The sequence below is a fragment of the Gossypium raimondii genome, chromosome 1, assembly GCF_025698545.1.
Source record: "Gossypium raimondii isolate GPD5lz chromosome 1, ASM2569854v1, whole genome shotgun sequence".
Taxonomy (NCBI): Eukaryota; Viridiplantae; Streptophyta; class Magnoliopsida; order Malvales; family Malvaceae; genus Gossypium; species Gossypium raimondii.
Window position 1 is genome coordinate 16,740,157 of NC_068565.1, and position 72,089 is coordinate 16,812,245.

The 72,089-nt window shown below is 35.5% G+C and overlaps 2 protein-coding genes and 1 non-coding gene across 3 annotated transcripts in view; 1 reads left to right on the forward strand and 2 right to left on the reverse strand.

The window, feature by feature from the left end:
• Positions 1-15,460: 15,460 nt before the first annotated feature.
• Positions 15,461-20,382, reverse strand: LOC105784741 (uncharacterized). Its single transcript, XM_012610684.2, has 7 exons — positions 19,909-20,382; positions 17,056-19,107; positions 16,917-16,968; positions 16,566-16,714; positions 16,191-16,277; positions 15,935-16,063; positions 15,461-15,790 (listed from the first exon to the last, which is right to left on the reverse strand). Exons 1-7 carry the CDS (start codon positions 19,978-19,980, stop codon positions 15,698-15,700), a joined length of 2,634 nt encoding a protein of 877 aa, XP_012466138.1. The 5' UTR covers positions 19,981-20,382; the 3' UTR covers positions 15,461-15,697.
• A 2,579-nt stretch (positions 20,383-22,961) lies between these two features.
• Positions 22,962-25,116, reverse strand: LOC105784759 (uncharacterized). Its single transcript, XR_008196822.1, has 3 exons — positions 24,810-25,116; positions 24,179-24,239; positions 22,962-23,253 (listed from the first exon to the last, which is right to left on the reverse strand). It is a non-coding gene; the product is annotated as an uncharacterized LOC105784759 (transcript).
• A 44,900-nt stretch (positions 25,117-70,016) lies between these two features.
• Positions 70,017-72,089, forward strand: part of LOC105786822 (uncharacterized) — a 7,762-nt gene continuing 5,689 nt past the window's right edge. The window contains exons 1-3 of the mRNA XM_012613300.1: positions 70,017-70,275; positions 70,369-71,183; positions 71,361-71,789. Of these exons, the coding sequence (XP_012468754.1) occupies positions 70,017-70,275; positions 70,369-71,183; positions 71,361-71,789 (1,503 nt within the window). The remainder of the gene's footprint in view (positions 70,276-70,368; positions 71,184-71,360; positions 71,790-72,089) is intronic.

Sequence of the window (72,089 nt, forward strand, 5' to 3'; positions counted from 1 at the left end):
ATTAAATTAACCACTCAAAGGTGAAAAACAATAAAATACCAAAATTTCTGGCAATGAACCAATCAACTCTCTCATAGTACACCACCCTTAAATCTCACGAACCATTCATATATAAATGCTACAATATTATCTCCATGTAAAATGGGACAAAAACCATTTAAATTTAAAAGCTTTATGTTGATTTTTTTATCTTAAATGCTTTTCAAAAATGATAACAGGGCAGCGTCTACACAAGTCCCAATTAACATGGAGTTGTTTCAAAGGAGAAGACTCGACTTTAACTCAATGATTCTAGATCGAATTCTAGTATTTTGGATAGCAAGTAAGGTGAGTTTTTAAGTTTTGGAAGATGCTTTCTTGATACCTAAGAACACGAAAACAACAAGTATAATAATTAAAACAAAATTGAATAACAAGATAAATAAAGAAAACAAAAACAAAAGGTGAGAGATGGAATAGATAAGCCGATGGAGATGAATAGAAAAATAAGTCTTCGATTGAATCATTCGAAAAAGATTTTTCGACAAACTCAATCAATGGCTCTAACTAACCTTCCAAGAACGAATTCTTAATAACCTAGAGCTTGAAGAACTTTTCCAAAATCTTGAACAAGATTAAGTAAAAAAAATCTTTTTAAATAGAATCTTTTTAAATAGAAACTATGAAATAACCTAAAAGACAAAGACAATTAATATAGTTGTTATTCTATCAAAAAATAGTGACAATTTATTTACAAGAATAATTTTATTTTCTGAAAAGCTCAAAGTTTTTTGTTCCCATAGAGAAAAATTAACTTTCCCACTGAAAGTTAGTAAAAATTTTCATTTTGTGTGTTTGGTTTGTTTTGATTGAGCCTACACTCAAAGCAATTCGAGATTTAAAGATAGCGAAGAAGATCATTTGGTAGAAAGTCGAGAAATGACTTAAACTACCTCGCACGAAGCACATGTAATAATTTAGTTTATGGTTTATTACTATAAATAACACATAAAATTTTGAACTTTCAATGTGCCTAAAAACACTATTCAACATTCTCTAGCTCTTTTAGTGCTAATATGGCTACACATCAAATTTCTTCATCAGTTCAAAATCAGGTGCATGCTCACTCTCAAAAACTTGTAGCTCTCCATCCCAGACAATTCTAGATGTCTAGTGGTTCTTAGATTGCCAAAACAGTTCTCATGAGGCCAACGCATGTCTATATCAGCCTACTTCCTTTGCGGAGAATCAGTTCTTGGTGCATGACACTAACATGTGTGACAATCAAAAGATGATAGTTGCTTCTTCGTGCCAACTAATGGTTGTCACTCCATTTGGTATCTGGATTCAAGAGCTACAGCTCATTTTACAAGTGATGCAACCAAACTGCTAGCACTCAGTATAATAGTACAGGTAAAGTTGTGGTAGCAAATGGTTCTCCCTTGTGTATTTGTTGAAGCCATGGCCTGCAGTGCAACAGAGAACCAACTGCAGCAAACTGATCAAAGACCAGCAGCAGCAAATTGTACAATTTGAACTGCCACACTATTTTGAAGTGAAGCAATGAAGCTGGTTCAGTTGGAAGATCACATTTTAGATGTTTTGTTCCTATGGAACTTTGTTCAATTCTTTTGTGTTTTGACAGCAAAGTCAGTAGGATGTTTTGATTGATTTACTTTGATGTAATAGCTGGTATGCCAGCTTTCTTTTGTAAGCAAGTTGCTATATTTTTAGTATGTATTAAGTAAGGGCAGTTAAATTAGTAGGTAACTGTCATTTTGTTTGTAACTCACTTATATTCAAAAATTTGAATGAAATTTTAAGATGACTTTCAGTTACAAATTTCTTTGCTGAGTTCTTTCTCTTGTTTTTCTTTTGTTTTCATTTTGTTTTACTTTTCTTTTGTGTGCAAAGTTCCAACAAATGGTATCGAGAGCTTTCAGTCTTTGAGGGCCTTGGTTGTACACTGTCACTAAGCAAATTGTGTTTGAAACAAAAGAAGTAAAGGTTTTTTTACTTGCTAAAAAGGAGTTTTACACCACCCCCTCCACCTGTCTTTGCTGGAGAAAATTACAACATCTGGGCAGTGAAAATGAGAACATACCTGTAGGCACACGATCTGTGGAATGTTGTTCTCAATGATACTGAGCCACCACCACTAAGAGCCAACCCGACCATAGCCCAAATCAGGCAGCACAATGAAGACTTTTCCAAGAAGTACAAGGCTATGTCGTGCCTTCAAAGTGGAGTCTCTATTGTTATTTTCACAAGAATAATGGCTTGTGACACTCCAAAGCAGGCCTGGGATAAACTCAAGGAGGAGTTTCAAGGGTCTGACAAGACCAGGCAACAGTAGCTGATCAACATGAGGAGAGATTTTGAAAACCTCAAGATGAAGGACTCAGAAACTATCAAGCAGTATGCTGACAGAATTATGGCTACTGTCAACAATATAAGGCTGCTTAGGAAAGAGTTTAGTGATCAAAGAGTGGTTGAGAAGGTCATAACAACCTTGCCAGAGAAATATGAAGCAAAAATTTCTTCTCTAGAAGATTCAAGGGATTTGTCAACGATCCCTTTGACAGAGCTTATAAATGCTCTTTATGCTCAAGAGCAGAGAAGGGCAAATAGGCAGGAGGACCACTATGAAGGAGCTTTTCAGGCTAGAGGCAGAGAAAGCTCAAGTACAAACTTAAATTCTGAAGGCAAGAAGCCTTGGACTGAGAAGAAAAAGAAAGAATCTGTCAAAAAGAAGTTCCCACCTTGTGTCCATTGCAAAAAGACTACTCATATTGAGAAATACTGCTGGTACAGACCAGACATTCAATGCAGAGCCTGCAAGCAATTTGGCAACATTGAAAAAGTCTATAAGAGCAAATCAAAAGCACAATCACAGTTTCAAAGCCAAGCTCAAGTTGCAGAAGAGGTTGAAACACCAGAAGAGCATGTTTTTTCAGCATCATGCTTTGCAAGCTCAAGCAAAGTTAGTAAAATATGGCTGATTGACAGTGGATGTACCCACCACATGGCTTCTGAAAGGAGTATATTCAAGGAGCTTGACACCACATTTAAGTCCAAAGTCAGAATTGGCAATAGTGAGCTGCTGGAGGCAAAAGGCAAAGGCAAAGCCTTAATAAGCACTAAGTCAGGTACTAAAACCATTTCAGAGGTTCTCTATGTACCTGAAATTGACCAAAACTTGCTAAGTGTTGGCCAGCTATTGGAGAAAGGCTACTCTTTGATTTTTGAAGGCAAGAACTGTCTGATTAAAAATGCTGCTGGTGAAGTATTGACCATGGTGGCTATGCAAGACAGGACCTTCATTATAGATGTGAATCGGCTTCAGGCTAGGGCATATGCATCTCAGTCTGATGAGACAGACTTGTGGCACAGAAGGATGGGGCATGTGAACTATAATTCACTGAGTATGATGCATAAAATGGATTTAGCTAGTAACATGTCCAAGATCGAGCCAAAGGATGTTGTGTGTGAGGTCTGCCAGCTAGGCAAACAGACCAGATTACCTTTTCTTGTCAATAAAGCATGGAGAGCACAGGGAAAGCTTCAGCTTGTTCATACAGACATCTGTGGACCAATGAAGACTACCTCCTTAAATGGCAGCAGGTACTTTGTACTCTTCATTGATGATTATTCAAGGTTCTGTTGGGTGAATTTTTTGAAGCATAAGTCAGATGTTTATGACTCTTTCTGCAAATTTAAAGCCTTGGTTGAAAACCAAGTAAATGGCAAACTGAAATGTTTGAGGTCTGACAATGGTTCTGAGTATGTATCTCAGAATTTTCCAAAATTATGTGAAGATGCTGGAATCCAACACCAATTGACTACTGTGTACACACCATAGCAAAATGGTGTTTGTGAAAGAAAAAACAGAATAGTCTTTGATATGGCTAGGTGTCTGCTATTTGAGGCTAAAATGCCTAACATTTTTTGGGCTGAAGCTGTGAACACAGTTGTTTATTTGTTGAATCGACTACCAACTAATGCAGTTAAGGGTAAAACACCCTTTGAAGCCTGGTTTGGACAAAAACCATTTGTTTCATATTTGAAGGTATTTGGCTGTCTATGTTATGTGTTGGTACCTGAGGAGAAAAGAACCAAGTTGGACAGGAGGTCCATGCCAGGGGTGTTTGTTGGCTACAGCAATGTGAAGAAAGGATATAGAGTTTTTGATCCACTGACCAAGAAGGTTGTAGTGAGCAGAGATGTAAAGTTCAGTGAAGAAAATAGCTGGAAATGGGATGGAATTGAAGCAGATTTTCCTGAGGGAGAACAGATTGATGTTGATCTGCAACAAGTTGAGAATGAAAGAGTAACTGGAAATGGTTATGATGATGAACCTGTTCGAGGCACCAGGATATTAGCAAACATCTATGAAAGATGTGCAGTAACCTTGGTAGAACCTTCATGTTTTGATGAAGCTGCAAGAGAAAGATGCTGGCAAGATGCTATGGAAGCTAAATTCAGAATGATTCAGAAGAATGATACTTGGGAGCTTGTCAACAGACCTAAAAATAGTAAAATCATAGGTGTGAAATGGGTCTATAGAATCAAGAACAATGCAGATGGCTCTCTTAATAGACATAAAGCCAGATTGGTTGTTAAAAGGTATAGTCAGTAGCAAGGGGTTGATTTTTCTGAAACCTTTGCACCTGTTGCAAGGTTGGATACTATCAGGTTGCTGCTTGCTTTGGCAGATCAAAAGCACTAGAAGGTGCATCATTTAGATGTTAAGTCAGCCTTTCTAAATGGCTTTCTTAATGAAGAAATATTCATTGAGCAACCTGAGGGTTTTAAGGTCACTAGTGAAGAACAGAAGGTTTACAAATTGAAAAAGGCCTTATATGGCCTAAAGCAGGCTCCAAGAGCCTGGTATGAGAGGATTGATGGCTATTTAGCAAGGCTCGGGTTCACAAAGAGTGTCAGTGAGCCTACACTCTATGTTAAAAAGGATCAGAAGGAAACCCTTTTAATTGTTTCCTTGTATGTAGATGATCTGCTGGTCATTGGCTGCAAAGATGAACTTATTTAAGACTTCAAGAAGTAGATGCAACATGTCTTTGAGATGACTGACCTTGGTCTGATGACCTACTTTCTTGGCATGAAGATAAAACAAGAAAGTGATGGTATTTTCATAAGTCAGCAGACATTTGCTTCCAGGGTGCTTGAAAAATTTTGCATGATGAAATGCAAATCAATAACTACAACTGTTGCATCGGGGGAGAAGTTGTCAAGTACTAGTGAGCATGATCGAGTAGATGAGAAAGCATACAGAAGCTTAATTGGTTGCTTGCTTTATTTGACAGCAACTAGACCAGACATTGTCTATGCTGTTAGTCTACTTTCAAGGTTTATGCATTGCAGCAATATGGCACACCTAAAAGCAGCAAAAAGGGTGTTAAGGTATGTTAAAGGAACTATCGATGCTGGTGTGAAATTTTGGAGAACAAAGGAGCTGAAACTTGTTGGCTACTCTGATAGTGATTGGGCAGGGTCAGTTGATGATATGAGGAGTACTTCAGGTTACTTCTTTACTCTAGGCTCGAGTGTTTTTAGTTGGAGTTCAAAGAAACAACAAACTGTTGCACAATCCACAACAGAGGTGGGCTGCAGCAGTAGTAAATCAAGCCATTTGGCTTAGGAAGATTTTGGATGATTTGAATGAAAATCAAGCTCAGCCTACTGAGATTAGGGTGGATAATCAATCAGCTGTGGCCATAGCCAAAAATCCAGTCTTCCATGGTAAGACTAAACACTTCAAAATTAAATTCCATTTTGTTAGAGAAGCTGAGCAATCAAGGGAGGTTAGCTTAGTTCATTGCAGTTTAGAAACTCAGTTAGCTGACATTTTAACTAAGCCATTGGGAGCCAACCGATTTAATGCTTTGAAGGAAAGGATTGGTGTTTGTTGCATACAGTCCAAGGAGGAGTGTTGAAGCCATGGCCGGCAATGCAACAGAGAACCAACTGCAGCAAACTGATCAAAGACCAGCAGCAGCAAATTGTACAATTTGAACTGCCACACTGTTTTGAAGTGAAGCAATGAAGCTGGTTCGGTTGGAAGATCACATTTTAGATGTTGTGTTCCTATGGAACTTTGTTCGATTCTTTTGTGTTTTGACAGCAAAGTCAGTAGGATGTTTTGATTGATTTACTTTGATGTAATAGCTGGTATGCCAGCTTTCTTTTGTAAGCAAGTTGCTATAATTTTAGTATGTATTAAGTAAGGGCAGTTAAATTAGTAGGTAACTGTCATTTTGTTTGTAACTCACTTATATTCAAAAATTTGAATGAAATTTTAAGATGACTTTCAGTTATAAATTTCTTTGCTGAGTTCTTTCTCTTGTTTTCTTTTGTTTTCATTTTGTTTTACTTTTCTTTTGTGTGCAAAGTTCCAATAGTATTTCTAGCACTAGTCAAAGTTCTTTAATCTCGAAGTCTAGATTGTTGCTTTTGAAGAATTTATTCGTACCAGGAATAACTAAGAATCTAATTTTTGTTTCTAAATTCACTAAGGGTAATGGTGTTTACTTGGAGTTTCACCCCACAAGGTGTTTTGTTAAAGATTCTCAATCTCATCGGGTTCACTTACAAAGCATTGAATAGGGAGGCCTTTACAATCTAGCTGCTGATTCTTACGTTTTGGCAAGGAAAAAATTTCAGTGTTGCACAAGAATAGTTCGGCCCGAGAATGTTTCTAATTCTAGTGTTGTCAAGTCAGAAGTCTGTTTACATGATCTTTTGCACTTGAGACTTGGATACCCCTCTTTTGATGTAATGTCCAAAGTCTTGCAATCATGTAATCTCAATATTCCAAAGAAAAAAAATCTCTCTATTTCTGCTGCTTGTCAAATGGGAAAGAGCCATAGGTTGCCCTTTCAAACATTTGATACTATATATACTACTCCTTTACATTTGGTTGAGTCTGACCTTTGGGGCCCTGCACCAGTTTTCTCCAATGGGTGTCGATATTATATCTCATTTGTTGATGCATATTCGAGATATACTTCAATTTATCTACTTAAGGAAAAGTCTGATGCCATTCTTGCTTTTCAACTTTTTATAAAAACAAGCTGAGTTGAAATTTGACACTAAACTTAAGGGGTTTCAAACAGATTGGGGTGGAGAATTTAGAAATTGTTCTCAGTTGCTGGTGAATCAAGGCATTAAACATAGGCTGGCATGTCCTCACACCTCTTAGCAGAGTGATTTGGTTGAAAGAAAACATCTTCAAATAGTAGAACTTGGTCTCACCTTGTTAGCTCAGGCTTCTGTTCCACTTGTTTACTTTGTCAGTTCACCACCACCGTAATCTCCTTCTGCGGTTGCTGCTCCATCAAGTTCAGTGGCGTCTACAATAGTTTTTGTAAATAATCATCTCATGGTTACAAGGGTAAAGGAAGGTATTTTCAAACCATAGGCATACTTGACAAAGGGTCTTGGTGACCAGGTGCCCAAGGATGTTCATGAGGCCTTAGTACACACACCCTCTTTGGAAGAAAGCTGTTGAAGAAGAAATTTTAGCTTTAATTAATCAAGGCATATCGAGCTTAATTGATTTACCTATTCATCGAACTCCAATTGGATGTAAATGGGTGTTTAAGGTTAAAAAGAATGTCGATGGTAATGTAGCTCATTACAGGGCTCGACTAGTTGCCAAGGGGTACTCTCAAACCCCTGGGTAGGATTTTAAAGAAATTTAGGATTAATTTACCTATAAAGGCCCATTTCCAAGTATATTAACGGAGATGGGTCAATTTCTGCATTATTTACCGAAAATGGCCGATTTTTACAAAAATGCGTCCACTTAAGAGTGTTTTAGGGTGAAATTTCAACAAAATGCGCCTCTGGGAGAGCGATTTTGCCATGTCAGCACAAAACGCGCTAACGTGGACGCGCTTTGCTGACGTGGCAAAATCGCTCCCCCAGGGGCTCGTTTTGCTCCGTATTTTTTTCCCCAACAGCTATTTTATTTTTGACCGTTAGGGGGTCCAACGGTCAGAAAAAGGTATAACCCCCCTCTTATTATTTCCACAATATTTCTTCAAATTTTGGCAAAAAAATCTCAAATTTCTCCCTAAATTTCTCAAAGCTCTTAAATTTCTCCTTAAATTTCTCAAAGCTCTCTTTAATTAATATTTTCCTTTTAATTTTTTTCTAAATTAGTATTTTTTTAATTTCAAAAATATTTGATTGTCTGAGCAATGGCTGGGGAATTAATTCGTCTCGATCATAAATATATCTCTGTCAAACAAATGAAAATGGTAAGGGTTAATTTTAATTTTTGCATACTATTTAGAGGTGCTCATGGTAGGCCGGGTTGGTTCTGCCGGCCAGAAAAAATTCCACCGGGTCCTAGGCAGGGCTTACTTACGAAATATGGGCTTAGAATTTTGCCCAGTGCCCGCCGAGAAAAATCATAAGCAGGGCAAGCCAATTTACTACTTTTTTAAATAAATACCAAAAATTATTTTAAAATTAAAATAAAATTAAAAATTTATTTTAAAATATTTTAAAATTAAAAAAATTAAAAAGTATTTTAAAAAATTTAAAATTTAAAAATTTAATAAAAGTATTTTAAAAGTATTTTAAAATTAAAAAAATAAAAAATAATAAAAATATTTATTGAGCACCTCTAATACTATTTAATATTTTTTTTATTTATGTAATTTTAATTAATTTGTATTTTATAATTTTTTATAACAGTCTGTAAATTGGGTGTTACAATGTTATATTCGTAATATGTTTGGTCCTCCATCATCATTGATAGAAAATTACTTGAGAGAAGCAGGTTTTTGGCACGTGGCCACTATAGGCCGGGGGTGCAAGTTGGACTCAAAAATCATTAGCGTGTTAATAGAGAGGTGGAGACCCGAGATGCACACATTCCATCTTCCACGCGGAGAGTGTACTTTCACTTTGGAGGACGTGCAGTTACAGTTAGGATTGCTGGTGGATGGGTCCGCACTCACAGGTCTATTCAATCTGCTGATTGGGGAGTCGTATGCTACGATCTTTTGGGTGCGATTCTGGATAATATTTACGGAGGTCAGATTGAGATGGGCTGGTTACAAGACATATTCCTAGAGCCGGGGAATGATTCGACTGAAGTAGAAAGAATACGATATGCTCGGGCATACATCTTTGAGATGATTGGAGGTTATTTGATGTCGGACTTGTCACAAAACCTCGTACATCTGAGGTGGCTGTTAAAACTCGTTGATTTTAGAGCAGCTGGCGAATTTAGTTAGGGGCTTACCGTGTTGGCAACATTGTATCACGAGATGTGCGAGGCGACGCCACCATATAAAGCCAAAATCGGAGGTTACTTATCACTACTACAATCATAGGCTCGGTTTCGATTTCCATTTTTACATCCTCAAGTGAACCACCCATATACATTCCTACTCATAACGAGGTAAAATTTTTATTTGTTTTTACAATTATTACATAGATTTAAAATAAAATTGTATGCTGAAAATTTATTTAATTAGGTGGAACCATTCGGCGAGTTATGTTGGAATACCTTCCGCTCTTTAAGATATACGGCTTCTATTAGACCAACGGTCGGAAGCAAAAGTAAGTATTAAATAAAATATATATACATAAAATAGTCGTTTCATATTTAGTATTTAGTATTTAGTATTTAGTATTATGTATATAACTAATATTTTTATCACGTTCATATAGTTTCAATGGACACTATACAAGGATCCGACAATTCGGGCAGTAATTTTGGATGAATTCTTTCAAAATCTAAACATTTGGCATGTTAAGGTCCTAGTGGTCAACTATGTTACTGTCGAGATGCACGAGACGGATAGAGTGTTGTGGCAATTTGAATTTCGACAACCGATTCTCGAGGCACCTGAAGCGCTCAATGATGAGCACAAAATTGACTTACGGCAAACGAATATGAATTGGTCAGAATTCTTCTCAGAATATATCAAAATTGGGAAAAATCAGTATGATCATATATCTACTCGTGAACCGATCATCGTTCCAAAGTTAGCATACACGCCGGATTACATGTCATGGTTTAAGATCCATAGCAAGTCATATTTGCTGTCAGAAGAGCAGAAGCGTCAGCAAATCTGTGTCAAAAGGGAACGACTAAGCCCTTTAACTCCAAGGAGAAGGGATGACGGCACGAGCTCATCAACAATGGCCACACAATCATCGAGCCCAACGCCTCAACCGACGACACCCACACCATCCCCTTCAGATTATGCCAGGTGCGTATCCTAGCCCTTATATGTATTCTAACCCTTATATGTTTCCTTTTCCCAGTCCTATGCCAGGTTGGAATGCATGGCCTGGTGTATCTCATTTCCCAATAACTCCGGCTCAACCCCTTGATATATAGGCTATCGTCGCCGGAGGGATCAACGAGGCACTTTCTGGGAGCTCATCTCATTACCAATCCTCATCGCGTTATGGGATTCAAACACCTCCATCGTGGGTGATGCAAACACCTCCACATTCTTTATTCTATCAAGGTGGGTCATCCTCCCAACACCCACAACCGGAGCAACCATAACCCCCGCCGAAAGCTAAACTAAGGAGGAATCCAGCGGGTAATTATCGACCACCCCCATGTGGCACTGATTCCGACCGGCACATACATTGATTTTTTAATATATTTGTACAAACTATTTTTATATTGTTTCATTTAATAAAAGTTATTTTTAATATTTTAATAGTAAATTATTTTTATATTTTAAATAAAATAGAAGTTCTTTTGAATAAGGCAATAGAAATAATGCAACATAGTTTCATTATAGCAATTATCAACTATTTCAGTTTGGACATGATCGAATTATATGACCTGGGTTCCTACACCATCTGCACAACTTCTATTGGTTCGTTCTTTCTCGGATATCCATATTATTACGTATTCTACTCGAGCAAGATCGACCTTTAGTTTGTGACGCAATTCTCTATCCGGTAACAACTTAAACGAAGTAAGCGATACAGACGGTCACTTACGTTCATTTGGGACCGGTAGGAATATGTGTCTCCACACATTGTACATGTATACTATTTTGTACACTTTGTTGACATATCTCATGGGATCCAAACGGAGATTCTAACAAACTGCAATTACATGAGCGCATGGATAACGAAGTGCGTCAAACGCCCCACAGTCGCAAGTCTTATTTCTTAGGTGTACACGGTATTGTCTGCCGGTAATACATTGGTTCGGTCTATCAAACTCCGTCACACGAAACCATAGGTTTTCGTGATCGTGACATACTGTGTGCATGGTGTTGACCCGCGCCTTTGCCTTGTTAATTTCTTGCAATACCTTCCGGAACCATACATGGCCTCCCTGCATTTGGCCTTTATAATTGCTGGTTGCTTTGGAAATAGTGCTGCCAAATCTCTCGCTCAACCGAGGTTATCGGTAAATGACGCGTTCCTTTTAGAACAGAATTTATGCATTCAGTCAAGTTTATGGTCATATGACCATATCATGGGCCACTGCTGTCGTATGCTTGTGTCCACTGTTCGAAAGGTATGTTACAGAGGTAGTCTGCGGTAAGAGGGTGTGCACCTTAATTGGCTACGAATATTGGCAATTAAGACCGACAGAAGTCTTGAGATTCGCCTTCAACATCGGTAGTATTAAGCTAGCTATCATACCTGAATCCATCTTAGGATGATCTTATAAAACACCTGTCAACGAAGCACGTTAAATAATGCAACATTAAGTAATAACATTATTATTCAAAAACCCTAAACACCCAGTGATACTATACCGGCAACACAGGTATGTGGACCTTTATACATTTTTGTCTCCCAAAAGCCTGTCTTTTTCTTAAAAGAAGTCATGATTTTCCATGAACATGTACCGTCTTACACTGCACACTTGGCCTCAAACTTCTCGAATTTGGATTTAACCACGTTGTAGTTAACCCCGTGATTGATGCTATATTGTTTCAATGCACCAAGAAAACTATCCTTATTGGAAAACTCCTTATCAACTTCCAATTCAACTGAATCCAATGGTGAACTTGTACGGTCACGCCTTCTGTATGGTAGATCTTGAAAGTCCAACGTATCATCTGTCAATATATTGACATTATGCATGTAGGCTGGAGGCGAGTACGCCCTGAATCATGGATCTTTTTCTTCTTCATCTAAACCCCCTTCAACATCTTCAAGTTCAGATGGAGCAGGCTCCGGTTCAGAAAATAATGCAACTTCTGCACCATCGGCGCCAGGCTCTCGAGATGGATCCTCATCAGACTCGTTATCCAACCTACCATCATTTGCAACATACGAGGTTCCCTCGCCAGTGGACGTCATAGGGAGTACGTCATCCCTTCTTATGGACGTTTTGTAACGTCCCCAATCAGATGTGGATTGCCAACCACTAGAAATTGATGTCATTCTCCAATACGTATTTCTAGTATCGAACATCAACCCACAGATGTGCATGTCTCATTCACTAACTGAGTGTCGTGCAAGAGTTGTGTATTCCATACTACCACCAAACACAGGCGCTTCTGTGTTCTGCCTCCCACAACGGAGTACCGAGTAGGGGTCGTATATTCCTCTCGAACAACAGTAGATGTTGAAGTCACAAATGTTTCATTTGGCGATGAAAATTGTACATATAACTCAAGACAAGGTGATCCACTAGCGAGATGAGTTTGCACCATCACCTCAAAGTTACGACCACTTTTGATATCAAATGAGTCATATGTCACAGGATCAATCGAAGCACAAAATCGATACTTAATAGAATAAACCCTCATTGGCGTCGTTCTGAAGATTTTGCACCTAATTCTTTTATGAAATTCTATCAAATCTATAGTTTAGTTAAAAACCAGTCGCGTTGTGTTCTCCGATAAAAAAACAACGCCGTTCTCGATGTCACGGACCTCACCATCATAGTAAATAACAGCACTAATACATTCACTCATCTTCAATTTCTATTATGCTTAGCCTCTTTAATTTTTCTTGCTGTAACTTATGCAACCTGAGAATGAAATTTGGCTCATTTATAGCCTAAGGCCAAAAATGAACTATTGTAGAAAAAGAGCATCGACGTGGGAGCTTTTTTCATCAGTTTTGCTGACAGTGCATCCTGCTTGAATCGTTTTTGACACTATTTTCTCATAATCGTTTTCTCAAAATTAATTTTTCAAGAACTATTGTAGAAAAAGAGCGTCCACGTGAGAGCTTTTTTCAGTTATTTTGCTAACAGTGCATCCTACTTGAAGCATTTTTCACACTATTTATTCAGAAACGCCTTCTCAAAATTATTTTTCAGGAACTACTGTAGAAAAAGAGTGTCCAAGTGGGAGCTTTTTTCAATAATTTTGCTGACAGTGCATCCTACTTGAAGTGTTTTTCACACTATTTGTTCAGAACAGTATTCTCAAAATTATTTTTTCAGGAACTACTGTAGAAAAAAAAATAAAATCCTTATTATCAATATAATTTTTCCTAAACCCTAAACTCTAAACCCTAAATCTAAACACAATATTTTTTTTAAAAAAACTAAACCCTAATTTAATTAATTTTTAAAAAAGAACACTAAATCTTTCTTTATTTTTTAAAATTCCTAAAACCCAGAATCTTAAATTATTTTAACAAAACCCTAAACCCTACAAACCTAAGCATAAATTATTTTAAAAAACCCTAACCCTAAAAACCCTAAACCAAAAACTCTAGGGACTAAACATGCAAAAAGCCCTAACCTAGAAAAAATCGGAGCAAAACGCGCTCCTAGGGGAGCAATTTTGCCACATCAGACAAGCGCGTCCATGTTAGTGCGTTTGGTGCTGACATGGCAAAATCGCTCTCCCAAGGGCGTGTTTTGTTGAAATTTCACCCTAAAACGCTCCTACGTGAACGCGTTTTGCCAAAATCGGCCATTTTCGATAAATAATGCAGAAATTGGCCCATTTCTGTAAATATACTTAGAAATGGGCCTTTATAGGTAAATTAGTCGAAATTTAGTCTTGTTGTTAAAGATACTACTATTGGAGTAGTGCTCGCACTTGTTTTGACAAATCATTGAAGATTAAGACAAGTGGACTTCAATAATGCCGTTCTCAATGGAGATTTGAAGGAGGAAGTCTACATGAATCAGCCTCGTAGTTTTGAACAGGTTGGTGAAGGTCACAATCAGCCGGTGTTTAGGCCCTGGGCTTCGTTTGAGAAATTGAAATTTTACTTGAGGGAACTTGGTTTTGTGTATTCTAAAGCTGATGTAGCCTTGTTCATTTGTGTAGTAGAGGGTAAAAGGATCTATTTATTGGTCTATGTAGATGACATAGTGATAATGGGAGATGACATAACTGAAGTTGATAAATTGGTCATATAGCTAAACAAAAGGTTTTCATTAAAGGACCTAGGAGACTTGAATTTTAATCTTAGTGTAGAGACTCACAAGGTTGGTGAAAATGTTATTTTGAACCAAAAGAAGTATATCCAAGAGGTACCACAAGTTGTTGCGATGGCAAATTGCAAGCCTTTAGCCACACCTACGGTTGGCACCTAAGTTAGAAGCATCCGCAAGCTATTTTCTTCTTAAACCTTCTCAGTACAGGAGCGCAGTTGGCAAGCTTCAGTATCTTTGTGCCACAAGGCCAGACATTATGTTTGCGGTGAGCAAAGCAAGTTAGTTTATGCATCAGCTTATGGATGGTCATTGGCATGCACTTTAGAGGATACTTAGATATTTCAGAGGCACAATTAACTATAGGATTCTATTCAAAGCAACAAAAAACATGAGTCTTGTTGCCTTTGTTGATGGGGACTGGGGGAGCAGTCTTGAAGACAGGCGCTCGACCTTGGGTCGTGGTATTCTTGGTGGAAATCCAATCTCTTGGAGCTCCAAAAAGCAACCTGATGTTGCTTCGTCTACAGCAGATTCTTGTTGGAAGAGTTGGCAATTAAAATTCCCTACATGCCAGTTGTCTGGTGTGACAAAACCAGTGCAGTAGCGATGTCTGAAATCCAGCTCTTCATGCCAAGTCCAAGCATGTGGAGCTTCGTTGGCATTTTATGTGAAAACATGTAGCAACTCAAAATGGAAGTGAATTACGTACCTACGCAGGAGCAAGTGGCTACATCTTTGACCCAGCCTTTGATTGGTAGATTTTTTGTGTATTTCGAGAGGAAACATGGTGTTTGTTTCAGTTAGTTTTTTTAAGACCAATGGGGAATGTTAGTGCAAGCTGGTTCAATCAATATCAGTTGGGTTAGTTATACAATATTAATCAGCTGAGAGTTTGTTGAAAGGATTTAATTAGTTTTTCACAGTTGCATTATTTTCTCTGAATATTTTCTCGAGTTTTTCATAGTTTGATCCATCCCATCTGAGGTGATTATATAATCATTTCTCGTCAGGAAGAGACGCGAGTGGCAAGAAGCAGAGACCAATAGAGAGAAAAAAGTAATCAATGTTCTTTTAGGGCTTTTCGTGCAAAAAACAATCATGATATGATGAATATAAAATATTTTAAAATTTATATAAATATTTAAAGCACAAATACAGAAACACAAGGTCTAACGAATCTGTAAAAGAGAAACTAGGACTCTTATTGAATATCAATGGATTACAATTTTTCTTTTTTCTCAAACTTGTTTTTAATTACAAAAAAGGATTTGTTGCCATTGCCCCCTATTCTTAATCCCGTCTTCCCCACAAAACACTAAGACTGTCCTCAAATCGTCCTTTTCAGCATGGGCCTCCCGACTTCCTCAACTTACTATTCAAATACTGCTTCACGCATGTTTGATTTGTCTCGAAGATGAATGGCATTCCCCTTATCTGCAAATAAAAACCACCATTTACAGCTTAAAACTTCTCAAAATGTTCATATCCCAACCCGAATATGAAAACAACTGCATGCATGTCACTGTCCAATACCCATTACCACATAATTCATGAAAAACAATATCATCAAAACAGTACCTCAATCAAACAACCCGAATCAAGGCTCAGGCTCTGTCCAGGACCTATTTCCTTGTTATTTATCGATACCGAACACTTGCCGAGATTTTTAAGATGGAATGATCCATCGTCTTCCAAGTTGAAAATTGCCTAAAGACATGAGAGGAAGCATAGAAAATTAGTATGGCAGCTTATTATACAACAACGAATTACTTCTCATGTATTACTACTATCTTCTCTATAATCCATGAATTTATCAAGTCATGGCATAGCGCACCTGCCGCCTTGACACTTTATTAGCACACCCTTCTCTTCCCAAGTCAATGTCAACAACAAAATCTTCTGTTGTTCTACCCAGTAATATCTGCGAAATCAAAATTATAATGTATTACTGAAATTTTCTTTCATCAATTTTCATTTACTCGCCTCGGAACAAAAACCCTAAAACTGCTACTAGCTTCAGATACTGATAAGCAGTTTAGAAAGCATGGTTTTCTTACTGGACTTTATTATGTGTACAATTGAGAAACCATTTACTTCAAAGATTAACAAAATATCATTCAAATCATAAAGGCAACATTGAGGAGAACGGTAAAAAAGTATGGATATGGTACAAAAGCTTAAAAATAAGGACTTCTTAGTTGTAGAATACCTCAGGTTTCTTAATATAATGTTTGGAATGGCGGCCATACAAAATGGCAAAAGCTCCATGGGATGCAATGGCCCTTTGCATGTAAGAATGGGAAACCTGCTCCAGCCTAATAATTGCTTTTTTATAGTCCTCATGCTGATATCTAGCAACTGCACAGAAAGTAAAAATTATCTTGCAATTCTAGAAAACAGATTCAAATACAAAAAATTAGAACCCAGAAGGGGTGGAGACCGGGAAGAAAAATAACACTTTTTTTTCTCTCTTCAGTAACTGCAGATATTACCAAACTACTACAGCAGGGCCTAATAGATAAAAGTTAGCAATTTAAAATTTATTCAGTCAACATACTACCTTCCTGATCCCACAAATCTTGGTCATCAGGATCCAAGTCCATATCAAGGATCTGTTCATAAAGCATAAAAGAACATGAATAGCAGACAATAATGATGACTGTAATAAAAGTGACGACCAGTGGGAGTTCAAGACATACCATTGCCTCAATATCTGAGAAATAAGGAACATCATCATCACTTTCAATCATTAACTCTTCTAGATCTGGAGGTGGATGATCAATAACTGGTTCTGGAGAAATAATATCCATGGGCCCCACCTCTGCACTAGTGGCTTGGTGATCTTTAATCTTTTCTAGAGCATCCACTTCTTGTTTAATGGCAAAAGAATACAAACTATTGTGGTTATCAGAACAAAGACCAGGTTTCTCTCGTAAAGAATCAGCAGAAGTATGACCTAAATGCTTTCCCGATATTATACTTTCACTCCTTTCCTTCAGCAGTGTCGGTTGGAGAGTGCCTTCAGTGATATTTTTGGAATTAGTTTGAGGTGAAACATTGGCTAGAAAACCATCGGTTTTAGGTGCTACACATGAAGAATCCTTGCATTTAACTCTGCAATTGTTAACTGGATGAAGTTGACCCATTTCTGGTACCATTTGTGATTCTTTCGTTTGAGAGACTCCAATAGATTGCCCAGGATCTCTTTGATCTCTCTGAACCAGAAAGGGACCTCCATCAGTTTTCTGACCCCCAGAAAAATCTTTAAAAGATGCAGATAATGGATTGCCAGCTTCTTTGAAAACGTGTTGTGTTGAGGAAACAACCGATGGGCACAGCTGTTTGGAGAACACATCTTCATTGCAAGGAATTTCTGGGTCCTCAGTATTTAATGTGCAACAAATGATACCATTAGTCAGTTCAGGGAACTGACAATTTGAAGTTAATACAGAAGAAAGCATCAAGGCCTCTGAATCACAAGAAACAGGCCCATCTGCTGCAGAAGATCCTGCAACTTCATCCAATTCACCAAGACATGAAGACGCATTTGCGAGATTATCTTGAGCTTCCGATGCCATAGCTTCAGTTACATCAGGCATTTGATCTTGATCACAGTTATTAGGTGAACTTGCCAAAAATGAGCTCAGGCCATCAAAGTAAGACTTACCAATCACATCTTTCGCATCAACATCCATGAAAAAGGGTTCATCATTCATAAGGGTGTTAGTAATTTCCACCAAATAACCTTCTGTATCAGCTGTTTGATGTCCCATTTCTGCACATGGCATGTCAGGTTCCAACTTAGAATCAGTAGTAACATCATGCTCTGCTGCATGATCACTCTTAGTATCGATGTCACCAGGAAGTGCATATACATCTCCCTGCATATCTTTTTCCTCATGACCGTCAGTGGGAATAGCAGATGCAGACAAGCCTTCATCAGTTCCCCATATAGACAATCCACAATCCATAACTGGTGAGTTGAAGACCTGGTTGCCCTCAAACTCAGAGCAGATATTCTCTGGATCATTGTTAATTTGATCGAAAGTAGATGAAGGTTTTACCATTAAATCATTAGCGGAAAACAAGCTGCTTACAGGCAATTCCTTAGATCCATGCAATTCCTCAATGCCAGACCCACTCTCTAGAAGAAACTGATTCTCTCTGAGCATATGAGGAATTTCCTTATGTAGATTAACTGGCTCTACAGGAAAACTACTATCATCTGGATTATGATTAGTAGTCTGAAAGCCATCTGTTGTGCACTCATCCCCCACTCCAGCACCATCATCAGCTAACATTTGCGGAAAAGAACAACTCATTATATTCATATTTGTTTCTTGAACTCCAAACTGATCTGAAATTGGATTGCCAAGCATGCAGTTTCCAGGTAGAGGCTCATCTTCAAGCCCAACATAGTTGCCATCATTAGGTGCGATAAGGAAACTCAGGTCCATCGTGTTAAAAGGCTCATTGCAAATTCTTTTGCGCAATGCATAGTAACAGCTACGGACACTCTCAGACTTTCTCTTTCCACCCAAACTTTTGTTATCTTTTGAATTTCCTGTTCTGCCAAATTTCAAAGACAAGGAAGAAGCAGAACGCTCAAACTCGATTATGCGAGAAGAAGCCTCCTCGGAAACAACTGGATCATAAAGGAGAGAATGCCATCGATCTTGCAGTTCTCTAACGGTGAATTTCCTAGAGAACTGCACTGCACCCTTAGCAAGAGATTCCAAAGAAGCACCAGCCTGCAAAAGGATACAAAGAAATAGACTGAAACAGGGTTCAATAAAGTAGAAACACAGTTCATAGGACGATAAGAAAAACAAAACAAAAACTGAAGTAGAGTGAGGTGATAATGTCATGCTAAATGCACAATTTGGATCCCATTTTCCTGTTGATATTCATGCACTCTTTGCAAATAAGGGCACTACCAGACCAACCATAGTAATGTCATTTCATGTTTTAGAAAAACTACTTGCATCCATGAATAGAAACACTTTGGCACAGCGCAAACCATGTTTATTAGTAATATTTCTACATCGCATTCTCACAAGCAATCTAACTACTGACAAATTTTGGCATTATGCAATAGTATTCCTCTGAAACAACAACAACAGGAGGATAATCTTATGAATATCCTAACTTTATAAACATAATGCAAGAATCGTATAACTTTTTTTTAATACAACCAACTTATATTGCAATGAATCCACGCTTTAACACAGTAAACCCAGAATTTGAAGACTAGAACAGTGGCAGTGCCATACATCCAAAAGACTAAGAAGGACGCGTAAATAAGCTCAGCAACTCTAATAATTAAAACAAGGAAATAGAAGGGGCGAGAAATTTAAAAGAAAAAAAAGGCATTATTTTCTAGCTACTAGAAAAACAAAGAAGACTTCAAGTTGACAGCAAATACGAACAGAAGAAAAGTCGAATTGAGACCACAAGTAAAACCAATTCCTGAAACAAGTATGAAAAAGACCCAATCTTTATTTTATTCCTTTTCTTAAAAACCAATGAAGGAGAAAAGAAAAGGCAAGTACCTCAATAGCGTTCTTCAAAAGAAGGTCATCTTCAGGTATCCAAGTGGAAAGGACTGGAGCCAAAGCCCCCATCTATTTTGGAGCACAACCAAGCAAGAAGGAGCCGCCTTTCAACCCCTCCCCCCTTTTCTTTATATTCGTTTTACAACTTTGTCTTCCCACGATTTCTGTCTGGCGAAGCGTCGGTTTGGGTCTCTCCAAGTGTGTGAACCATGAAAACGAAAAACAAAAGAACAAAAAAGAGTGTGTGGGAGGGAATTTTAAGAGGAAACCTAGAACTAAAAACTGAAAGCAGGGGGATGGTGGGGTTGTACTGTCGAAAGTGGGGGACAAATTAGATTTGATGATTTCACGAATTTTCAATCAAATCGGAGTGTGGTAATGCCAACCAAAAGTTAACTACAAATAAAAGCCCCCCCTGTTTCTTTTTTTTGGGGTAGAACTTGGCTTCTTTACCTTCACTAACCCTTTCTCTCGCTATCTCACGGTAATTCTTCAGGTGACTGCACCCGTATTGGCTGTTGGTTGCGGCGCCGCGTAATCGGTTTTGACCGTTGACTAAACCGTCTATCACGTACCTTCAAAGTGGTATAGATTTTGATTACGGTAAATTTTAGGTTTTTTTAATTTATTTTAGATTTAACTTAGTTTAGGGCATACATCATTTTTAACTATAACAGTAATTACATTGATTGAAATTACTTCATTTATGTTTGATATCAAAGTGTATATATATTGATAATCAATGATAATGATTTATCGTTTTAAGTGTAATCTGAGTTCGAGTTATACTAATCATGTTATTATTAGAATTTTGACTCTCCTTTTGTAATTCACCAAAGAAATAACAAATCTTGAGGCTAAGTTTCAAGAGTCTAGTAAAATTTTTAAAGTTTAATGAGAATTTTTTAAAAATTGGGGTTTAATTTTTTTATGAATTTTAAAAAGAATTAAAATAACTTATTTAAAAATTTCAAAAAATTTAAAAATATAATGAGAATTTTAAAAATTTGAGGTAGTCTAATTGAATTTTTCTAAAACTTCAAGGAAAATGAAATTTTTCAAAATTTTGAGAGACTCTAATTAATATTTTTTTATTTCAAGGAAAGTGGTAGCGTATGATATATAGACATGCGAGTTTGAACTTGCATTGTATAAAAAAATTGTCTACATCATTTGGATTTTAAGTGATCAACTTATTTTAGATTTGAGTCATTCAAATTTAATATCGGATTATTTGGGTTTAATATTTGAGTTATTTAGGTTAAATAATTTTTTCAAATTATTTCAATTTAATCATTCAATTTTAACGGTCAAATCATTTAGGTTCAGTCATTTTAAATTCAAGTTATTCATATTTGTTATTGAGACTTTTATTATTATTATTAAGTTAATTTCTTAATTTTAAAATAAAATTAGTTAATAATTATTAACAAAATGTTGTTAATTATTAACACACCCTTTATTATAATTTTTAAAATAAAGAATCATATAATTACATAGAAGGCAATAATATAAAAATTATAAGCAATACTATAAAAAATAAAATAAATTAATAGAATAAAAACTTCATATATATAAAAGGAAAGGACTATAATCATATAGAACTAATATGACTCCCTACCACGGTTGGGTCAATTAATTTTAACTAATTGATAGCAAGATAAATTCGTATTTTTAATATATTTATTTTAGTTAATTATCCGATAAAATATTATTAAATTTGAGTTTTTCTTATCAGGATTGAAGTTGGTGTGTTGAATTCAAACTTTTACAAGAATGGGCTAAATTGGAACAAGAAAAGCAAAGAGGATGGCTTGATTGAAAGATTGAAGATTTAAATATGGTTGGATAAAGATTGAAGGGTTGAAGATTTAAAAAAAAAGTGACTGGATAAAAATTGAAGGATTTTTTTTTATTTTTAAAACTCTTTAATTAATTAAAATTTAATCTCTAGTTTAAATTAATTTTTAAATTTTTAATTTATTTAGTGGTGATATTTTAAAAAAATCTAGCTAAATTTTAGCATTAGAAATATGTATAAATAATTAGTGGCTGCAGCTAATTAAACACACACTTGACCTTTGGCATTTAATAAATTCTTTATTTTTCTCCCCTTCCTCTGTCTCTGCGTCTTTTATTGAGTTGTATCATTTTTTTTCTTTTACTTTCAACCTTTAGGGTACGTTTGGTTCACTGTAATTGAATAGAGCTGTAATTGAATAGAGTTGTAATGGAATAAAGCTGTAATCAGTAATTCAATTGTTTGGTTGAATGGAATGGAATAGAACTATAATAGTATTCTTGTGTTTGGTTGAATAGAATGATCTTATAATAGCATAAGAAAAAAAAACTAAAATGACTAGAATACCCTTAGCAAAATTTTGTTTAGATAGATGATTATTGTTATTGTTATTAAATTTTAATAGGATTAAAAGATAATAACTAATTTAATCATTTTTTAAATATAATTATTATTAAAATATGAATTAATACATATTATAACCCTTAAACTAGATAAACATTATTTATTTATTTTATTAATACATATTTTGTATATCTAAATTAATTAGATTTAATAATAAAATAAGAATATTATGATAAAAATTAATATGAAGAGATATTTTTATAAATTATACTTCAAAGATTAATTTGCTCAAAATTTCTTTTGGATATTTTTATATACGTACTATATAAAAATGCATGTATTTATATTTTAAAAATTATTTTTAAAATTGATTTAACACCCACCTAATTATAAAAAATTTAATATTATTTATTCTTTCTTGTTATGTTCTAGAAGTTGATGGAGAGTAGAATAAAGAATTTTTATTCTTTCTTTCTTGCTATTTGAATACATCTACTTCTTTTAACATTTACCCCGGGCCCTTCCAGGCTACCAAGCCTTGTTATTTTTGTAATAAAAAATCTGGCTACGTTAATAAGACCCCGTCAATCATTCCTGCTGGATTAACATATCAACATTTGCTGGGTAATGGGAAAGAGCAGAGGGCGCGTTTGATAATATTAGAAAAATATGAATGGAGTAAATATTCAAACCAATAAGGCAGAAAATGCATTGCTTAGAACAGCTTCTGATCTTGCCATGACTGTTAAGGATCATAGTTAAAGAGGCAACCACACACTGTAACTTTTACAACTATGGTTCAAGAACACTGGATTACAGCTCCAACCAAGACATGCAATCATGATTTTACAACTATGGGTCATAGAATATCATGCCACTAGAATGATAGTGTTCACCAAGGCAAAACATATGAAGATGGGCTAAGTCTTGGCTTTTCCGGCTCAATGAGATTGAATCCTCTGCTGCACCTTCAATATCTAGTGCATACAAAGCCAATGGATCAAATTCAATTTTTGCTTTTACTCAATACTAGCATTTGTTAGGCTTAGCAAGAAATGCATACTCATGATGCAACTTTTTGCAAAATATAAATTAGAAACGTTGCATGAGAGGGGGTAGAAAAGAGCGCAAAGAAAATATGGCTTATAAATCTAATTACATTTTCTTAGAGTTCAACTTAAAAGGAAAAAGACATTTTCTAGTATACCAAAACACAATTTGATTTCATATCTTGTGGATTTAACAGGAACTTATATGATTGTTGTATTCTAGTTTACCAGGAGGCAAGTAGGCAACTTTCATAAAAGCCAAACAGCAAGATGCATCCATGTAAAAAGCAGTTTGTAAAATGGCCATGGTATTTTAGAGAAAAAGAAATTGAAATTCCGAGATGTTAACAAGCTGAGTCTCTGGTATGCAAAAGGCAAACCAACAAACTTGTAAACAACAGAGAAGTTTAAAATAAGAACAATTTTAAATGAAATTGGACCTTGATGAATCAGGCAAAGCCAACTAAGTAAATACTGCAAGTAGGACCCAAAAGCAGACATACGGAGTATTAGCAAATTAGCACCCCAATGATATCACCTATTTCAGGTACTCATCAAGACCCAAAAACCCTTGTAACAAGGATTTAGTAGCAAGCAGGAGAAATCAAACCTTGCTTAATGCTTTTGAACCATACTAACAATCAATCTTAGTCTCACGTCAAAATTTTCATGTCATAAATAATCATGCCTCTGAATGATTATCTAACAGCCTTCAATTGTTTAATTAAACACAATAGAATTCTTTCACAATTCAGAAACATGTTGTGCCAGTGTTGTTTAGAGTCAAACAGAGACAATTTATATAGGCATCAAAACAACACAAGCAAAGCACTTTAAAAGAAAGAAAACCAACCGCTTCTCTCTTGCTGTGTTGTTTCTCGTCCAAATCTTGAAGGGATCCATCAAGTCGCTTCCTGTTGACAGAAACAAAGTCTTAAAGTTCATACACATGCAACTATGGAATGATAATTACAATATCACATGATGCACATTGCAGAATTAAAAAAAAATGCAGATACAAGGTCACTGCTTAAGCATGTCAAAACAAAAAAGTAACACAGGAAGTACATCAGGTTACAACTCTAGAAGGATCAGGGTGAAGCATACCCTCTACTTTCAAATAAATAAGAAATCGACTTTTAATACTGAAGCCCAGACAAACATGTTATTATGGGAATATATCCGCATGGAATGAGATACAACTTAAAATGAAACCAACTTAGCTTAATTTGGAATTTTAGTTGGGTCGCAAAATTTGGGTTTGGAAACCACATTTGAAAACCCATTCATTTACAGTAAAAACTCATAATCCGAACACCACCCTAACCCCGACTTTGTATCTGAATCATAGTGCTTAACATTGCCTCAAAATGTCCCGGCAAAATAATACTATCAACGATTCTTAAACAAGACCAATAGAAACCATCCGTAATATTTTTTAGCAACAAAAGGAAAGATAAAGATAAATGTGAAAGGAAGCGTACAATTCAGCAGAGATGTACTCAATTCTCTTACGAACGTTGGCGTTAGCCTCCGCTAAATCTTGTTTCACAAGCACTGGACATATCAACTTGTACACATTTGCATCCTCGTTTAATAAATCCAACTCCTAATAACATTTTTTTTCCAGCAAAAGAACAAATAATCATCAAAAATCATTTGAAAGCTAAATAATTAATCAATCAATTCAGTCAGAAAAATAACGAAAACCCAAGGAAATCTTGAGGACTAGCTCGTTCTCTCCTAACTGAGTAGTGTACTTCTTCCTGACTTGACGGTTCTTGGCTATATCTGGCGAGAGGCCATTCAACGAATGCATAAATAAAACTATAGGGCTTCTCAATCGTAATATTTGAAAGCAAATAGGAAATAAAGAAAAAAAAGCTGTTTGGCTTGCCTTTCTGGAGCTTGCTAAGATCGTTGGCTCTGTTTTCGAGGTCCCGCTGCAGTTCTCGAAGAGCTGTGGAGGAGGAACTGTTCATTTTCCTCTTTCAAGTGTTTAATCTCGGCAGCCTGTTCATCTGCTGTTATCTGCACTGCAAAATGTTAACATCAAAACTACAGAAATCATGGCAATCATAAATTGGAAGAGAGGAAAGAAAAAGAAAAACTCTATTGAGAGAAAGAAAATGAAAGCAGAAAAAGAGGGCAGAAAAATTGGACAAGAGAAATATGGAAGGAACGGAGTCTAGGTGATTATGGCCGGGTCGGGCCGGGTTTGGGCATGTCTCAGACAAAATTTTAAGCCCATTTTTTAGGCTTGGGCTTGGCCCGACTTAAAATATGAGACTAAAAATTTATCCAAGCCCGGCCTGAAAGAAAATTGCTAAGCCCGAGCCTGGCCCTGTTTGACCCATATTAAATTTTACAACACTAAAATAGCATTAAAAACCTGTAAAATATAATCAACCAATCAGAATATCTATACATTAATCAATCAACATATTTAATTTTATAACAAACTATAAATTGTAAACTAAATTAAATTTTCAACAATTAGAAAGGAAGGTAACCTAAAAAGCAATCGAAGAAATATCATCCTCATCGTCGTCATCATTCTTGTAGCCAATTTCTAATATGAAATAAGAATAAATAATTAGATAATCAAATTGATAAAAAATAATATAAAATTACAATAATAAAATGAGAATAATAATTACTTGTTGAAAATCCCTTAGCTCGCATCCAATCATCCAAGCCTATTGAAAATCCCTTAGCTCGCATCTAATCATCCAAGCAAATAGCGGCTTGAACCGTTTTTGGCTTAAGTGAACTCCTCAAAGGTGTGATAACTTTCTTACCCATGCTAAAAGCCGATTCAGAAGCTACAGCCGATATTGGAATTGCCAAAAGATCACGAGCCAATAATGAAAGCTCAGTGTATCGAACTGAACTTTTGCTCCAATAATCTAAAATTGCAGCACATGACAATATCAACGAATACCCAGCCCAATATTTATTAAATTTCTCTTGCATTTGCTTAACCATTGGAGTTAAAAAACGAATAAGGACCTTTAACTGTATCAAGCAAGACCTTGTGAACCTTCCAAACCCCTCTAAAATAAAGATTGGCTGTTGGATAATTAGAACCAAAAAAACACGTCACGTCATAAAACACTTTCAGAAATTTGCAAAGAATAGCAACATTTATCCACTCCTCGTTAAAAAGTGCAAACATTTGATAATCTTTGTCCCATTGGCCCCAATAATCTAGCACATATTTATAGTAAAGAGAAGATTCAAGCATCAAATAAGTAGAATTCCATCTCACACACACATCTTGACGCAACTTTTTGGTCACATTCAAATGAAAACTTTTGTCGGCCACATCATAAAATCTTTTCCTACGAATTCCCGTTTTATGTACTTAATTCCATTTCGAATCTTACCAACAACATCATCAGCAAGTTCCAAACCAGCTTTAACTATAACATTCAATATATGTGCACAACATCTAACTTGAAAAAAAGCATCATCACACAAAATAGCTCGATTTGCATGAAAACGATTTTTAAGACAAGAAACCATAACATCATTATAAGAAGCATTATCCAAAGTGATGCTAAAAATTTTCTTATCTATACCCCACTGAGATAAACATAAAACAAGTTTATCCGCTATGTTCAAACCATTATACGGAGGAAATAAAGCTGTAAACCTTATGATTCTCTTTTGTAACTTCCAATCTTTGTCAACCCAATGAGCAGTAATGCAAATATATTCATCATTAGTATGCTCCGAGTTCCAATTATCGAAAGTTAGACAAATTAAACCAGGTGCTTTAGCCAACTCTTCTTTAACACGATCTCTCTCTTTTGCATAATACATTAGGACATCCCTAGCAGCTGTATGTCTACTTATATTCTTAAAATTAGGACTAGCAATTTTCATCATGTTCTAAATCCCGGTTCTTCAACTGTCCTAAATGAATGCTTGCCACACACAAGAAAAGTAGAAATAGCTTGACGACACTCATCAGCATCAAACTTGTAGTTTTTTTATAGATGGAACACTTCCTAATGATGGTTGAGTGGCTATGGTGTATTGAGTTATGTCCTTATTAACTTTATTCAAACAACTATTTAGATGACGTCTTAAATGAGAGGTTCTACTAGAAGTTTTAGCAGAGAAGATAGTCTTACAGTGATTACATTATACCTTCAATTCATTTTTGTTCTCACATTCAAACTTTGTCATTTCATCCCACACCTTTGAAGTGGTAGACTTTTGACATTTGAGAGCACTTTCATACTCATTAAACCCATCATCCACAGGTATAGGAGTGTTCGAACTAGCCATAGTCATAAAAACTCAAGTCCTGAAATCCAAATAAACCAAAGATTATATAATTGTTTAATAATTGTATATAATATATGAATTATTCCATATTATTATTTACTATCATAAAATGTTAGCCTAACTTAAAATCAATTGTATATAATGCATGATTGGCATAACACAAGAAAGACAGAGAAAAAGTGAGAAAATGTGTGTCAAAATCTGACACATTTACATATATATAGAAAAGACAAACATATAAATATCGGGTATGCGGTCAGTCAGATTGTTGTTTTGCAAGAACCTAGAAGACTCGAAGAACCAGGTCAGGTATGGAAAATCAAAACAAGTTCACATGGACTAACCAGTGATAACAGTATAGGATGGAGCATGCGTAAAAGTAGTATACACATCTGCTATCAATGTTATCCAAACTCAGAGTGAGTAGTAACACTGATGCTTTACAACAAGTTGCAAGTTTAGCAGTGTAATTTTATGGCTTCATAAAACTACTTATTATAGTATCAAAATTTTAAATAAAAATATAAAATTAAATAGACTGAAATATTTTACATCTTATCTAGTTACAGATAATTATCAAAGCATTAGTCACACTGAAGTGGACAAGTGGTTTCAACTTTCAATTAATTAAACTTGACCAAAACAAAGTCATTAAGAAAATTGTTGTATAGATATGAATCATCAATAATAAATTTTTAAACTGGTATAGTTGGTACATTGAGTTTATTACAACTTGATGTGGATAATCAAAATAATTTAATTTGAGCACAACAAACCTAGCTACCTAATGCAATATATATACTTTGCATTGGAACTTTCACTTTACAAAGGAGGCCGCATTTATCAGCCCAAAAAGAACACCCTACTTGGAGATGTATTAATTGGGTATAAAACAGGGTACAAAATAAAAGCTCTTCTACCCAGAAGAACTTGTAGTAATGTGTAAAACAGCTAAAACCTATTTTAGACTGATGCAACTGCATGTATATATATGGAAAACAACATAAACATGCATATACAATAGTAAGAGTAATGAGACAACTGGCTACGTATATGCAGACAAAACATATATAGACATAACTGTGGAACAGGGAAAATAAATAAACTAACTTGGGCTTATAGATCTTTCCTCCTAAAAATAAACTTATTTCAGTGGAGATTGGATTTAGTTGAAATTAGCTTAGCCCTTTTCAGGTACTTCAATAAACTATATTATTGCATTAAAACAAAAAAAAAAACTATATTATCATTTTCTATAAATAAAAAGAACAGTACTTAAATTAGTAAAAAGAGAAAAATATAAATAAAAAACAAAAATATTACCGAAGAGACACTAAAAAACCCGATCCAATCTCGCCGGAAGCTCACGTACAAATAATAATTACAAAAATGAACTAAAAAAGAAGAAGAACAAGAAAAAAGAAAGAAATACTAGAATCTTCACAGATGAATTAATATTTGCCTAAACCTGAATAGAGGTCATTTTGATCTACAGACAATAGAAATTTATTATTTTTTGGGGGGAATGACTAGAGTTTACACCAAGTGACCATATTACAACAAAAAGCTTAACCCATGAAACAAGAAGAAAAGAACTTGTAAAAATAGAAACAACTTAAGCTATGATGATAAGAGAGCAAAAAATGTAGCAATGATCTGATTTGACATAGAGATCTACAAATGAAAATCAGAAATAGGAATTTGAGTGGTGAGTCTATGACCAAAACGGATTCACACAATATAAATTTAAAGCTAATATTATTTTTTTGCTTAATTACATTAATATGCAATTCAAACTAATTTACTAATCTATGTATGTTTTCCGCAAATATTCTGTAATAAAACAGACACAGGCAATACAAAAATATTCTAAAACATCATTCTTGTCTACTAACAACAAGTACCATACTCATATCAGCCCTATCTGCAACTCTATGTTATTATAGCAAAACAGAAGAATATTATAGAGTGTTATCATAACACATATATGCATACATACATGCAGTTATGCAGTTATGCAATAGAACAGAAGAAAAGGGTTGGCTAGCGACTGGTCTTTTTCGCTGTTGGCAAGATGAACTAAAAAAAAGAATAAGAAGAAAAAGAAAGAAATATCAGACTTACGCAAATTCCTATTGACGAAATACCAGGGCTAGCTACTAGATTCTGGAATTTGGGATTTTGAATCTTGATTCTGGAATTGGGTGGAGGTGGATCGGTGAAGGTGGTGATTTAGGGATTAGGGATTTTGAAGCTTAATTTTGGAATTGGGAAAAAAGAAAGGGCATGATCTAATGACGAAAGTGAAACATGAAAGCTAAAAAGTATATTTGATTAAAAATAAAAAATATATATTTAATATATAATTCAAGCTAGGCCCGGGCCAAAAAAGTTTTACCCGTGGCCCGACCTATTTTCTAAATGGGCCTCATTTTTTACCCGAACCCTCCTTTTTTTTGGGCGGGCCGTCTGGCCGAGTAGCCCAACCCATGATCACCTCTAGAACGGAGGGAAAGTAGGAGAGGGTAAAGTGGGGATGGCTTTTGTGGTGATGGTCTCCTTAAATTCCAAATCAATAATCGGTGGTGAGAAAACATAATAGAAATTAGACAATTTAATGGAATAAGCCTGTAATAGGGCATCCTATTGAACCAAACAGGTGTTTAGGGTGGGCCCACAGGATGTAATGGCTATGCCATTACATTGAACCAAACATGGCCTTATTGGTTTAATTACCTTCTAAGCCCCCTTCCCTTTCCACCTTCCACAATTTCATTTAAACTATTTATTTTCAAGCATGATTCTTTCCATGATTAACTAAACCCTTATTTAGCTTTAGTCTGGAAATTGCTTCAACAAAACAATTGTGAGATACGAACCCGCTCAAAAAAAACCTCTCAACGTAGTATTTTCTATCTATATGGTATATAGGATAGTACAAATTCGTCCCTTAAAGTTGATTTAGCTCAGATTCAAAGTGTACGTTGGGTTGGATTTGTTTGGCATACAATTGGAAAGTCGAATCAGTCGTGCTGTGTTCGAATTCCCGCGAACAAATTGGTGTGTCTAAGTGGAAAAAGCTAGTTGGATTTTGTCAAAGGAGATAGAAATCAAATTTAAACGACCCATGCAATAGAGGTCGTTGATTCGAGTTGGGCTTTTCAGATCGCAAGACTGTCGAAATATTGAATTGTGAACACATGTATTGCAGTTAGAAATTTGGCAAGAGTCGGTTTACAAGTCGTACCGAGATCGACTACATAAGGAAAAGTTGGCGGTCAGGATGTTATTGGTTGTTGTAACCCACTTCTCGTTTGGAATAGAAAATCTATTTCAAGGATCGATTCAAGATTGGAGTACACCGAGGCTAAGGATAAGCTTAAAAATATTTTATTTACCAATTTATTTTATTTGCTTAAATTTATTTTTGCAATTTCGAATCTATTTTTATTTTTATTTTATTACACTACATATTTCCTTATTTTATTATCTTTATCAATTTAAACCCCCTATTTTTTATTTTTTAGCATTGCTACATATAGGTCGTGGGAACGACTGTGACCGGGACAGCGATTCTGGTTATGGAAAAAGGTGAAATTAGATAGTCACTCCCTGTAGATTTGACCCTACCACTCTATATTGCTATTTAGTGTTATCTTGTCGTAGGAATTTATATTTGGTGATTTCGACGCCCACCACTAATTTATAGAATAAAATTTTAAAGGTGAAATATACTTTAAATTTTTAGTCTTTATATTTTTATTTTTAATAAATTAGTTTCTCTACTTTTCAATTTAAAAATTCAACTCCAATTGTTAGTACCGTTAAACTTTTCATTAAATTCGTTGAAAATGGCCTTTAGAATTTTATTTAAATACTCACATGGTAACCATGTATCAAAAAAAACATTGTAATGGATGTGAATTTAATGGATAATTTTAATGTTGTTAACAACTCTTAAAAATTGTATCATCATTTCAATCAAAATAAAGTATTTGCACTAATCAATGACATTGTAAAAGTTGAGATACTAAATTATGTCAAGAAGTTGAAGTATAAAAATTAAATCTTAAATTTAGACGTCGATAGGGACAAAAATTGAAACTTGACCATTTTTATACAATCTATTGAAAAATGTCACTTTACCATGTTCGTAGTCTTTTTTTCTTGTTGAACGCTTATAAATATTTGAAAAATCACTTTCACCTTTCAACTACTAATAAGGTTTTTTATTCTTAGACACTTGTTAACATATAAAAGATATGATAGTTAAATAATAAGATAAATATTTGACGGTTGTCGAAACCACCAAGTATAAATTTTCTACGCTCTAACTTAATTAAATAGTAGTATAGAGAAGTAGGTTCGATCCCATGAGGATTGGGACTCTTAATATCGTTTTTACATTACTAGATTCCAAAGTCATGGTAGTTGTCGTGCCCATGATTTGTCCCATGCTGAACTGAAAAATAAATAAAAGGGGATTTTAGTTGATAAGGGTTAAAATAATAAAATGAATAGAATAAAATAATAACAAAACGATAATTGCAAATTAAAATTAAATAACTGAAATTAAATTTGTAAATCAAATATGCTAGTTCTTAGTCTTAGACTCGGTAAATTCCAATCTTGAATTGATCCTTGAAAGTGGATTTTTCCTTCCAAATGATAAGCTGGTTATAGCAACCAAGGACACTTTAACCGTCAACTCTTCCTTGTGTAGTTGATTTTAGTACGACCTACAAACCAACCCTTACCGACTATCTAACCATGTAACACGCATCCGCAATTTAAAATTTCGGCAACCTTATGATCTAGAAGAGCCTAACTCGAATTAATGGCCTCAACCACGCAAGTAGTTTAAATTCGATCACTATCTCCCTTGACGGAGGTCTAACTGGCCCCTTACCCATCTGGACACGCCAATTTGTTTGTGGGAACTTGAATGCAATAGACAATCGACTCGTTTTCCCAACTATACGCCAAACTAATCCAACCCAATGCATGCTTTTTGAATTAAAATTGAATTAACTTTACTGGACGATTGTGACTATCTCATATTCTGGAGAGATAATGAATATTGTATTATAAGGTTTTAGCAAGGTTCATATCTCATGATTCTCAATTGGAATGATGACCGACCTAAGGTTAAATGAAGATTAGTTGAGCATGAAATTAATCATACTCGATTGGTGTTTAAGAGTGGGAAAGACAATTGTACCAAAATATAAAAAGAAGAAAGAAATGACAGAAAGCTTGAACAAGAATATGCTTAATTGCTTTCTAAATTCAAGTGTAAAATCAAGTGTGTTTTCAAGTCATAATTACAAGTCTTTATGTAGGCCTCTCAAAGAGATAATTTAGCATGATTTTCTCCTAAAATCATGTTTAGCAACCAACACAAAATCAAAATTTTTTCTAAATATAAGATTTGACCAAGTCAAAAATCTGATTTTTTTTATCAACCCAAAAATAATCTTATAGATTTCAACTCAGCCCCTTGTCTTGATTTTTGTTCCAATTTAGCCCGATTTTGCTTGTTTTTGAACTTCAACACTCCAATTGCATCCCTGACATTTAAGCAAGAAATCACAAGTTTAGTAGCATTATATTCAAAAATTTCCCAAAAATAGGTACATTAAACATAAGAAATTAGTTTGTTATCATATTCCCCCTACTTAGCCGATGCTTATCCTCAAGCATGTTGTGAATTCCCATACTAGAAACTATTCAATAATTTTGTTCCAAAATCAAGTCTCATTCAATAGCCATGTACAATGCAAATAATTTAAGTATTAGCATGAATAAGAACTTACTCATTTTGGTCACATTTTTGAAATCTTCACTCATAACTAAGCCATCAGCGGAGTAATATATACATATAGTTTTTATTTATATATATTTTTCTATATATATAGTCTCTCTCTCTCTCTCTCTCTCTACTTATTTTTATTATTTTTATAGTAACATAAAATAAAATGACCAAAACGATATAAGAGTACTTTTATTAAACAAGTTTAAAGAACTAACAATTTTCATGAGATGTTGATTTTACCACAATATTTTCAATTCTATAAAACACTTGTCAATCAAACTAAGCCATAAACAATTATTCATGAATCATCCAACCATTTGAATTAACTAAGCATATGAATTAAATGCTCAATTTCAAACAAATTAAGGAATAATCTTAGTATAAGAATTAACACATGCAACGAATAGCAAACAATAGCATGACATGTCCTACGGCTCCCCTCTACTTAGCCCACATTTCCATCAATGTGTAATAATAAAAACATAAGAAAGAGAAGGGTCAAGTACACTCCCCGTGTATGTTTAACTTGGCGGGTTGGTTCGGTTGGGTCAATTTGGTTTGGTTTGGTTTGATTGGGTGTTTGTTTCAACAAATAGCAACACTGGAATTTGACAGGGCGTGCCCTCACCATAAAAGATATTCATTTCTAATTTTTAATAAGCTTCTATAGACCTCAACCACGTAATTGACTTATTACATGGGCACGTCTTAGAAGCATTTTTCGTATTTTTAGGTTGTCACCTCCACCATGGTTCTTAGAAAACAACACATTAAAATAGCTTAAATAATAATAATATATTTGTTTATTTTCAACATAAATTAAGCTAAATTCAAAATTAAATAAATTAAAATAAATAAATATGGGTTGCCTCCCAAAAAGCGCTTTTGTTTAACGTTGTTAGCTCTACAACCTAAAAATGTTGTCCGTTTGGCTACTTGAGAATTAACTTTTCCTCTACGTTTACTTAGAAGTTCAAAGGTTTCAACCTCTGTCCATCGACCTTGAAACTCTTCCCGAATTTCTTGCTCTTAATTTCAACTGCACCATGGGGAAACAATTGAGTAATAACGAAAGGACCTAGCCATTTGGTTTGAAGTTTACCTGCAAAGATCCTTAATGTGGGATCATAAAGCAACATTTTTTTGTCCTACTAAAAATCATTTACGAGATATCTTCTGATCATAAAACACATTGGTTTTATCTTTATAAATTTAGGCATTTTCATATGTATCATGTCGGATTTCTTTGAGCTCTTGAATGTTTATTTTTTGATATTTTCCTGCTAAGTTTTTAATTATAGTCATTCCAGTTTTATTAGGTACTATGTGAACTGGGCTAACCCAACTACTGTCTAAAATTGGGTATATCCTTTCAGCCTCTAGTAATTTCTAAATTTCCTCTTTCTTATCCTCCATCATCAGTGGATTGAGGTGTCTTTGAGCTTCTCTGTTCAATACCGCCTTTTCCTTTATCAAAATCCTTAAATGTTTCGGTAATGGTTTAAGCTTCAATTTTGGTTCTTGCGAAATGGAAGGCAAGAGTTTAGTTTGCGAATGAGTCAATTCAAAATTTTCACCTAAACTTTTGGGAAACTATGGTGCCTCTTTGCGAATGACAGCTTCATGTATTGGTTTTTTTTATTGTCAACAATTCTTCTTGTTTTTCCTTAACATCGAGATTTACACTCCTACAAAGAAAAGTTTGTAATTTATCCTTTTCAAAATGTAAATTTTTCAATGGTTCAATTACATTGACGCTAGGGTCATTTTTTATTGCACTAGGGTGACCCATATCCTCATAAACATTAAACTTGACCACTTCACCGTCAAATTCCATATTGAGTGTTCCACTCTGAACATCAATTTTTGTTTGTTGGCCGGTTGTTTAACGTCACGGTAATAATGTGCAAGCGTACACTGTCGATGCAAGTATAGTAGATAGATGAGTCTGTCGGATATCGATCCCACGAGGATGGTTGTCTTTTGTTTATCAATGTTAGTGCATTAAATGGATGGAAACGAGATAAATTGTGAGAGTAGGTGTCGAAGCAATAACTTGAAAACAACAAGATAAAATATGGTAATGGTAAACTGGGATCCCCAATGTGAATATTCAATAGAATGCTAAGTGCTCACAAGGTATACAGGATAGGTGATTGTCGATGCATTAAATTGCAATGAATATCTTAACAAGCTTAACTTCTATAATTAATCTAAGACTTAAACATACACATTAACCCCACCTTGTGCTACTGGTAATGGAACACTATTAAGAACAAGTGGAATCCTTAAGCAACTTCCATTGTCATGCTTGTTAGCTTGAACTGTCACTGCACCTTCTAATGTCAGTGACCGCAATAATACTTCCGTGCTAAAAAAATCAAACCCAATGATTAAACAGTAGAAGCAAGATTGAATAAAATAACATTTAACCCACAAATCATGTGTACTTCCATACTAACATGAAATAGAAAGTAATCACCAGCGTTTAGAAAAACAAAATAAAAGAAACAAGTGGAAAATACTATTCCTAGACAACTCGACTTGAATATCTCTATTCCCTCTTGTGTTGCACTCAGGGCTCTTCGTCAGAAGCTGGTCTGCATCCCTTCCATGTCGGTTCACCTGTAGGAGACTTAAGCTACCATAACAGAAAGCTTCCAAGATAGGGTGAAGAAGATAATCCTCTCAAAAAGCCCTTTTTTCCCTTTTTATGTGAATATTTGTCTTTTTCTCAAATAGCCCAAGTGTCCTTTCATCAGAATCATGATGCCTCTGTACGTACAAGTTAGTTGTACCAGACTGGACAGCTCACGCATTTTTGTTCCTATTCGAACAACTGTCAGATGTGGCGACAATTCTGTGCACAATCTAAAAATACTAATGCAGTGACATCAATACCAAAACATGACAAATTAAGGATAAAATTAAGTTATAAAATGTAAATTACTAAAATAAAAATGCTAAAATATGTGCTAAAGATAACTAATTGGGGAAAAATTAACCAATAAGTAGGGAGAAAACATATGTTCTTTCTAGTACTATCATTCGTGCGGTGCTTAAAAATGGTCTCCCGAGTAGAATATCGAAAGAATTTGTTGAGTTGTCATCCTCCATGTCAACGATGTAAAAATTTGCAGGAAATATTAGCTCATTTACTTTGATGAGGACGTTTTGCAGCACCCCTTCCGAATACACAACTGACTATCTACTAATTGAATGATCACTCCTATCTCTTTCAAAGGACCTGTGTTTAGTAATTTGAAAATAAATAAAGGCATAATGTTAATAGATGCACCTAAATCAAACATGGCCTTTCTAATGTCAACGTTATCTATTTTGTAAGATATAGAAAACATATATTGATCCTTACACTTAGGTAGGATTTTCTTTTGTAAAACTGCAGAGACATTTTCTATACACTTACCCTTTCATTACCTAGGAGTTTCTTCTTGCCAGTGCATAATTCTTTTAAGAATTTTACAAAGCATGGAACTTGCTTTATCGCATCAAGTAGAGGTATGTTAATTTCAAATTTCTAAAACGTCTCTAGGATTTCTCTCTCTTCTTACTCTTTTTTACATTGAGCGAGCCTTCCAGGGAATGGGGGTGGTACCACGATCGATTTCTTTGGAGTCGACGTGGTAGTAGCTGCTGTATCATGTTTTTATTTTTCCCATCTGGTTTCGTGGTCACAATTTGTGCCAAGTGTTGGCCCCAGAATTGTTTCACTTTTTAATGTCATAGCACTTACATGTTGTCGTGGATTTGGCTTTGTTTGAGACAACAACTTTCCTTGGGATTCCAAATGACTAACCATAAGTGCAAGTTTATTCATTTTCTAATTTAATTTTTGTAGGTGCGCTTCTGTCTTCTGTTGGGACTTTTTGGTACTAGCAACTAATCTCTCTACTATAGCCTCAAGAGATGTCTTAAGGGGTTGAAATTGTTGAGTTAGAGGTGACCTTAGTTAATATAGCTGGTTGTATGGAGGATTCAATCTATAGCTTAGACTTGGGTGATCCTTTCACCTTGTATTATAAGTATGTGGATCATATTACCTTTGGGATGGTCTTGGAAAGTTCCCAATGGCATCTACTCGTGTTGTTGTATCCTCGTATAAAATCAGACACGAGCCGATTGGATGATCAGACATGACAAAAATTTCACACAACTGAGCTGGGTTCATTTTTCCTGCAAATAAATTTTGAACTATATTAGTGAGCTTGTCAATTTTATCTTCTAAGGATGAAATACTTAGCCCATGAACCCATTTTTTCGGTTCTGTAGTTGGTCAAAATTATTGGGAACTCGTAGCCATGGTTGAAATCAATTCCCTTTCTTTTTGAGGAGTTATGTTAACAAGTGCCCCTCTACTGGCGGCATCAATCATATTCTTTTCCATAGGGAGTAACCCCTTATAGAAATATTGAAGAAGCGATTGTTCAGTTAGACCATATTTTGGGCAACTTGCACATAATTTCTTGTACCGTTCCCAGTAGTCATAGAGCGATTCGGTCTTCTATTTTTGTAGTCTGACAATATCTCTCCATAATTTGGCTGCTTGAGCTATTGGAAATAACCTATCAAGAAATAAGCAAGACATGTCAGACCATGTATTAACTGAATCTAGAGGTAAATAAAACAACTACTCCCTAGCAAAGTTGGCTAACTAGAAAGGAAAAGCTCGAAGTTTAATTTGATTCCGGTTACTCCCTGATGTTCCATGCTTAAGCAAACCATGTGGAATTTCTTAATATGAGTGTGGGGGTTCTCATTTGCAAACCGTGAAAAGTAGGCAATAGATTAATTAAGCTCAATTTTAACTCAAACAATGTTCCTCCCATCGGATAAGTTATGCACAGTGGTTGTTGCTCATTTGGTGCCACAGCGAGTTGTCGAATGGTTTGATTCACCATTTCTTCTGGTTCGTTGAGTGTATCATAAATGTTTTATGTGTAAGATAGTGTTTCATATTCAGATACTTTCACTTGCGATTGTTTTTCGCGTCGAATAGCTTATCTTCGCAGTGATCAAGCTAACTTCTTAATTTTCGGTTCAAATTCTAAGCTTCTCGAATCTAACCTGGTCATTAGTAAAAAAAAATTAGAATTATTTTCCAAATCCCTAGCAACGACGCCAAAAATTGATGGTTGTCGAAACCACCAAATATAAATTTCCAATGCTCTAGCTAAATTAAATAGTAGTATAGAGAAGTAGGGTCGATCCCTCAGGTACTAGGACTCCTAATATCGTTTTTATGTGACTAGATTCCAAAGTCATGGTAGTTGTCGTGCCCAGGACTTGTCGTGTGCTGAACTAGAAAAATAAATAAAAGGGGATTTTAGTTGATAAAGGTTAAAATAATATAATGAATAAAATGAAATAATGACACAATGATAATTGCAAGTTAAAATTAAATAATTAAAATTAAATTGGTAAATCAAATATGTGAATTCTTATCCTTAGACTCGATAAATTCCTATCTTAAATCTATCCTTGAAAATTGATTTTTTCTTTCAAATGATTAGCTGGTTATAGCGACCAAAGGCGTCTTAATCGCCAACTCTTCCTTTTGTAGTTAATTCCAGTATGGCCTACAAACCAACCCTTACTAACTATCTAACCACGTAGCATGCATCCACAATTTAAGATTTTGGCAGCCTTGCGATCTAGAAAAGCCCAACTCAAATTAATGACATCAACCGTATAGGTCGTTTAAATCCAATCACCATCTCCTTTGACGGAGGTCTAATTGACCCTTACCCACCTGGACACGCCAATTTGTTCATGGGAACCCGGATGCGATAGACAACCGACTTATGTTCCCAACTATACGCTAAACAACTCCAACCTAATGCGTGCTTTTTGAATTAAAATTGAATTAACTTTAAAGGACAATTGACTATCCTATATTTTAGAGAGATAATGAATATCGTATTGTAAGGTTTTAACGTGGGTTCATATCTCATGATTCTCGATCGGAATGATGACCGGCCTAAGCCTAAATAAAGATTAGTTGAGCATGAAATTAATCATACTCGATTGGGGCTTAAGAGCGAAAAGGCAATTGTACCAAAATATAAAAAGAAGAAAGAAATGACAGAAAGCTTGAACAAGAATATGCTTAATTGCTTTCTAAAATCAAGTGTAAAATCAAGTGTGCTTTCAAGTTAACATTACAAGCCTTTATATAGGTATTTCTCCTAAAATCATGCTTAACAACCAACATAAAATCAATTTTTTTTTCTAAATACAGGATTTGACCAAGTCAAAAATAAGATTTTTTTATCAGCCGAAAAATAATCTTGCAAATTTCAACTCAGCCCCTTGTCTTGTTTTTTGTTCCATTAGTCCAATTTTGCTTGTTTTTGAACTTTAACACTCCAATTGCGTCGGTGATAAAATTTAATTGAAATCACAAGTTTAGTAACATTCTATTCAAAAATTTCCCAAAAATAGGTATATTAAACATACGAAATTAGCTTGATATCACTATCACATATAAGTATGTAAATTATTTGAACGAACTAATGCCGTTATAAAAGTAAAGGACCAAAATAAAGTTAAAATATAAAGATTAATTATCAAATGTAAGCATAGTGGAGAAATAAAATTGCAATTTTACCACTATCTTATAATGATTAAAAGGGAAAAAAACCATGTAATTAGTTAATCTAAATAATAAGGATGTAAATAATTTTGGTAGCTAATGTAGATTTTTAATAAAACTTATTTCAACTTATTATGCCAAAATAAATTTTTTTGTTAGAATAGTATTTTTTAAAAAAATTAATGTCTAAAATTTTATCAAAGTAATCAACAATGTTAAGTATCTAGACTAAATATTATAAAAATTTGGGACCAAATTATTGTAGAGCTTTAAGTATAAAGATTAAATCTTAATTTTAGGCCTAGTTGAGGGACCAAAATTGATATTTGACCATTTTTCTATAAAACGCAAAAAAGGAAAAAGAAAAGAGAAAGATTGAACATGTGTCAAGTAGAAAGACCAAAAATGATATTTGACCAATCTTCTATAAAATGTAAAAAAAAAAAAAAATTTGAACACTTGTGAAGTAGGAAGGTCCTTTGAAGCTTTCTTTCATATAACACGTATGGGTTTTGTCCACGCTTCACTTTGGGTCGATTTTTGTTTGTGCCAAATTACAATGAAATGTTAAAATATGGTCTAGGTCCTTGTACATTTTGTGTATTTGGAATTTAGTCTCCTTACATTTATAGTAAAAAATTAATGCCTCTAGTTTTCATATTAAAAATTCAAGTCCAATTATTACCATTGTTAAAATTCTTCTATTAAATTTTTGGTGTCACATTTTGAAATTAAAAAAAAACTTGATAGTCAACAATAAAAATAACTTTGAGAATATTGGTGAAGATTTTTTAAAAAAACACTCATTCAAACTCGTTATAATAGAATAATTATTTCATGTTGGGAAAGTATTCTTAAGAAAAATTAAAGTCATTATGTTAATTGAAATAGTTAACAATAGAAACTATTTACACTAATTAATGATTTTATAAAAATAGAGGGTCAAATTATTTCAAAAAGAAAAGTATATAGATTAAATCTCAAACTTCAACATAATCTAGGGGCCAAAATTGAAATTTGACCATTGTCTTATAATGGGAAAAATGCGACGTAAGCCTAAAAGAAATAGGGAGTTACATGTCAGTCTCTAAGACTTTTATGACATTCAAATTATATATAATCATGTAATATTTTAATTGAAAAGTTAGAAGCATTAATTATTTGGACTAATTAATAATATCATAAAAATATAAAGACCAAATTATGTTTTAAATAAAGTATAAAGATTAGATCTCAAATTTAAACATAATAGATGGACTAAAATTAAAATCTAACCATTTCACTAAAATATAAAACGAATTTTTTTTTTGAAAATTAAATCAGCTGATGCCTTAAATAAGGGGAAAGAAATAAATTACAAAAGCTTAAAATCAACTTAGCCAGCTATCCTAACCTAAGGAATTCCTGTGGGTGGTGCCTTGAAACAAAGCAAGTGCCAAAATATCACAAGGCCTAATAAAGATGATAAAGAAAACCACACATTTCCCAAACTAAAAGAAAAACTCTAAACCCTAAACTCTTCCCCTTCTTTATTTTCTCCGTTGCTCCGGCATTGCCGATGTCCTATATCTGAGAAAACTAGTTCTCAACACGCCGTTTGCATGAATGTCTTCAACTAAACCCAGTTCCTCCGTTCTGAGTTCATCGGGTCTCCGATTGCCATTAACTGCTGACCCCGGACTTAGATCTTAAACACTTCCAGATTTTAAAATTGTCCTCCCATATCCTTTATTACCGTGGAATCAATCTTCGGTGGAACCTCCTCTACCTAATAAATCGGTGACTCACACTCTCGAACCTAGATGACCAGTATGTGCTACCTTGTTCGCCGAGCGGGGAACGAACCGAAAAGATGAGTTCCTAAACTTCGCAGCTTTAAGTTTTATTTCTTCAAAATATTGCATATCACAGACCTATCATCTTCTTGATTGTTAAGTTTTTTTTTTATGATAGTGAGATAGTCTCCTTCTACCACAATGTCTCCAAATCCCATTTCCTCTGTGAATGTTACTGCTTGAAGGCACGCAACTGCTGCCGCAGTGGTTGTATCTCGAATGTTGATAACCAAGTACACACATGCTCCCATAACTAAGCCCATATTATTTATTATAATGATGCCTAAATTTGCACTACATTTTGACTGCTAATAAGAAGAGTCGAAGTTAACTTCGACTCATTCTTCACTTGAAGGCTCCCAACTTTTAATGTGTACTGGATCTGTGAATAGACAGTGTAATACCCAAATTTTGCCTGGCCCGAGCCCAATTATTAAAACCCAGATAAAAAATATATAAAATAAATAATAAAATGTCCAGTTTTTTTATTACAACAGCAAACCCAAAATATAAGCCAAGCCCATTTACAAATGGCCCAGTACAAACCCAAACTAAATTAGCCTAAGCCCAATACCCTAGCCAAACTAGCCTAAACCAGAAGTCAGAAACCCTAGCAGCTGTTGCGCCACAATCGAACCCAGTCTCTGCCCTCGTGCGTGCGCCACTGTACGTACCACACCCCCGAGCCGCTCCACGTTGGCATCCGTACACCTCCAGGCTGGCCGAGTACCTGCAAGCAAACACACAAAAACGAGAGCAAAAGAAAAGGACAGAATAACAAGGACGGGGATATTTTTCTTTTATTTATTTTCTTTTTCCTCTGTAAAAATCAGGCTATAAGAAAGCCAAGATTAGACTGTAAACGGGACACACACGCATATTATATACAAAAAATATTCAAAGAATAAAAAAAGTTTCGAAAGGTGATTTGGGAAATTTTTTTCGATTTCTTCTTCAATTTCTGTTTCTTCAATATTAGTTTTATATTTTTTTTTGTAAAGGAGAAAATAAAGAGAAGGAAAGGAGAAGGTTACCTGATAACGCCTTCAAATCCGGGCGAGGAGGAGCTAAAAAGCCCCTAGGAGTGCAGCTCCGACCACTGTTGACAGCGGAATCGCGACGAAGATGGGGCAGACTGACGGCGCTGAAGGCTAGGGTCGAAACCCTAGCAGAGGAAACAATAAGAATTTAAAAAAAAAAAACAAGGCTGCTAATGTTTTTTTTAAGTAAATTTTGTTTAAATAAAGATACAATACGGCGCCTTTTTGGGCTAGGGTTCCTAGCGTCCAAACGACGCCGTTTAGCTACCATACCCGATGACCCGATCCAACTGCGGCTAGATCCTCGCGTTTTGGTATGGGGAGAGATAATTGCGCGCCAGGTCCTTTTTGTTTTGCGCCATGTTTCAATTCGATCCTTTAAATTTCTTTAATTTTGGGCAGCATAATTTGTCGTTGGTTTCATCTTGGTCCACTGTGCAACGCAACATTTTGTGGGACGGGATATTTCCTATTTTAGTCCCCCACGCTATTCGTGCTTTGTAATATGGTCCTTTCCTTTTGTTTATTTTAGATTTCTCCCCTAAATTACTGCTTTAACGCCAATTTAGTCCTTTGTTTTGTTATTAATGTTGTAATATTATTTAGTTCATACATTTTTTATGTACGTAAATTACTTTATTACATACTGTTATTTTAATTCTTTTCTTATCTAATATATTAGTATGTATTTTATGTTAATCTAATATTACCTATATATTTTAATAATTTTATTTTTATGATACATTTTTTATTTTTATGTATATATATTTTTGTGCTTTAAAAATCAATAATATTTTTATATAATGCTATTTTGTATATATATATATATATATATAGTTTGTATAAAGTTATTTTTTATTATCATACATATATATACCTAATATATTATTGATTTCATATTTACGTATTTTTTCCTATTTCATGTCTAACTTATATCTTTTAAAATACTCCATTATATATTTCATTTGTCTCAATTTTTTATGCGTACTATTATATATACTATTCTATGAAGTTTTGTTCAATCCCTATGCATTACTTATTTAAATTAATATATGTATATTATTGATTTTTAATTCATTAGCTTTTAAATGTTAGTATCTACGTGCAACCATTGCTCTTATGTATACGGTATTGTTTGTTTGTATCAATTGATTATTTGTATTCATAGTCTACATTTTGGCTTACGAATTATCATTTCACGTTGTACATCATCATTCTATCACATTTTATTTGTTTAAAAGGTTACACTTCATATTATTTAAATATCAAAATCATTTTTTACAAAAGTCTTTTAAGATAACGCAAAGTTCGATATTTGGAATCTTCGAAAGAATTGAGCCCTAACGTATTGGGTTCCAATTTTCCTCGTCGAATATAAATAATCGAGAATATCTCTTTAAATTAAAACATAAATAAAGAGCTCATTCTTGGGAATTCGACAGTTGTATCCTAACGCATTGGATATGACATGTTGTTTTCTCGAGGCGAGGATTTTTCTAATAAATGAAAATAAAGGCAATATTCGATATTTAGGAATTTTGTGAAACCGAGCCCTAACTTACTGGGTTTTTATTTTCTCATTTGACCCAAATAATCAGATATCCTTCTCAAAATGCATAGGTTTTAAAAGTCAAAAGATAAACTTAATTTTGAGGATTTAAAATGTTGTACTCTAACTTACTGAGTGTGACAATTTATTTCTTTGAAATAAGTGAGTCTCATCATCCAATTCATTTTATTCAAGATAAAGGGATCGTATTTTAAAATCTTTTCAAAATTTCAACACTAAGACATTAAACAATCAATTCGGTACCAATTTTGGGCGTTACAAGGGTGCTAACCCTTCCTCGTGAGTAACCGACTCCCGAGCCTATTTTCTCAAAGTTCGTAGACCTAAAAATCGTTTTTTAAGGTGATCCGATCACACATCATTAAAAGATCTGTGGCGACTCCCATTTCTGTTTTTAAGTCGATACTCTCATTAAATTTTTATTTTAAAAAAATGGTTTCGATAGCTTGGCGACTCCGCTGGGGAGTAAGATAAGAGAGTGAAGCCGTAAAATTGATTGTTTTTGTCTTATTGTCGAAAAAATAAAAATTGGGTTTGAAAAATTACGATCCTCTATTTGTATTTGTTTGTATGATTACTGTAAATTGAGTTTTATACCTTGGCATCATATTGCATAAAGACTGTTAGTCTTACCCTTTTAAGTGGGAGTGAGAAGCTACTCCTTCGTGAGGTTTTCACCTCTGTGCAGGATAGTAGATCACTTCCGGGATACATTCGTACCTATGTTTTCGTGAGATTTTCATCTCCGTGCAGCCATAGGGAAATGTATCCCCCTGTGAACTCGGTCTGTATGAGCCTATAATGGGTGAAGATTGAGGAATCTGCCGGTTCGGGTACCTCGACTTTAGAGCCAAACTGCATGTAGAAGACCTTAGGAACCCATCCTAGGTAGAGCTACACCAAACCCCTAGTGGTCACCTGATTATGTACTTTTGTTTTCCTTGTTTACATCTGTTTGGTACTAACCCCTCTTGTTGTGTTTTGATTGTGATTGCATTGCATTTGCATCTTAAGAAAGAGATATTGATTCAAGTTTGATTACTAACTTAGAAAGCTTGTCATGGAATACGGATTCCTTGATAAAGTGGAAAACAATACGGCTGCCTGAATATATTCTGAGAAACACAAGAAGGGTGATGAAAGAGTTCGTCACCTTTACTTCGTGGCCTAAGGATTCAAGACGATTGACCAAGAGCCTGTGACGTTTCAATTCCTTTAAAGAAGCTGACGAGCTTTGTGAAGATGGGCAGATGATGGATCACGACCAAGATTAAGAAAAGGAGCTAGCAGTGGCATCTATTGGAAATTGGCGAGATTATTTCAAGGATGTGGATGAAGAAAAAGATCGATGTTGTCTCTTGGAATATAAGGGCGAGGCCATACATGCATCTACTTTATATAAAGGAATTTGCTTTCTAGAAAAGTTTCCTAAATGTAATTGAATCAAAATCAATGTCTCTCTAGGCATTAATTTTATGCATCTACATTACATGCATTAAAATCCATTGAAAGAGTCTAAACGAGTAAATTTATTACAGCTAATCTGGAAAACCAACCAATCAAGCACCCTTATAGTATTTCGTTGCAAAAATGAGGAAATGGATTAAAGATTAGAGAAGCTAGAGCAAATGCAAAAAGAAATGCAAGATCAGTTGCAGACACATATGAAGGAGCATTTTGAAAAGATTCAACACGACGTAACGGAAAAGATGCTGGAGTCCCAAAAAGACATGATGACTAAGTTGACTCAATTAATAACTAATAGAGCCAATAAGGGGAAAGGCCCGATGATTAATAATGAAGAAGAAAACAATGACGAACCACTTTATCCTCCAGGTTTTACACCTCTGCATGCACAAGTTTAGACTGAGTTGCATCCGCATAGACCTTCTGTTTCGATTAGGCCTCAACAGTTTCAAGGTGGTGTTTCGATACTGATGAACTTTCAGACTGGATCCGGCTCTAACCCCGGTGATAATCCGATTAATCTTGCTGTCCCAGATTTCGATGAAATAGCGGAAAAGGATAAAGCAAAGGAAGAATTGCCGAAGCAGTTGGAGGAGAAATAGAAATGGATTGAAGAGAAGTTTAAGGCAATAGAAAACATTGAAAGTTGTCATGGAATAGATGCAAAAGATCTGAGTCTGGTCCCGGATTTAGTGCTCCCATATAAGTTCAAGATGCCCGAATTTGAGAAATATAGCGGGACCAGCTGCCCTGAGGCCCATATCACCATGTTCTGTAGGAGAATGATATATTAACAATGATAATCTATTAATACATTGTTGTCAGGATAGCCTCATTGGAGCAGCGTCGAAATGGTACAATCAATTGAGCCAAACCAAAATTAGTTCTTGGATAGATTTGGCGTAGGCTTTCACGAGACAATACAATCATGTATCAGAAATGATGCCTGACAGAATAACTTTGTAGAATTTAGAGAAGAAATCGAATGAAAGCTTCAGACAGTATGCGCAGAGGTGGAGAGAAATCGCTGTTTAGGTTCAGCCACCACTTCTGGAAAAGGAAATGACAATGCTTTTTATTAATACATTGAAAGCCCCATTTATCACACATATGTTAGGAAGTGCTACAAAAAGCTTTTCTGACATAGTCATGAGTGGTGAAATGATTGAAAGTGTCGTGAGAAGTGGAAAGATTGATGCTGGGGAGAATAATAGAAGGTTAGACTTAAAGAAGAAGGAAAATGAGGTAAACAATATGAACGCTTACAATAAATCGATTACTGTAAGTCATCCAAGTAAATGGGTTGCTAGTCAACAAGGTTCATTAAGACAAGATTCTAGAGTGAAACCAAGTACTGAGAAGCTCCAGTTCACACCAATTCTGATGTCGTATAAAGAGCTGTATCAATGCTTATTCGATGCGCACATTGTTACCCCTTTCTACTCAAAGCCCCTGCAACCTCCGTACCCCAAGTGGTATGATGCGAATGCACAATGTGATTATAATGCGGGAATTGGGGGACATTCGATAGAAAATTGCACCGTCTTTAAAAAGCTTGTTGAAAGGCTCATTAACATGGGTGTTGTCAAGTTTGATGACTCTAGTGCAGAAAATCCGTTACCCAATCATAATTGATAATGGAGTGAATGCAATGCATGAAGAAGAGTGGAAATGTTCACATTGACGAAAAGCAACTGAAAAAGGGACCTTGTTAGATATCCGCCCTTATAAATTTGAGAGTGTTCTAAGCAATTGGGCTGTGGAAGAAAGCCCTGTAGTTTTTAGAACTTATTTAGAGTAATGTTCAAAACATTTTTATTGTTTTTAGCCTAAATATGATAGAAATTTTCTTTGTGAAATAGGCCCATGTCTGAACGTTATTATTTTAATGAAATACATCTTTGCAATTATTACTGAGCCAATATTTTCATTCTTTACAAACAATTCCAGATTCTTTCATTCTTTTGGATTTTCTTCCAAATTATTATTCATTCATTCATAATCATATGGTACAAATAATTATTCATGAATTTATACATTCTTTGGTACATTCTTCGGTACTTATTATAGGTCCCCAGATATTAATTACGTGAATGACTCTGCTACAGACTTAGAATCCCTTTTGAGCGAAATATGTTTTTAGAGGGATTACATGACTTTGAAAATGACATGGATTGTAGACTATCTCCAGACTTGTTGAGGATGGTAGCACGAGAGGATAGACAGATCCTGCCTCACAAAGAATCATTAGGAATTGTGGGTTTGGTGAAGATTAGAATTGACCTGACCTCGAAGACGAAGCAAGACTTTGTTGAGTCACCTCTAGGATTCAAAGATGTTTTTGTATGATCATGCCAGGATATGCCCAGGTTAACCGCTGATAATGAAATCTGCATAACAGCACGATGGCAGAAATTTATAGTATGAATGATGCAATTCTTTGTCGGAGCAATGCCTTTCTCGTTGGCTCAGCATAGCTTAGCCCATTTGAAGTCGAGTTTACATCTCTTTAAGTTTTGTTGTATCTCATCCTGATGAAAGAGGAAGATCAAAAGTTTTCAGTCGTAGTGTCACCCCAAAAGGCTCTATGAAGGAAATCTGATATCACAGAAGATTCTTCGAAAGGGATAACGAGGACTTGCCTAACCCTATAAGCTCAAAAAAATCAAAAAACAAAAAAAGAAGAAAAAGAAAAATCTAGATGAAAAATATCAAAATAAAAAATGAGAAAAGGAAGTAAAGGAGAGGCCAAAACGAAAGCCCTTGAAGGGCGTTTTGTGATCAAAAGTGGTTTTGAGTTGAAAACCCAAAAAGGGCGACTCAAATTTTGAGCAAAATGGGGCATGGTCATCACCATTATCGAAGACTTCTAATGGGCATTGCTTCATTTTTGAGATCATTAGAGGCTGATTCATACGTCAATGTCATCATATGCCGTTACAGAATTCCAAGAGGATGGTATTGGAAAATGCATTGAACTTGAATGATAACGCGATAGCTGAGGGCTGTAATCAATTCAAAATCAGACACCACGATTTTTCACTGTATTGCAAAACAATGAATTGCAAAAATGACTGAGACTTACAAGGGTTGGCATGTGAAGTTACCATCTGCCTTCTTGGTTTTTGAACGTTTATCGGAGCTTTGACTGGGGCAACACTATTTTCTCTGGTTTACAAGACGAAAGTAGTTCTACCAATTGAAGTAGAAATCCCTGTTCTCTGGGTTTTAGTTGAGTAGAATGAATCCAATCTAATCAAAAGAAAAAGCCTAAAAGCTATTTAGTACAGTTAGATGTACCAAAGGCAAATAATGTGAGCCTACAATCAAAAGGTTTGCCTCAGAGAATTCCATAAGGGGAACCTAATTTGGAGAAAGATTTTTCCTTTACAAAAGGATTTTAGAGAAAAATGGATGCCAAAGGCCTTTTCCAGAGAAGCTCTGATCTTGAGTAGGATAGATGGTAAAACTTGCCAAATCTTGTAAACTCAGATTCAGTCAAGAATTACCTCGCCTGAAGAAGGAGAAAGGACCAAGGTGAAAACCCGCAAAGGGCACTCTGAGTCAAAAAAATGTGAAAAATGAAAAAATGAAAAAGAAAAATGAAAAAAATGAAAAAGTAAAAATGAAGAGGCTAAGGGGAAAACCCGCAAAGGGCACCTTAGGCCAAAGGGGATTTGAGTTGAAAACCCGAAAAGAGCGGCTCAAATATTGATCAAAATGAGGCATGAGGTGATCAGAGCAACTCGAATTTTGATCATATTGGGGCATGTGGTGATCTTGCTATGCCTAAATCAATAGGTAAGGATAGGCGACATCTTGGGGCATCGACAAAGCACTGTAGATCTCTTAAACACATGTTAAACTCAAAATGGTCTTCAGAAAGTTTGTACAGAGAACTTCAAGCTGCGATATCTGGGGCACCCAATTCTCATATTATTTATATTTGTTGTTCTTGGAATACTTTATTCTTTTCCAAGATATACATTCCCAATCAATTTCTTTATTATCCTTTTTTACTATTTTTGATAATTTATTCATTTTTGAGCTATGCTTAGAACCAACTTTATTCTTATCCATTGTTATGACCCCTTTTTTCAGGCATGTTGCATTGGTATGATTAATGGACTAATAAAGCTTTCACAAAGGAATTTTTACATATTAGTCTGAAAAGTTTCTAAATAATATAGGAGTCTGATATAGGACTATTGTTTAGAATACACCAAATTTAAAGGTTGGAAATTTGAGAAGGAAGAGTCTAAATTTAGATTTTATCTTTGGATTTTGTTGTCAAATGCATTGATTGACAAGATTCCATAAAAGAGCAAGCAATGATCATCCGGCAATAGGAAGAGGTTACCTCGGAGAAAAGAGCCTTCATTTGCGCATGAGTCTTTGGTACGGCACCCTGGAAATGGTATAAGAGGACCAGAAAGATTAAGATCCTATATCTTTGAATTGTGATAAGAGGATTGAGGAAAAGCCGCATATTTCTACCATTTGATTACGGTGGGATAATGATTGTACAAATTTTATGCCCGAGTGGATACAGCTTTGAAGTTTATAGTGGGGGCAACCTAGCTAAATGTTTTTCAGAAAAGCCGGTCAAGCGAGAAGGCGTTGTAGCACGCCAGTGTTAAAACCTTAATAAACTTCGAGTAATGACAACCAAAGCGGGATCATTATCGGAAAAATAAAATTCTGCATTCATGCAAACACTATTCACATATGTCTAGTTAGGAGCATTTGATTCATTCTGATCATGCCATCCTAATCATTAGGCATAATTAGATTCATTATACAGGTCATGTTCCCCAGAGAACAGATCAGTGAATATTACAGATCTTGTCTCCCTAAGCAGTAGCGGAGCAGATCGAAAGCGGCAAATCTTATCTTCAATAGTAAGTAAGCAGATTTAAGCCACAAGTCCTATGTCCCTGGTCAGCAGTGGAACAGGTTGGAAATTACAGATCTTGTCTCCCTAAGCAGTAGCGAAGCAGATCGAAGACGGCAAATCTTATCTTCAAGTGTAAGGAAGCAAATTTAAGCCACACGTCCTATGTCCCTGGTTAGCAATGGAATAGGTTGGAAATTACAGATCTTATCTCCCTAAGCAGTAGCGGAGTAGATCGAAGACGGCGAATCTTATCTTCAAGTGTAAGGAAGAAGATTTAAGCCACAAGTCCTATCTCCTTGGTCAGCAGTGGAGTAGGTTGGAAATTACAGATCTTGTCTCCCTAAGCAGTAGCGGAGCAGACCGAAGAATTCCAAATTTTATCTCCCTAAGCAGTAGTGGAGCTAATCGAAAATGGTGAATCTTATCCCCCTGAGGTTACGGTGGAGCAAATTGAAGCCAGAAATCTTATCTCCCTGAGGTTATCGTGGAGCAGATTGAAGCCAGAAATCTTATCTCCCTGAGATTACAGCGGAGCAGATTGAATTCAGTAATCCTATTTCCCTGAGATTACAGTGGAGCGTATTAAAATAAAGGATCTTATCTCTCTAAAGTTACAGTAGAGTAGATTGCATCAGGTATTATCTCCTTGAGATTACAGTGGAATAGACCGAAGAATTCAGATCTTATCTTTCAAGCAGTGTAGTGGAGCAGATTAAAGCCACAACAGCGAATCATGCTTCCCCGACATTGCAGTTAAAAAGATTAAAGCTACAACAGTGAATCTTACTCTCCCATGCAGTGCAATGGAGCAGATTAAAGCCACAACAGTGAATTTTGCTTTCCCGACATTGCAGTTAAAAGGATTAAAGTCACAATGACGAATCTTACTCTCCCAGGTAGTGTAGTGGAGCAGATTAAAGCCACAACGGTGAATCTTGCTTTCCCGACATTGCATTTAAAAGGATTAAAGTCACAACGACAAATCTTACTTCCCAGGTGGTGTAGTGGAACAGATTGAAGCTACAACAGCGAGTCTTGCTTCCTTGACATCACAGTTAAACAGATTAAAGTTACGAGTTACAAATCCTATCTCCCCGACGTTGCGGTTGAATGGATCGAGACACCAATTCCTATACCTCTGAAGATGCAGTAGGATAGAATGAGGCAACTCGAAGAAGAAGAGCACCAAGGTCCAGTACGACCGGGCAAAATTCACCTTTTTAAGTCTTTACTCTGTTCTCGTTACACGACAACGAGAAAAAAGGGGCAGCTGTAATACCCAAATTTTGCCCGGCACAAGCCCAATTATTAAAACCCAGATAAAAAAATATAAAATAAATAATAATAAAATGTCCAATTTTTTTATTACAATAGCAAACCCAAAATACAAGCCAAGCCCATTTACAAATGGCCCAACACAAACCCAAACTAAATTAGCCTAAGCCCAATACCCTAGCCCAACTAGCCTAAACCAAAAGTCAGAAACCCTAGCAGCTGTTGCGCCGCAATCAAACCCAGGCTCTGCCCTCATGCGTGCACCACCGTACGTACCACACTCCCGAGCTGCTCCACGTTGGCATCTGTATGCCTCCAGGTTGGCCGAGTACCTGCAAGCAAACACACAAAAATGAGAGCAAAAGAAAAGGACAGAAAACAAGGACAGGGCAATTTTCCTTTTATTTTTTTTCTTTTTCCTCTGTAAAAATCAGGCTATAAGAAAGCCAAGATTAGACTGTAAACGGGACACACACGCATATTGTATACAAAAAATATTCAGAGAATAAAAAAATAGTTTCGAAAGGTGATTTGGGAAATTTTTTTCGATTTCTTCTTCCTTTTCTGTTTCTTCAATATTAGTTTTATATTTTTTTTTGTAAAGGAGAAAATAAAGAGAAGGAAAGGAGAGGGTTACCTGAAAACGCCTTCAAATCCGTGCAAGGAGGAGCTAAAAAGCCCTTAGGAGTGCAACTCCGGCCACTGTTGACAGTGGAATCGCGACGGAGATGGGGTGGACTGACAGCGCTGAAGGCTAAGGTCGAAACCCTAGCATAGGAAACAATAAGATTTTTAAAAAAAAAACAAGGCTGCTAATGTTTTTTTAAAGTAAATTTTGTTTAAATAATGATACAATACGGCGCCGTTTTGGGCTAGGGTTCCTAGCGTCCAAACGACGCCGTTTAGCTACCATACCCGATGACCCGATCCAACCGCGGCTAGATCCGCGCGTTTTGGTATAGGGAGAGATAATTGCGTGCCAGGTCCTTTTTGTTTTGCGCCATGTTTCAATTCGATCCTTTAAATTTCTTTAATTTTGGGCAGCATAATTTGTCGTTGGTTTCATCTTGGTTCACTGTGCAACGCAACATTTTGTGGGACGGGATATTTCCTATTTTAGTCCCCCATGCTATTCGTGCTTTGTAATATGGTCCTTTCCTTTTGTTTATTTTAGATTTCTCCCCTGAATTACTGCTTTAACGCCAATTTAGTCCTTTGTTTTGTTATTAATGTTGTAATATTATTTAGTTCATACATTTTTTATGTACGTAAATTACTTTATTACATACTGTTATTTTAATTCTTTTTCTTATCTAATATATTAGTATGTATTTTATGTTAATCTAATATTACCTATATATTTTAATAATTTTATTTTTATGATACATTTTTTATTTTTATGTATATATATTTTGTGCTTTAAAAATCAATAATATTTTTATATAATGCTATTTTGTGTATATATATATATATATATATATAGTTTGTATAAAGTTGTTTTTTATTATCATACATATATATACCTAATATATTATTGATTTCATATTTACGTATTTTTTCCTATTTCATGTCTAACTTATATCTTTTAAAATACTCCATTATATATTTCATTTGTCTCAATTTTTTTATGCGTACTATTATATATACTATTCTATGAAGTTTTTTCAATCCCTATGCATTACTTATTTAAATTAATATATGTATATTATTGATTTTTAATTCATTAGCTTTTAAATGTTAGTATCTACGTGCAACCATTGCTCTTATGTATACGGTATTGTTTGTTTGTATCAATTGATTATTTGTATTCATAGTCTACGTTTTGGCTTACGAATTATCATTTCACGTTGTACATCATCATTCTATCACATTTTATTTGTTTAAAAGGTTACGCTTCATATTATTTAAATATCAAAATCATTTTTTACAAAAGTCTTTTAAGATAACACAAAGTTCGGTATTTGGAATCTTCGAAAGAATTGAGCCCTAACGTATTGGGTTCCAATTTTCCTCGTCGAATCTAAATAATCGAGAATATCTCTTTAAATTAAAACATAAATAAAGAGATCATTTTCGGGAATTCGACACATTGTATCCTAACGCATTGGATATGACATGCTGTTTTCTTGAGGCGAGGATTTTTCTAATAAATGAAAATAAATGCAATATTCGATATTTAGGAATTTTGTGAAACCGAGCCCTAACTTACTGGGTTTTTATTTTCTCATTAGACCCTAATAATCAGATATTCTTATCAAAATGCATATGTTTTAAAAGTCAAAAGATAAACTTAATTTTGAGGATTTAAAATGTTGTACTCTAACTTACTAAGTGTGACAGTTTATTTCTTTGAAATAAGTGAGTCTCATCATCCAATTCATTTTATTCAAGATAAAGGGATCGTATTTTAAAATCTTTTCAAAGTTTCGACACTAAGACATTAAACAATCAATTCGGTACCAATTTTGGGCGTTACGAGGGTGCTAACCCTTCCTCGTGCGTAACCAACTCCCGAGCCTATTTTCTTAAAGTTCGTAGACCTAAAAATAGTTTTTCAAGGTGATCCGATCACACCTCATTAAAAGATCGGTGGCGACTCCCATTTCTGTTTTTAAGTCGATACTGTCATTAAATTTTTATTTAAAAAAAATGGTTTCAATAGACAGACTCTTAAGATAGCCTAGATTAGCGATATATGCTTTATTGAATCCCACAATGTCACACACTCTTTTCCTCAACCTTTAATGCCAAATAGCCCAATATGCTATTGCTATGCTAACACATTTTTGACTACTATTATTGTTAAAAAGTTGTACTAGCCACTGTAACCACTCCTGGTTTTCATTTGTGGACAAGGTTAACACTCTTACTTCCTAAAGCATGGCCTTTGTAAAGCAACAGTCATGAAATAGGTGGGCAACCGTTTCATCATCTTCTCCGCAGACTAGGCAGAGAGCGTTGGCCCTCAGCTTTGTTTAGCTTTAGATTACACAGTGTAGGCAAACAATTTTTAGTGATTCTCCATAGATTTATTTTGATTTTGCTGGAGATATTAAGGCTTTAAAGTTTTGTATAATAAGTTTTTGTAGCATTTATATGTGATATGTGTTCATTCCCCAGCAATATCTGGTTTTTTTGTAATGCTCCATCTGTAGCCATTTTTTGCTGTATAATCCGAAATTTATCACCTTGCCATGCTAGAACGCCCAGTTGAGTTTTGTTTACCAGCGAGATGGAAACTATTCGTTGGACTTGCTCCTTGCTAAACAAAGAGTCTAAGGTACTAATATTCTAGCTCTTTAAGTCTTCATCAATTAGATCTGCTACCATTGTATATCTCCAATTCATGTTTTGACCTTGTATTTTTCCTTCACTATGGTAGGGTAGTGACGGGTCATTCCAAATGTTGATTGTTTTGCCATCTCCAATTTGCCAACCTATGCCCTTTTTCAAAATGTCACAAGTACCCCAAATGTTTTTCTAGGTAAAGGAAGGGTAAAAACCTAAACCTGCACTCATGAAATCGCATCTCGGATAGTACTTGTTTTTCATTACTTAAGCCAATAGGTTGGTGGGGTTGGTTGTTAGCTTCCACCCTTTCTTTGCAAACAAGGCTTTAATAAAAATTGAAAGATCTTTAAAACCAACACCCTTTTACGCCTTTGGGGTACATAATGATTTCCGTGATTAGTTATTAGGTTGCGCCACCAAAATCTGCATAATAATACTTCTAATTCACGATATAAAGAAATTGACATATTGAAGCATTGCATAGCGTAGATTGGGATAGCCTGTAAAATAGATTTAATAAAACCTCATTGCCTCCTATTAATAGATTACAGATACTCCAGCTTTTTATTTTTTTTCAAGAATTGTTATTTGATTTCAACAAAAGCATTCTTTTCAGATCGTCCTACCATTGTTGGTAACCCTAGATATTTCTCCAGGTTATTGGCAATTCTGACACCCAACTCCCTGCCTCATTGCAACTTTGATTCTTCCGAAATATTGTTGCTAAAATATAACAATGATTTATTGAAATTTACTGGGATTTTTACAAAAACATTACAAAAAAATAAAAAATAACCAAAATATTATATATATTTTTAATTACGAAAATAATACAAAAAAACAAAAATCAGACAAAAAAGGCTGCAGGTGATGTGACAATACCCTGGATACCCTATGGGCGGCACCAAAGGTGTCTTTCCCATAGGCGGCACCGATGGTGCCATTCCCATGGGCGGCACTACCCATATAATGGGCCAGTCGGCTGGTGGGTGGGGGGAAGAGATGGAGAGGGAAAAAGAAGAAAGAAAGAAAGAAAATGAAATGAGAGGAAAGAAAGAAAAAGAAGGAAAGAAAAGGAAAGGAGAAGAAGAAAAAAGAAAGAAAAAGAAGGAAAGAAAAGGAAAGGAGAAGAGAAAAAAAGAAGAAGAAGAAGAAGAGGGGAGGAAGGAAAAAGAAAGAAAGAAAAGGTAGTATTTTATTATTAATTTTAATTTTTGTAATATTTGTGTGTAAAAAATTATGTTATGTACATTATCGTGTTTTATTATGTTATTTAGCATATAAATTTTATGAAATTTATTTAGCATGAAAAATTCATGTTATGTAAATTGTATGTTGATTAGAAATTTTTTATGAAATTTGTTTAGAATGTTGTAATTAGTTTTTTTAGAAAAATAGCATTAAAAATAAAATGATAAAAAATATGTTTAAGAAAACATAAAATACGAAAAGAAAAAAAGGAAATTGTATATTCACGGAAAGTAATAAAATCTGAAAAATGGTATATTTAATAAATTTCAAACATAATGCCTTTGAAATAAAGTAAAATTATAAAATTAGAAATTATGATATTTTAAAGTAATAAAATGCGAGAGAAAAATACGAAGAAATGACCAAGTAAGAGTGTTTTACAAAATTTTATAAAAATTTAGAAATAATTAATACAAATATTTCAAACAAAATGTCTTGAAATAATATAAAATAATAAAATACAAAAATGATATTTTTATTGAAAGTAATAAAATTCGGAAAATAATACGAGGAAAGAAGCGAGAATAAGGGTTTTTTTGACACTAAATTAATTTAAAAACACACTAAATTAATAAATTAATAAAATTAGAAATTATGATATTTTTTAAAGTAATAAAATAGGGAGAAAAAAATACGAAGAAATGGCCGAAGTAGGAGTGTTTTACTAACTTTTTTTTCAACATGCAGGCATTGCAATGACTCCATTGATTCAACCCGATAGACACATATCTGATGCGGCTAATCAAGCGATATGATTTATTATTTGTTAATCACGGGTTTTTTTATTTAAAAAGGATATACGTAATATATAGAAATAAATCATGTTATCGTAATATTTTTTCTGTAATTTAACACTATCAGGACTCGTACCGAGTAATAAGGGGCCGTGTGAATGGTTTAAAGAAAGCTCCAGATGCCCGATTGATGCCGTACTTGGAGCAAGCCAGATTTGGGTCAGCAGCATTGATCCGGACCTCCAACTTGCGCTATGATTTATTATCTGCGCTAGTGGAGCGGTGGCACCCTGAGACCCGCACTTTTCATTTTCCATGTGGGGAGTGCACGGTGACTTTGGAGGATGTTGCAATGCAGATTGGGCTCCCAATTGACGGGAGTCCCGTAACGGGATATCTTCATTTACCGATCCAGCTGCACTTTGTTATCAGCTCCTAGGAGACTCGCCAAAGGACGATGAGTCGAATTTTACGGGCTTAAAATTTACATGGCTGAAAGCCAAATTTGGACAATTATCAGCGACTCCCACTGAAGGTGAGTTGATGTGCGCTGGTCGAGCGTACATCATGCATATCCTAGGGGGAGTACTCATGCCCGATGCAAACAAAAACAAGGTGCATTTGATGTACTTGCCCCTGTTAGCTGATTTATCTAGTGTTAGCTCGTATAGCTGGGGCTTCGCCGTTCTAGTAGTGTTGTATCGGGAGCTTTTTCGGGTGACAAACCCGGATGTTGTAGACATGGGCGGATGCCTCACATTACTGCAGTCCTAGGCGCTCTATCGGATGCCATTTTTGGCACCGGTTAGTCACCAACCGTATGTTTATCCACTGGTGAACAGGTGATAAAATATAAATTGTCATTATTTGTAGTCATAATATATTGACTAATGTTACCAACCCTAAACCCTGTATTTGTTTTTTGTAGGTAGAGTGTTCGTCCGGGTATCAGGAGGTCACACACTGTCGCGATATACAGACTCATGATCAAACAGTATACCCTGGAAGAGGTAAGCTGCTATTCTAATATTCATGACAACATACTTTCTATATCTTACTCACACGTTATGACTAATTATAACCATGTTATTAATCATGCAGTTTATATGGATGCCATACCATAGGCTAAAAATTACAAATGTGGTACCCTCTTCTGCATACGTTCATTCCCACATATGGTGCACTAATGCACCAATTATAAATTTCAACATGGTTTAGTGGTATCACTGAGATCAGGTGCTACGACATGAATAAGAGAGGAAAACCGATGTTGGATTGGGGAATTAAGCACCAGAAATTTGTGGCGTGATGGAACAATCGATTGTGTCGAAGACCTCAGATGGTTATGACTTTCGAATTGCAACCATCATTAGAGTACATACAATGGTACTATATTTGCGGGAAGCCATATATACTTGGAAGCCAGTCGGCTGTAGTCCCCCCGCACATGCAGCAACCTGGGGGATCGTACCCAGCGGCTCCGATGGATCCAGATCCTGTGGCATATTATTCTTTGGAACCAGAGCCTGAGCAGGAGCCCCAGCCAGATCCCGAACAATCACAGTCACATGTGGCTTCATCTAGCTATCATCCGGATTTGGCGGGCGGTGACTATTTTCCGAGCTTCTCAGGGGGCGAATATGCATACGATTTTGAACTCTTTCTATAAATTTAATTATTCTAATAGGATGTATGCTTAATACATAACTTCTTTGTATAAATTTAATTATTCTAATTTTGCATTATATTAAAGCTAATTTAAGGTTAAATGCCTCCATTTTCGATATAATTTTAATAATTCCAATTTCTATATACTATTTTATAACTTAATTTGGATACAATTTAAGCATAAGTGTAATACCCTAATTTTTCCCAGCCCAAATCAAATAAATAAACAAAATATATAAAAAAACAAAAAAAAATTATTAAGAGTTCATCAGTCCAGCAAACCCAAAATACAAGCTAAGTCCATTTACAGATAGTCCATTTACAGATAGCCCAATAACCCAAACAGATCCCAAATACCCACTTAACCTAGCCCAAACCAAAAGCCAATTAACCTAGCCCAACTAATATGGAAACAAAAAACCCTAACAGTATCCAGCACCGTATTAGCCACAAGTGCTACCTTCACCCACTCGCGTCGCCATGCACCGCCACACGTGCCTCCGTACGACCACCTCTATGCCTCCACGTAGGTCCCTGTACACCGTACCTGTAAGAAGGACGCACAAACAAGCAGGAAAACAAAGAGAAAAAAAATAAAAGGGAGCAAAAAAATAGAAAATAGGAAAAAAGATGGCAGAGAAAAAATAGATGTATTTTGATTTTTTTCTTTTCTTTTCTTTTTGATTCGGCTATATAAGGTTTTTTTTTAACATTTGTAAGGGTTACAGAGATACACGATCAATACAAAGAAAAAAAAGGAGGAAAATATCAGTTCTTTTGAAGGTGGTTCTCTTTTCTTTCTCTTTCTCTGCGTTTTCTTTACTGTTTTTTGTTTCTTTCTATTTCTATACGGAAAAGAGGGAAGAAAAGAGGGGATCTTACCTTGTCGTCGGCGCCGATGAAGTCTTCTTCCTTTTCGCATGAATCGGGGTCGGACAGAAGGAGGCTTTGGTTCCTGAAACGGCTAAGGGAGGGCTTAGTTTTTTTTAAATTGCTGAAACTGTTTAGAATGCTTCCAGTTTAGGGTTTTGATTTGGCCCTCATATGATACACGAAATGACACTGTTTGGAGCCTTATCAGTGGCTCCAAAACGGTGCCGTATTGAACATTGCCTAGCAACTCGATGATCCAACCCGAACATGGCCAGATTCGCGTGTTTTGGTCTAGGAGGGAATATTTGCGCCACTAGTCCTCCTGATTTATTTCATTGATTTAATTCGGTTTTTTTGTTTATTTTCAAAATTTGCCCCACATTTTCGATATTACTTCATTTTGGTCCATTTGCAGTGCAGCGTTTGAGTGGGCAAGGAATATTTCCTATTTTAGTCCCTATGTTATTCGCGCTTTGTAATTTGGACTTTTCCTTTTGTTTATTTCAGATTTACCCCTAAATTTCTGCTTTAATTCCAAATCAGCCCATTGTTTTATTAATTAGTTTAATATCAATTTATTATTATCATTTGGTATTTTTTATTATTGTTACATTTGGTTATATTTTCGGTTATTTATTGTTTTACATATATATATTACTTTATTATGCACTATTATTTTAAATTCTTTTATTTTATTATTATCATACGTTATTATTTTAACTTTGTGATTTAATTATTTTTTATATAATATATTTTTAATAACTTTTATTTTATAATATACTTTTAAAAGCCATTTTATATATTTCATCTTTAAAGATTTATATGATAATATCCTATTTAATATTTTTATATATACAACCTATATTAAATTATTTTTATTATACATATGTATGTATATAAAATACTATTGATTTCAAATTATTTGTTTTAACTATATTTTTGGTTTATTTCAAACTTTCATGTATATATATATATATATATATATATATTATTTTAAACTTACTTTAATATGTAATTTCCTTCTTTCATGTTACCTTTTGTTATTTAAAAACTCATTACATTTTATTTAATTTGCTTGTTATTTTTTTAAGATTAACCTTTTAATTCATCTTGCTTGCTAATGTGGATGTTAGTATATGCATAGTGTAGGGTATAAAATTGTTGCTCTTACGTATATGATATTGTTTATTTGTATATATCGAATCTTTGTTATTCATTGATGCATGCTTTAGTTTAGAAATTATCATATCGCGTTGTACATTATTATTCAATCATTTTTTTTCTATTTATTCAAAATATTACAAATGTTAAAGTTATTTCATACAAAAATTTTCAAAATGACGCAATACTCGAAATTTGGAATCCTTGAGAGAATTGAGCCCTAACGTATTGGGTTTCGATTTTCCTCGTTGAATCTAAATAATCAAAAATTTTCTTTAACCAAAGCACATAAGCCAAAAGCTCATTTTCGAGAATTCGATACATCGTGTCCTAATGTATTGGATGTGACGCGTCGTTTTCTCGAAATGAAGATTTTAAACAATAATAAGGGCTATATTCAATGCTCGAAATTTTGAGAAATTGTACCCTAACGTATTGGGTTTCGATTTTTATCTGACTTAAAGCAATTGAATATCTTTTTTTTTAAACTTCACCACACAAGTTTCGAAAATCAAAAGACAAACTTATTCTCGAGGACTAAAATGTCGTGCCCTAATGTATTGGGTGTGTCATTTTATTACTCTGAGACAAGGAGGTCTTTGGTATTCGCCTCGATTTATCCAAGCATTTTTTATAAAATTAACATTAATAAAAAGGAAGGATCCTATTTTAAAATCTTTTCAAATTCTAAACACTAAGACATTAAACAATCAATTCAGTACCAATTTTGGGCGTTACGAGGGTGCTGACCCTTCCTCGTGCATAACCGACTCCCGAACCTATTTTCTCAAAAATTCGTAGACCTAAAACCATTTTCAAAATCGATTCCCATTTTTACTTTTAATAAGTCGACAACTAAATTTTTTGTTTTTCAAAAAAAAGGGTTTCGACAGTTTGGCGACTCCACTGGGGACCATTTAGAGAGTCAAGCCGTAAAATTGATTGTCTTTTGTCTTATTGTCAAAAATTAAAAATTTGATTTGAAAAATTACGATCCTCTTTGCATTTTTTTGTATGATTACTGTAAATTGGGTTTTAATATCTTCGCATCATATTGCATAAAGGCTATTCTGGTCTTCCCCCTTTAAGTGGGAGTGAGAAGCTACTCCTTCGTGAGGTTTTCACCTCCGTGCAGGATAGTGGATCGCTTCCGGGATACATCCGTACCTATGTCTTCGTGAGATTTTCATCTCCGTGCAACCATAGGGAAATGTATTCCCCTGAACTGAACTCGGTCCGTATGAGCCTATAATGGGTGAGGATCGAGGAATCTGCTGGTTTGGGTACCTCAACTTTAGAACCGAGCTGCATGTAGAAAAACCTAGGAGCCCTCCCTTGATTGTACTACGGAGACCCTAATGATTGCCCCGATAGGTGTTTGATTCTTTTTATTTACTGAAAGTTGTGTTTTTGTTGCACTAACTTATGGTGTTTTTGTTATGTTTGCATGTCATTTCATATTCAAAAGAGTGTCGATTCAGGTTCGATTACTAAATTAAAAAGCTTGGCATGGAGAACGAATTTCTTGATAAAGTAGAGGACAATGCTGCTGTCCGTGTGTGGTCTGAGAAAACACAATCAGAGAAAGGAGATAGTCTAGCCGGGGGTACACGTCGGAGTTATGGGACTACACCCATATCAGTGTAACGGAAAATAGCCTTCAAAAATTAAAGGTAATATGAGACCATTGGAATGACGAAACTAAGCAATTGTTCAACTCTAGTTATGGGGATTTGCCGTATCTACTCGACATTAGACGTACATTTGTTCCGGGCCATCGCTCAGTTTTGGAACCCTGCGTATGATTGTTTTACCTTTGGAAGGGTTGATTTGGTGCCCACTATAGAATAATATACAGCTTTGCTACGTTGTCCAAAGATTCAAGTTGATAAAGTCTACTCTAGAGCCGTTAATGTTCCAACCTTTATAAAGAAGTTGATGAACATCACTGGAATGAGTGATTAGTGGGTCACATCACGGATCAAGCAGAAGGGGGAAAGCAAATGTATCATTTGGAAAAGCCTGGAAGAGCTGATTTTGGGGCACCCTGATGCAAGGAAAAGGGTCGATGCCTTTGCTCTGAGCATTTATGGGCTAGTAATTTTCCCTAAGGCACTAGGGCACGTAGATGAGGCGACCTCAGATCTCTTTGACCGACTTGATAAGAGGGTTACACCAGTTCTGGCAATTTTGGCAAAAACCTTCAGGTCATTGAATGCATGTTGAAGGGTAGGTGAAGGCAGATTCATCGGGTGTGTGCAGCTTCTAATTGCATGGTTCCACAGTTATTTTTGGAAAATTGATAAGGTTTTGTATCGAGTCTTCTCTGAAAATTATTCGCCGTTAAAAGAGATAGCAGCTACACCAAGGAGAGTTGACATCTCGGAAGAGAAATGGTTGGTTATTCTTCAAAATCTTCATGAGGAGGACATCGAGTGGAGAGCCCCATGGTTGCTTCCGGATGAGATCTTGTACCGATGTGGTAATTTTGATTGGGTCCCGTTACTTGGAATCTGGGGAGCTGTTGGTTATGCTCTATTGATGGTGCTAAGATAGTACAGGTCAAGGCAGTTTATACCTGCAACCCAAGGCTTAGCTGAGTTCGAATTCTCGTATAAAGACAATGGATATAAAAGAAGATTCGAGAGATAACCAGTGCATGAGACCAAACTCGACGGATGAAGAGATTAGCCGTAGGCCCGATGACGACTCTTAAATATAATGAATGGTGGGTTAGAAGAATCAATGATAACATCCCAAGGCCAAGTCAAGGAGATAGTCAGTCAATAGAAGAACATTTGCGGGTTGTTCCCTCCGAATTGGAAATTATGAAGCACGATTTTGAGAAGAGGAATGCAGAGCTTGAAAAGAAGATCGAGCAGTTGGAAGAAGGAAAGATGCACTTAGGATCAGATGTGGATGTTCAAAATTTAGAGACGGAGAAATTAAGAAAAGGAAAGAACAAGGCTGAGGAAGACTTGGACAGTTTGAAGACAGGCTACAAGAAGTTGAGGTTATCAATAAGAACTGCTGGGCTAGGGAAAACTCCAGAACAATGGCATCAAGGGATTTGGGAAGAAAAGATCAAGGCTGATGGATGGGAAAAGAAATTCCGAGAGGTTCAGACTCAAAATGGAGCTTTAGAAAAGAGTTTGTCAGAAAGCCAAAAGGAAAAATGCGAACTAAAAGATAGAGTGGCTGAGTTGGAAAGATCTCTTCATCAGTATCGAAGTTGAAATTCTGCGATGGAATTAAGGGTGAGCTTGAGAAAGATCAAAGAAATGAAAGGAATAATAGAAGAGTTGGAATCGGCATTACGAAGTTGTGAGATCTGGACTGAGTACTTGGAAACCAACGAAATTCGTCAGAATGAGCAACTTTACCATCTTCAGAATCAAGTTGAAAATAGAGATCATATCATGTGAGTAGCCGTGGTTCAGATCCAAGAGGTAGCTGATCACCTACAGACTTTGGCAGTACAAGCCGATGCACTGAGCGTAAAGTATGAGCTGGAATCAACTCAAGGACAAGAATTAGCTTCATTACTTAGGAAAATTAAAGTTTTGAGCATTAGGGCAAGAGCATATATGTAACATATTTTATGTAAAGAATTTTATTTTCTAGTAAAAGTTTTCTAAATGAAATTGAATCAGAATCGATGCCTCTTTGCATTCATGCATTGCATTACATTGCATCATATGCATTAAGGTCCACTAAAAGACCCTAATTGGTTAAAATCATTACAGTTAATTTGGAAACCAACAAAAACTCGTCAACCAAGCACCGCTAGGGTACCCGTGTAAGATAAAAAATTATGGATCAAATATTGGAAAAGTTGGAGCGACTTCAAAAGAAAATGCAAGATCAGTTACAGATGCAAATGAATGAGCAATTGGAAAAAATTCAACATGACATGACAGAAAGGATGCTAGAGTCTCAAAAGGACATGATGACTGAGCTGATGCAATTAATAAAAGGAATAAATAAGGGGAAAAGTCATATGATTAATGATGAAGAAGAAGACAAGAATGGACCCACCTATCCTCCAGGTTTTACGCCTCCGCATGCGCAGGTTTAGACTGAGGCGTATTCGCGTAGATCCTCTGTTTGAATAATGCCTTAGCGGTTTCAAACTGATATTCCAATACTGTTGAACTCCCAAGCTGGATTAGGTTCTAACCCTGGTGAGAACCCGGTTAATCTTGCTGTCTCGGACTTCGATGAAGTAGTTGAGAAGGATAAAGAAAAGGAAGAATTACCAAAATAGTTTGAGGAGAAATGGAAATGGATTGAAGAGAAGTTTAAGGCAATAGAAAACACTGAAAGTTATCGTGGAATAGATGCAAAAGATCTGAGTCTGGTCCCAGATTTAGTACTCCTATATAAGTTCAAAGTGCCAGAATTTGAGAAGTATAGTGGGACCAGTTGCCCTGAAGCCCATATTACAATGTTCTATAGGAGAATGACTGGGTACATTAACAATGATCATCTATTAATACATTGTTTTCAGGATAGCCTCATTGGGGCGGCGTCTAAATGGTATAACCAGTTGAGCCGAACCAAAATCGGCAGTTGGAGGGATTTGGCGCAGGCCTTTATTAGACAGTACAATCATGTATCTGAAATAATGCCTGATAGAATTACTTTGTAGAACTTGGAAAAGAAATCAAACGAAAGTTTTAAACAGTATGCATAGAGGTGGCACCGTTTATCGCACACATGTTAGGAAGTGCCTCAAAGAGTTTCTCGGACATAATCATGAATGGCGAAATGATTGAACATGCTATTAAAAGTGGAAAAATAGATGGTGGGAAGAATAATCGAAGGTCAACTCCAAAGAAAAGAGAAGGTGAAGTAAACAATGTGAATGCATACAGTAAATCAATTACAGTGAATAAACCAAGGAAGATGGTTGCTAATCAACAAAGCTCATCGAAACAAGAGTCGGGAATGAGGCAAAATACTGAGAAGCCCCAGTTCACTCCCATTCTAACGACATATAAAGAGCTGTATCAGAATTTATTTAATGCAATGTTGTTGCTCATCGTTACTTAAATCCTCTACAACCCCCGTATCGAAAATGGTATGACACGAACGCGCAATGTGACTATCATGTGGGAATTTCAGGACACTCAATAGAAAATTATACCGCTTTCAAGAAGGTAGTAGAAGGACTTATTAAATTGGGTGTTGTCAAATTTGATGACTCACCAAGCACAGAAAGTCCATTGCCCAATCATGATGATAAGGGAGTGAATATGTTGAGCGAAGGTACGGGGGAAGAAGTCAAGACTGACATTGCTGAAGTAAAAACTTCATTGAAATGGGTCTGGAAAGAGATGGTAAAAAGAGGGTTAGTTATTTCAGATTTTGAGGAAGGGTATGAGATGGGAAATTATTGTGAATTCCACCATAAAATAGGGCACGAAATCCAAGAATGTGAAGGATTTAGGGCTTTCGTTCAAAGCATGATGGATAACAAGGAGATGAGGTTCTATGAAGATGCGGAAGAAAGGAGGAGCATATGCGCGACAGAGTCAGGAACAGGGACTCCGAAAATAAATCATCCTGTGGTCATTATCTCACGCCCTAAGAGTAATGAGGCTAGGGTTCAGGTAACACCAAAAATTGTAATCACGAAACCGTCAAGTTTCACATATAAGGATGATAAAATGGTCCCGTGGAGTTACGGATGCAATGTGACAATCCAAGGAAAAGAAGTTGAGGGCAATATGGTAAAAGAATATCAGGAAAGGGGTTCTTATACACGTAACGGGAAGCATTATGACACTCAAGCAGAATTGCCAAGAGAAAAGACTCCGATGGTAGAACAGAGGAAAGGGAAGGTGGCAGAATCTGAGCCATTGGTTAATGAACCAATAAAAGAAGAAGAAGGAAAGGAATTCTTGAAGTTATTGAAACATAGCAAATACAGTGTTGTGGAGCAACTGCATAAATAGCTAGTCCGTATTTCAGTATTAGCTTTACTCTTAAGCTTAGAAGTACATCGAAATGCACTGATGAAGGTACTAAATGAAACATATGTGGCCAATGACATTTCAGTCAATAAGTTGGATCAGTTGATCAATAATATAAGTGCTGACAATTTTATTTTCTTCAATGATGATGAAATACCGTCTGGAGGTAGGGGTTCTACTAAAGCTCTACACATTGCTACTCGATGTCGGGGGGACACATTACCGGGGGTTTTGATCGATAATGGATCCGCACTGAACGTATTGCCTTTGTCCACTCTTAATCGACTACCTGTGGAAATTTCACATATGAAAGCCTGGCAGAATATAGTAAGGGCATTTGATGGAACGGAAAGAGGGGTTATAGGAAGAATTGAAATACAATTAAGGATTGGCTCAACTATTTATGAGTTGGAGTCTCTAGTAATGGATATTCAGCCTTCCTACAACTGTTTATTGGGAAGACCATGGATACATTCAGCAGGGGCAGTACCTTCACCATTACATCAGAAGGTGAAGCTAATATCAGAGGGTCGATTGGTTACAATAAGTGTGGAAGAGGATATCATTGCGATGGTAACGGGTGATACACCTTATATAGAGAGTAATGATGAGGCAGTGGAATGTTCTTTCCGGTCTTTGGAATTTGTGAATGCAACGTTTATCGCTGAAGGAAACAGAATTCCGGTACCAAAGATATCCAAGACTACCGAGATGGGTCTATAGTTGATAGTAGGAAGAGGAGCTTCGTTAGGGAAAGGATTGGGAAAATATCTTCAAGGAAGGATTGAAGCACCCATGCTGAAGGGAAAGTTTGATTGCTTTGGCCTGGGTTATAAGCCAGATATGAAACAAAAGAGGAAAGAAGCAGAGAAAAAACAGGAGAGAAGAAGGGCACGTTTGAGCGGAGAGAAAGTCAAGTGGAAGCCTTTGACCTTTCCCCACATATCTGAATCTTTTGTGTCGGTGGGTTTATTTACCCTGAGTAAGGGGTGTCCAGAAGATAAAACATTGAAGAAATGTTGGAAAATGTTCACATCAATGCTATAGAGACAATGGAAAGAAGGACCTTGCTGGAGATTTGCCCTTACGAACCTGGGACTGAGCTAAACAATTGGACTGCGGAAGAAATACCTGTAGTCTTTAGAGCTTATTCAAAGTAATGTTCAAAACATTATTGTTGTTTTTAGCCTAAGAATGATAAGAAATCCTTTGTGAAATAGGCTTAAGTCTGAATATCTTTATCCTAATAAAATACATCTTTGCATTCATTTTAAGCAATTATTCTTTTATTCTTTCTAGGCAAGTAAATATTTTCCATTTGATTGATTGTCTTCCAAATGATTTTTTCATTATATTTATAACCTGATTGTACAAATAATTATTCATAAATTTATATTTTTGTATATTCTTTGGTGTATCCCCATAGGTCCTCAGATATCAATGACATGAGTGATGTTGTTTCAAACACGGAGTCTCTTTTTGAGCAAGACATGTGTTTGGAAGGATCTTATGACTTTGAAAATAACGAAGACTGTGGTGTATCTCCGGACTTGTTGAGAATGGTGGAACAAGAGGATAAACAAATCCTACCTCATAAGGAATCATTAGAAATTATGAGTCTAGAGGAAGGAAAAGAGGTGAAAATCGGAATTGATATCACCACAAAGACAAAACATGACCTCATTGAGTTACTCTGAGAGTTCAAAGATGTTTTCGCATGGTTATACCAGGATATGCCAGGGATAAATACTAGCATTGTGGTATATCATTTACCTATAAAAGAAGATTGTAAACCAGTTCAGCAGAAGCTCAGAAGAATGAGACCTAATATTGTGTTGAAAATAAAAGAGGAGGTCAAAAAGTAGTTCGATGCTGGATTCTTACAAGAGGTCAAGTATTTGGAATGGGTAGCAAACATCGTCCCTGTTCCCAAAAAGGATGGAAAGGTGCGAATGTGCATGGATTATAGGGACTTGAATAAGGCTAGTCCAAAAGACAACTTTCTATTGCTGCACATTGACACTTTGGTAGATAACACAGCTGGCTACTCATTATTTTCTTTCATGGACAGCTTTTCTGGATACAATCAAATAAAGATGCATCCTGAGGATATGAGGAAAACCACATTCATTACCCTATGAGGAACATTTTGTTACAAAGTAATGCCCTTTGGATTGAAGAATGCAGGAGCAACGTATCAAAGGGCAATAGTCACCCTGTTTCATGACATGATGCATAAAGAAATTAAGATCTATGTTGATGATATGATTGCAAAATCTAGAACTGAAGAAGATCATCTCCGAGTCTTGAGGAAATTGTTCTTAAGATTGCGAAAATTTTAGCTCAAGCCCAACCCAACAAAATGCATATTTGGAGCCAGATCAGGAAAGTTGCTGGGCTTGTCAGTAGGAAGGGGATTGAGATTGACCCGGATAAAGTTAAAGCAATATAAGATCTTCCTCCTCCAAGCACTCAGAAAGAGGTTTGAGGTTTCCTAGGAAGGTTGAACTACATTGCCCGGTTCATTTCACAATTGACTGAGCAATGCGATCCAGTATTTCACCTTCTGAAGAAACATAATCCAGGAGAATGGGATGAGGAATGTCAGAAAGCTTTTGACAAGATAAAGCAATACTTGTCTAATGCTCCAGTACTATCACCGCCTAGTCCAGATAGGCCATTGATATTGTATCTAACGGTGTTTGACAATTCCATGGGATGCGTCTTGGGCCAACATGACGAAACAGGAAAGAAAGAAAGAGCAATATACTATCTCAAAGAAGAAATTCACGATTGTGAAATGAGGTACTAAATCCATTGAAAAGTTGTGTTGTGCTTTAATTTGGACAACTCGAAGACTAAGGCAATACATGTTGTATCATACGACTTAGCTCATTTCAAAGTTGGATCCTTTAAAGTACATGATGGAATCTACTGCTTTAAATGGGAGAAAGGCTAGATTGCAAATTCTGCTCTCTGAATTTGACATAGTATATGTAAGTCAGAAGGCTATAAAAGGAAGTGCAATAGCTGATTTTCTAGCCAGCAGAGCCTTGGAAGACTATGAGCCTTTGAACTTCGATTTTCCAAATGAGGACTTAATGTATGTGGCAAACACTGAAGAAAACCCTCAAATAGACCACATCTGGAAGTTAAATTTCGATGGAGCTTCAAATGCTATAGGTAATGGAATTGGGGCAGTCTTGGTATCCCCAAGTGGAGATCATTATCCTGTCGCTAGCAAGTTGGACTTCGATTGCACAAATAATATGGTAGAATATGAAGCATGTATTATGGGTATTCGTGAGGCCATTGAACGTAAAATCAAAGTGCTAAAAGTGTATGGAGATTTCGCATTGGTGATATACCAACTCAAAGGAGAATGGGAAACCAGAGACCCTAAGTTGATCAATTATAAAGAACTGGTTCTTGAATTGGTTGACAAATTTGATGACATCACTTTCTGTTATCTCCCACGAGATGAAAACCAGATGGCTGACACACTGGCTACTCTAGCCTTGATGATTAAGGTGAACAAGTTAGAAATCATGAAGCCTATTCAGATGAGCATATATGAAGTTTTGGCTCATTGCTACAGTATTAAAGAGGAGGGAAAAGATGATCACCCTTGGTATCAGAGTATACTACAATATGTGAAGAATCGAAAATACCCTGATCAAGTGACAGAAAATGACAAGAGAACACTAAGAAGAATAGCAATTGCGCATGTCTTAGATGGGGAAGTGTTGTACAAAAGAGAGAAAGATCAAGTGCTGTTAAGATGTGTAGATGTCATAGAGGCTAGAAAGATCCTGGAAGAAGTCCATGAGGGCATTTGCGGAACCCATGCAAATGGTTTTACAATGGCCAGACAGATCATGAGATTTGGATACTATTGGTCTACTATGGAAGGGGATTACATTAGCCATGCCAAGAAGTGTCATAAATGTCAAATTTATGGAGATAAGATACATGTACCTCCCTCACCTCTGCACGTTATGATTGCTTCGTGGCCGTTCTCCATGTGGGGCATGGATGTTATTGGGCTAATATCACCGAAGACTTCGAATGGGCATCGTTTCATCTTTGTGGTAATTGATTACTTTACCAAATGGGTGGAAGCTGCTTCATATGCAAATGTCATGAAGTCGGCGGTTAGTAAATTCTTGAAAAAAGAGATCATTTGTCGATATAGAATGCCTGAAAGAATCATATCCGACAATGCGTTGAATTTGAATAATAACACAATTACGGAGGTTTGTAGTTAGTTCAAGATCAGTCACCATAACTCGTCGCCATATCGCCCAAAAATGAATGGTGCAGTAGAGGTGGCCAATAAGAACATGAAGAGAATTGTGGGGAAAATGACTGAAACCTACAAGGATTGGCATGAAAAGCTATCATTTGCTCTTTTAGCTTACCGAACATCTGTTAAGACCTCTATTAGGGCAACACCTTTTTCTCTAGTTTATGGGATAGAAGTCGTTTTACCTATTGAAGTGGAGATTCCTTCTCTTCGGGTATTAGCTGAATTGAAATTGGATGAAGCAGAATGGGTTCAGTCTCGATACGACCAGTTGAACTTAATCGAAGATAAAAGGTTAAAAGCCATCCAACATGGTCATTTGTATCAAAAACGGATGATACGAGCCTATAACTACAAGGTTCATCCCAGAGAATTCCACGAAGGCGATCTGGTGTTGAAGAAAATTCTTCCTATACAAAAGGACTTTAGAGGGAAATGAATGCCAAATTGGGAGGGTCTTTATGTCATAAATAAGACCTTTTTTGGTGGAGCTTTGATTCTAAGTGAGATGGAAGGAAAAAACTTGTCAAATCCTGTAAACTCAGATCAGTCAAGAAATACTTCACTTGAAGAAAATGGACCAAAGTGAAAACCTGCAAAGGGCGCTTTGATTCCTAAAAACAAATGGAGAGGCCAAGGTGAAAACCAGCAAAGGGCGCCTTGAGATCAAAAGGGGATTTGAGTTGAAAAC

What these genes read in the sequence shown, in the direction of transcription:
- LOC105784741 (XM_012610684.2), bottom strand. Translation starts at nt 19,980, where the DNA reads ATGGGGGCTTTGGCTCCAGTCCTTTCCACTTGGATACCTGAAGATGAC. An exon ending in ATAAAGTGTCAAGGCGGCAG is followed by an intron (nt 16,064 to 16,190) that starts GTGCGCTATGCC and finishes TCATGTCTTTAG; the next exon opens with GCAATTTTCAACTTGGAAGA. An exon ending in ATTCGGGTTGTTTGATTGAG is followed by an intron (nt 15,791 to 15,934) that starts GTACTGTTTTGA and finishes TTTTATTTGCAG; the next exon opens with ATAAGGGGAATGCCATTCAT.